At 36.2% G+C, this 72089-nt stretch overlaps 2 protein-coding genes and 1 non-coding gene across 4 annotated transcripts; 2 read left to right on the top strand and 1 right to left on the bottom strand.

Annotated features, from left to right (window-relative positions):
- Positions 1–1006: 1006 nt before the first annotated feature.
- LOC136221159 (small nucleolar RNA R71) lies at positions 1007–1113 on the bottom strand. Its single transcript, XR_010684944.1, has one exon. It is a non-coding gene; the product is annotated as a small nucleolar RNA R71 (small nucleolar RNA).
- A 56725-nt stretch (positions 1114–57838) lies between these two features.
- On the top strand, positions 57839–60958 carry LOC136216828 (peptidyl-prolyl cis-trans isomerase CYP18-1). Its single transcript, XM_066003377.1, has 5 exons — positions 57839–57996; positions 58092–58166; positions 59109–59270; positions 60040–60198; positions 60696–60958. Exons 1-5 carry the CDS (start codon positions 57994–57996, stop codon positions 60777–60779), a joined length of 483 nt encoding a protein of 160 aa, XP_065859449.1. The 5' UTR covers positions 57839–57993; the 3' UTR covers positions 60780–60958.
- Positions 60959–62109: 1151 nt separating this feature from the next.
- Positions 62110–71292, top strand: LOC136216825 (uncharacterized). 2 transcript variants are annotated; one of them, XM_066003374.1, is made up of 13 exons: positions 62110–62529; positions 62879–63063; positions 63145–63248; positions 63758–63838; positions 65019–65122; positions 65229–65315; positions 65962–66164; positions 66631–66832; positions 66929–66979; positions 67051–67149; positions 67272–67331; positions 67903–68024; positions 69890–71292. In XM_066003374.1, the coding sequence occupies exons 1-13, from the start codon at positions 62278–62280 to the stop codon at positions 71034–71036; spliced, it is 2697 nt and encodes an 898-aa protein (XP_065859446.1). In that variant the 5' UTR covers positions 62110–62277; the 3' UTR covers positions 71037–71292. The 2 variants fall into 2 exon arrangements, with proteins under 2 accessions (XP_065859446.1, XP_065859445.1); XM_066003373.1 differs by having other exon boundaries at positions 67900–68024.
- The last annotated feature ends 797 nt before the right edge of the window (positions 71293–72089 follow it).

The following is a 72089-nucleotide window of genomic DNA, read 5'->3' as shown; positions in this document are numbered from 1 at the left end:
AAGTTTAAAGTTGTTTTCTTTGCTTAATGCAAACAAATACATCTGTTTACTTTTCTAAAAAGTACTAAACGTTCCTATCTTGCAAATTCATTCTTAAATCAGAGTATTTTCTAACGTTTTCATACTCTAACCTAATTCTCATTCTAGCAATTTCAAAACCAAAACCGATTAAACGATTTTCCATATTATAAACCTTAAAGTAAATTTAACCGATTGTAAATAAGTTTTGTTCGAAAAACGTTCCCTGTGTGATCGATATCTTTTATTACTACAAGCATATATCCTGCACTTGTGGAAATCGCTCAACAAGTTTTTGGCGCCGTTGCCGGGGAACGCCAAAATTTTTGACAAAATTTTAAATTTTTCGTGTTTTATTACGAATCTAGGTTTATTCATACTTATTCAAACTTTTATATTTTATTTATTTTCAATTACTAACATATTTATTTTTCAAATTCTGTTTTGTAGGTAGTTTCGGTTCGTGCGAAATTTCAAGTTCATGCGCAGTTCTCGAAGTTCAGGCACGTCACCAGATCCTATTGACCCAGAAATTGAAAGAACTCTTAAAAAGAACAAGAAAGAAAAGAAAAAGAAAAACAAAACCCCAATAAAAACTAGAATTACCGAGCCAGAAGTTATGGCCACACTTATGGATTACGCTAGGCCAGGAGTGGCCGGTGTAACAAACAGTATAGTTAGACCCCAAATTAATGCAAACCAATTTGAAATTAAGCCTGCGTTGCTTAATATGTTGCAAAATAACGTAACATTTTACGGGTTACCTAACGAAAATCCTAATACCCATTTGACAAATTTCTTAGAAATTTGTGACACTTTTAAAATTACTGATGTAACTGCAGAAGCAATCAAACTTCGCCTTTTTCCTTTTACTTTGAAGGATCGAGCCAAAGAATGGTTAACTTCTATGCCAGCCGCATCATTTGCCACTTGGGAACAATTAGCCCAAGCGTTTTTATCAAAAAAAATTCCTTTAGCAAAAACCGCAAGAGTCATTAAAGAGTTAACATCTTTTTCTCAAAATGATAATGAAACTCTTTATGAGGCTTGAGAACGTTTTAAAGAACTTCAACGTTTATGCCCACACCACCAATTGCCCGCTGAACTTTTAATGCAAACATTTTATAATGGACTAAATCCTACAACTAGAGGTTTATTGGACGTTATGTCTGGAGAGTTATTTATGAAGAAAACATCTTCCCAAACAAGGGAACTTTTGGAGGAAATGGCAATTAACAGCAGTATGTGGCCCGCGGAACGTGGACACGTACCATTAGCGAAACCATCATCCTCAACAACATCATCAGTTAAAGGTATAGTGAATCTTGATCCAGTAGCGATGTTGCAACCCAATTTTCTGCCTTATCGCACAAAATTGATAGGTTTATGGCACCGTGTGATCCTAATGGTAAGCAAATCCAAACAGATGTGGATTACGAAGGTATGAGTGAAATTGAACAGGTAAATTTTGTCCAAGGGCAAAACCAAAATAATAACCCTTACTCCAATACATATAATCCTGGGTGGAGAAATCATCCTAACTTTAACTGGAGAGATAATAATAATGCTAATGCTAATCAAAATCGTACTGCTAATTATCAAAATCAATCAAGAGATACGATTAGCACTTTATCTTCTAAAATCGACAAATTTATTGATGCTATGAGCGGAAAAATAAGTAATCACGACGATGGTTTTAAACGGATCGAGAATAAATTCGATCAGCTTATTAAAAACCAATCATCTAGCATCCATAATTTGGAGATTCAAATTGGACAACTCGCTAAATTAATTCCATCCCGCAAAGAGGGAAGTCTTCCAAGCCATACGGAAGAAAATCCGAAAGAGCATGTTAAGGCTATCACTCTTCGTTCAGGGAAAAATTACTTAGGCCCGGAAATGCCCGGAAATTCGACCTTACCTGGAACTGATTTACCGAAGCCCAAAGAAGATACATTAAAACAAAAAGATGCACCGATTGACTCTAGTACAAAAAAATTTATACCCAAACCACCTTTTCCACACAAAGTCCGCAATAAGCACTATGATAAACAACTTTTCACATTTTTAGACAAACTTAAAAATTTGCATATTAATCTGACGTTTATGGATGCGATTACGCAAATTCCCAATTATGGTAAATTCCTCAAAAATTTAATTTCAAAGAAAATCAGTTGGGAAGGAATTTCATCCATTTCACTAACTGAAGATTGTAGTTCGATTGTGTCAAGTAATTTGCCCACAAAACTCAAGGATCCCGGATGTTTTACCATTCCGTGTAAATTGAGAGATATTGAATTTCCCAGTTGTCTCTGTGATTTAGGAGCAAGCATTAACTTGATGCCATTATCTATTTTTAATAAGTTAGACTTAGAAGAAGACATCAAACGTACCAATATGGTTTTGCAATTAGCGGATCAAACCACTAAAAGACCATACGGTATAATTGAGGATGTTTTAGTTAAAGTTGACAAATTTATTTTTCCTACCGATTTCGTTATTTTAGATTTTGCTTATGACGTAAATTGTCCGCTAATATTTGGTAGACCGTTCATGAACACGGGACGTGCTCTAGTTGATGTGTCGGAAGGGAAAGTAGTTTTAAGAATAGGCGATGATAAGATTGAGTTTGATATGAATCAAGCGATGAAATATCCTATGGAGGATTTCGCTTGTATGAAACTTGATTTAATTGAAGAATGTGTAAATGACATTGTTCAAAAAGAAGAAATAATAGAACCTATAATGAGTGAGGAACTAGAAGATAAGGACCCAGAACCTTTGATTCGAGAAGATGGACCAGTTCCGCCTTCAATTATAGTTCCACCTAAATTAGAACTTAAAGAATTACCAAGTCATTTGAGGTACGCTTTCTTAGGCGAAGGCGATTCTCTACCTATAATTATCTCTAACAAATTAACACAAGTCCAAGAAGAGAAATTGAAAGAAGTTGTTAGAAATAGGATAGGAAGTATGAGTTGGCAAATTTCAGACTTAAAAGGTATTAATCCGAGCATTGTAATGCACAGAATTCACTTAGAAGAAGATAAGCCACCTAAAGCGGATAGGCAAAGACGCCTAAATCCGAATATGAAGGAAGTAGTAAAAAATGAGATTACTAAACTTCTGGACAATGGAATCATCTACCCTATCTCGGATAGTGAATGGGTTAGTCCAATCCATTGTGTACCTAAAAAGGGAGGCATAACAGTTGTAAGGAATGAAGAAGGTGAATTAATACCTACGCGAACCACCACTGGTTGGAAGGTTTGTATAGATTATAGAAATCTAAATAAAGCAACTAGGAAAGATCATTTTCCTCTTCCTTTCATTGATCAAATGATCGAAAGGATAGCTGGTCACGCTTTCTACTATTTTCTAGATGGTTACTCCAGATTCTTTCAAATATACATTTATCCGGATGACCAAGATAAAACAACCTTCACATGTCCTTACGGAACATTTGCATATAGGAGAATGCCCTTTGGTCTATGTAACGCACTTGCAACATTTCAACGTTGTATGACTGCGATTTTTAATGATTTCATTGAAGATATCATGAAAGTTTTTATGGACGATTTTTCAGTTTATGGAGATTCTTTTGATTCATGCCTAGAAAACTTGGATAAAGTTTTGTCTAGGTGTGAAGAAACAAATTTGGTATTAAACTGGGAAAAATGTCATTTCATGGTTGATGAAGGAATTGTTTTAGGTCACAAAATATCTGAAAAGGGGTTAGAAGTGGACAGAGCAAAAACTTCAGTAATAGAAAAATTACCCCCTCCAACTACTGTTAAGGGAGTAAGATCATTTTTAGGACATGCCAGTTTTTACAGAAGATTTATTAAGAATTTTTCTGTAATTTCCAAACCACTCACTAATCTACTCATGAAAGATTCCACCTTTGATTTTAATGAAGATTGCGTTAAAGCTTTCGAAACATTAAAAACAGCTTTAGTCAGTGCACCTATTATTGCTAAACCCGATTGGGATTTACCATTTGAAATTATGTGTGATGCAAGTGATTTAGCTGTCGGATGTGTTTTAGGTCAAAGGAAGGATAAGAAACTTCATGTCACTTATTATGCAAGTCACACACTTTTTGGTGCACAATTAAACTACACCACGACTGAGAAAGAAATGTTAGCTGTAGTTTTTGCATGTGATAAGTTTAGGTCATACTTGCTAGGTTCGAAAGTTATTATTTACACTGATCATGCAACATTAAGATATTTATTTGCTAAAAAGGATGCAAAACCGCGTCTAATTAGATGGGTTTTATTGTTACAAGAATTTGATATAGAAATAAAAGACAAAAAGGGAGTAGAAAACCTTGTCGCCGATCATCTATCAAGACTTGAAGATGAGAACGGTCCTATAGGTGAAACTAACGGTATACGAGATGATTTCCCTGATGAACATCTCTATCAAATGAAAACCGTCATGTCACCATGATATGCAGATGTTGCTAATTATCTTGCATCCAATATTGTTCCGGAAGGACTAAATTTCCACCAAAAGAAGAAATTTTTCTTCGACATTAAACAGTACTTTTGGGAAGATCCTTTTTTGTTCAAAACTTGTGGTGATGGGATAATTAGGAGATGCGTTGGTGAAAATGAATTTGAATCCATAATGTCGGAATGCCATTCTAGCTCTTATGGAGGACATAATGGAGCTACCAAAACAGCAGCTAGAATATTTGAATGTGGTTTCTTTTGGCCTACGATGTTCAAAGACGTCCGTTCATTTATTACTCGTTGTGATAAGTGCCAAAGAACAGGAAATCTAGGAAGGAAAGATGAGATGCCCCTCACAACCATATTAGAAGTTGAAGTCTTCGATATGTGGGGAATAGATTTCATGGGACCTTTTCCTCCTTCTAATGGTAAAACTTACATATTAGTTGCCGTTGATTATGTTTCAAAGTGGGTTGAAGCAATTGCAACCCCGAAAAACGATTCTAAAGTTGTCGTTAATTTTCTTGACGATATATTTTGTAGATTTGGTTGTCCAAGAGTCATCGTTAGTGATGGCGATACTTATTTTATAAACCGAAGTTTTGAAACGCTTATGAAAAAATATGGAGTACGCCACCGCATGTCTACGCCATACCATCCTCAGTCAAATGGTCAGGCGGAGATATCAAATAGAGAACTCATATGGATTCTAGAGAAAACAGTTTCATCCTCAAGAAAAGATTGGTCTTGTAAACTAAATAATGCATTATGGGCATACCGTACTGCATTTAAAACACCAATAGGAATGACTCCATACCGATTAGTGTATGGGAAGGCATGTCATTTGCCAGTCGAATTAGAACATAAAGCCTTTTGGGCTATTAGGGAACTTAACTTTGATTTACGACAAGCATGTAAGAAACGTTTGCTCGACTTAAATGAGTTAGATGAGTTACGCCATCTATCTTACGAAAATGCAAAGATTTATAAAGAAAAAGTGAAAAAATGGCACGATGCCAAAATTAAAGTCAAACACTTTAATGTTGGGGATAAAGTGCTGTTATTTAATTCACGACTTCGTTTATTTCCAGGAAAACTTAAGTCCAGATGGATATGACCATATTTAGTCGTCAAAACATTCGATTATGGTTCTTTAGAACTGGAAGGTCCAAACGGAATTCGTTTCAAAGTTAATGGTAATCGATGTAAAATCTATTACGAAAATATTTCACAAATAGAAATTCCGTTCGTAACAAGATTATCTGACGTATAAATCACTCAGTTTTCGATCACAGTTTATTTTGTTTTATTTCTTTTTATATTTTTGTTCATTTTATTTTATTTTATTTTTATTTTTATTTTATTTTTCCACATGCCATTTTTGTGATTAGATGACTTTATGTTATGATTTAAGTACATAAAATATATTTATTTCATGATTTTAGAATTAATTTTAGGAAATTAGAATGAAATTGAAGTTTCAGGCAATTCTCTGCCGAGAATTTGGAATTCTCTGCCGAGAATTCTATTTTTCAGATTTGTCCAAATAGGTTAGATTTTCTCTGAACTTACCGAGAATAATAAATTCTCTATCGTGAATCAGGACATGGCTTACGACGCCTGATTTCCGCAAGGAAATCAGCGTGTCGCGACCGCGAATTCGGAATTCTCGGTCGCGACGCGCGTAATTCCTGCACATTTAAGTCTGAATCATCCTAAACCTTTCGACGAACCTTTTGACAAACGAAACCTTAAGTTTCTTCGTTCCCAAAAGGTGTAACTTTATACCTTTTCCTGATTAAAACAACACCTCTTTTCATCTAAAACTCTTATAAATTAGTCCTAGAGGATTCAAGTTCTGTTACAATTCTTTTCATCTTTGTCAGATTTCTGATTTCTTCAAAACATCATTTTTCATTTAGTAACAGAAACTTTGTTTCCTTCAAACCAACACCATGCCTACCAAATACAAACCTTCAAGGCACAATGCTGCCTCAAGCAACAAACGCCCAGACTTATCCAAGCGATATGGGGCGCCCTTTCCTATCTTCAATCACGATGAAGGGAGGCGTTATTGGAATCTCCGTTACAATATCTTCACCGGAATGTTGTATATGGATGAATTTCTTAACAACCAACTTGGCATTAGTGATGACATGAGCTGCTATATGGAATGCCTAGGGTGGACAAAATTCGCCCAAATGCGGTTCTCGATAATTGGCGACTGGATACTCGAATTCTTTTGTACCGTTCGTTTCACTAACAAACGATGAGTACGTCTCAGTTTTCGTCGAGATGGCGAAATCTTCACTTTCGGCTATCCCAAGTTGCATGCTTGGTTTGGTTTTCCCCCGAGGGATACAATCAAACGTCATCCTAGAAGAGACATGACATCCACGGATGTTTGGAGAATGCTCACCGGTTTCTGGCGATTCAATTCAAAACTCGCCTATAATCACTCCTTTCGCTCCAACTCCATGCTGTATTTGCACAAATTCCTGTGTCACAGTTTATTCGGTCGCACATTCAGTAGTGTGGTCCGTGACACAGATCTTTATGTTTTTGGAGATATATTCCAGGGAAATGCAGTAGATTCTTCAAAGATTCTGATGGAGGGTCTTATCGCCGCTTCTCGATCCAAGGATAAGAAGATTGGGTTCGGCAATATAATCTGTGGAATAATTCTTAGTACAAAGGGTACCATTGATGTTCCCTGGAGTGATGCTGACTTCTTCCTAACAATTGACTATGAATTTCTCGAGCACGAAGGACTTGTGAAACGTGTCTTTCGAGCAGGGCCTCACTTTCTGTCTGCACCGGAACGTGAAACTTTCGTGCAGTTTTAAATTGATCGTATTAAGGCTAGAAATATCCCGCTTGATAGGGATGAGTATATAGAATAGTTTAGGTTTATAGGTTTTCTTTTTGTAAATATTTGTGTGTTTTGTATTATTTAGTTTCATTCTTTGTTTTTATAATCTTGTTTTATTCAATAAAGTTCTATTTCATTTTAGTTCATTTATTAATTTTATAAAGGTTGGATATCTGTTTGTTCTGTTTCTTATATAATCATGGTTAAATCTATATAAAATCTATAATATTGAACAATCATGGTTTTCTTAATTAACACATATATTCACACTTAATCCAATTTCACAAACTTCATTCATTGAGTTTAAAACATTACTTCATTCAATTGATTAAATTCATATCATTAATATATATTTATATGCACTTATTATGCACTTAATATGATTCTTTTAACTTATATGCATAAATGAACATTTAAGTTTCATTAATTCTTCATAAACCAATTTATTACACTTTAATTCAATTTATTAAGGTTAAACCTTTGGTTTTCCTTGTAATTAATGTCATTTATTTTAGTTTTTAAGTGCAGGGACACTTTATATTACATTCAGGAACCAATCCATCAACAAAATTGCACAAACCAAGTCAATAGGCATTCAAATAGGCCATTTTGACTAATTCTCTACCGAGAATTAATAATTCTCGGTATGAGCAGCAAAAACGGACGGATTTCAGGGGCAAAATTCCCTGAAAATCGCATGCCGCGGCCGCGGCTTTGCTATTCGCGGTCGCGACACGCGTGATATATGCCCTTTTGATTCCGATTTTGACACTATTTTTGCCTATTCCTATTCCTATTCTACCTATACATTCACCTAATCACCCTATATAACCCTACTTCTTCCACGAACCTCACATCACCTCTCTTTTTACCCAATCCCTTACTCCAAAATCTTCCCCAAAAACCTACTTTTACTCTTCCCAATTTATTCACTCCAATTTCTATCCTCTTTTCCATTCAATCGCTTCGAATTTCAACTCCCAAACTCATCTTCAAGCTTTACTCTTTCTCTCAATTTCTTCTTCTTCTTCTTCTCAAACCCTAAACACATTAAACACCATTACCATGGTAAGGACTAAGCGTGTTGGTAACAAGCTCGCTGTTACGGAAGCTAATCGCCTTCGGGTTCAATGTGGAGCTTATTTCGACATCGCTTCGGAGGAGGAAGCCGCTCGTTTCAAACATTTTTCACAAGCCGACCGCTAATTTGTGGACATGCACTTCCTAGACTTCCATTCAGTAAGAGCATTGAATTTCTCTACTAGGATTGATGTTTTTATTGAGGCGTTGGGTTGGCAAGAATTCGTTAATATGCATTTTCCGCGTATTAATGAGTATGTTGTGGAATTTTTGGTCACTTTGACCATGAACAAGAAGAAAACCTCAATCTCTTTTAGGAATAATGGTACCACATACACCATTGATTATGAAGCATTGGGAAACATGTTTGGTTTCCCTACTTCTGATTTTTATGATAAGCCTAAAGATTTTGATAATGATGCTGTTTGGCAAACTCTTTCGGACCAAGACTATTTTAATTCTAAGAATACTTCAAGCAAGTTGATTAAGGACAATTGTGTGTTCTTCTTTCACAAATTTTTGAGTTTCTCCTTGTTTGGGCGTGTTGAGAGTTCAAAGGTTCAGGTTTGGGATTTGTATGTTTTGGATAGTTTGTTTAAAGGCCTGAGGATTGATAGCATTGGTATTCTGTTCGATAATTTGTTCCGTGCTTCGAGGGCTACTACCATTCATATCCCTCTTTGTAATTTTATCACCGCTATTGTGTTGGGAGCTCGGGGTGAATTGGCTGATTTTGACATGTCCACCTACCGTGGGTATGTTCCCCTTTTGGATATCTCGGCTCTTGAGCGGGCTCATTTATTGCTTCCACAAGGTCCCCCCGTCTTTATTTCGTATGCCTCCCGTATTGCCCACCTTCGTGGCACTATGGGTGGTGGCGCTTCAAGTTCTCAATTTGCAGGTACCGAAGGCGGCGGAGAGGCGGAAGGAGAGGAAGATGAACCCCAAGCTCAACCACAACCCCAAGCACCTCAAGCGGATGATCCGATGGATCTGCGGAGGATTTTAAACCAAATCAATTCCAACAATCGTCAAATGAACTTAAGAATTGATGATTTGGTAGAAAACAACATGGTGATGAATGACAACCTCAACCTTTTGAGGCGTGAGCATAGATCGACTCGGCATCGGATGCTTTCCTTTTTCCGACGCCGCAATGTGGAGACTTCACCTACACCTCCGGATTCCCCGCCTCGAGCATAGGTTGTTTCCTTTCATTTTATTTTTATCTTGTTCTATTTGGTACAATTTTAATTTTCCTATGTTTGGTATATTTTCTATTTTTAATTTTATGTTGAATGTTTAATTTCCTACAATTTCAATCTTTGTTTCGTATGCCTTATTTCGTATTTACTTTTTTTTTATGTTTTCTCACTTTTTGCACCAATGAGGACACGGTCCAATTTAAGTGTGGGAGGAGATATACATATATCATTTCCACATATACGAATACATGCTACGAAAATATTATTTTGCAAAACGAATAATTTTTATGCAAATGCAACATATATTGCAACACATTTTATTTTCACACTATTTTTATAAACTTGACATTTTTTATATGTTCATAAATTAACCATAAGTTAATATGATTATTTGTTTAGGTTATCATTTTCGTTAGAAAGAATATTTCTATACGTATACGGGTAATATTTTTCAAATTTTTCACAAATCTCTCATACGATTTTAAGTAAAATTGTCTCGAGTGAATGTATTTAAGTAATAAATTCTTTATTTTCAATCTCTATTTTATATCATGCAATTCATGATACAATAAATCTTATTTTAAGTTTTCAATTAGGTTTATAGGCATTAAATTGATCTATTAGCTCGGTTTGATTTCGTCTTACATTAACACCAATTGAAGTTTTTAAGGAAACTTTAGCCATAATACATGTTGAATTTTAAGTCAATAGATGATGAATGTGCTATCTTTCTTTTTCCCAAGTTACAATTTCATGTTTCATATTAATTAATTAATTAGTTGAATTCTTAACTTTTGGCCACGATTGAGACCAACCTTATCACAATCGAGGTATGAAAGGGAAGAATAATTAAGTACCGTTTACTTTTGGCCACGGTTGCGACCACCCTTATCACAATCGAGGTATGGAAGGAACGTTTAAAGCAAAAATTATAAGCGTGTATAAGTTTAAAGTAACGATTGCGTCCACCCATGGCATGGTCGGTACCTCTTAAGCAAACACAAAGCAATAAAATACGTATAAAGTTACGATCAAGACCACCCTTATCTCGGGCGTAACTAAGAAATAATTAACCCAAGTACTTAATTAAATATATAATATATCTCACATGTTAGTTTAGGTTTGGGAAAGAAATTTTGTGCTTTGAAATGCCTTGAGACGAAAGACTCAATAACATGTGTGCTTATATCGTCCCGAATGCTTCAATTCAAAATTGGAAATACAAGACGAATGATATATCGTATATTATACTAAGTTAGTTTGATGTTTTGCGTATAAATTTGCCATGCGAAGCTAGTCTTTTCGGCTTAACTAATTTAAAAGGTAATGCCAAGATATATATTTTATTTTCATAAAGAGATTAGTTAGAGAATAAATTCAGTGAAATTTTGCTCGGGACTAGCAAAAGATTAAGTGTGGAGATTTGTTAAGCCCAAAATATACCTAAAATATCATCGTTAATTACATCAATATTGCTACGAATTTATGCTATTTATAACTGTTTGGAAAGCTTTTACTCTCGAATATGTTTCTTTCTTGTAAGGTACATAAATATTTGGTAAAATCCAAATAGGAACGAAAAGAGCTCAAAAACAGAAGAAAAACCCTACAAAATGAGTCGAAGACGACAGAAATTAATAACGCCAAATCGAGGACGCGACACGCGTTCCTCAGTTTCCCCTTCCCTTCGTTTGAAGACCAATTGATGCTCCCCCATTCTCGGTAGAGAATTTAATATTCTCGGTACGAGCAGGAGTTTGTAGAAGCCTAGTTACACACTTTCGTTTTCGACGAAACGCGATCGTTCGGGTGGATAAAGACGTCCTTTCGCAACAGATACGATCCTTCACAATGGACACGACACTTCAATCAAGACTCTTCAACATCTATAAATAAAGAGTTGATGGAGAGTTGAAGATATGTAGAAAAAAGAGATTAGTATAGAATTTATGCAGAAATTCCGAGTCAAGTGATTCAGAAGTTAGATTTCGATTCTGTAAAAAGCAATATGTTGTACACATATTGTTTATTCAATAATAACAAGTTTAGTAGCGTTTAGACATTGTTCCAGTTTAGTTTTCATTTTGGTAGTAGACCGACCCAGTCTCTATTACGAAGATTCAACGAGAAGATTGAGTAGAGGATCCGCCCCGGAGCCTGACAAACTCTAACGAAACCCAAGGAAAGGATTGACAACCCGTTCATTTGCAAGCCGTCGAATGTTTCCATGCTCCATGTTCTCTGTAAACTTGTATCAATTTATATTTCATCTAATAAAGTCCGTTCTATTCAATAGATTTTTATGCAGTACTTATGGTAACCAATCCACTAAAGTGACTGCTGGTGTTTTCATTAAAACGTATTTAATTCAAAATCTTTACAAGGAAACTTTGTTGAACACTTAGGAAAATTATTATCTCGAAAGAGTTTTAATTTGATTAAGGGCAATTATCCCGGATAGGGTTTTGTCATGTTCAAAGCCAATTAATTAGAGGTTCCGTCATTTATTTCATCTTTATAATTCGTACAAAGTTTAAAGTTGTTTTCTTTGCTTAATGCAAACAAATACATCTGTTTACTTTTCTAAAAAGTACTAAACGTTCCTATCTTGCAAATTCATTCTTAAATCAGAGTATTTTCTAACGTTTTCATACTCTAACCTAATTCTCATTCTAGCAATTTCAAAACCAAAACCGATTAAACGATTTTCCATATTATAAACCTTAAAGTAAATTTAACCGATTGTAAATAAGTTTTGTTCGAAAAACGTTCCCTGTGGGATCGATATCTTTTATTACTACAAGCGTATACCGTGCACTTGCGGAAATCGCTCAAAAACATGCAAGGTACATATCACCAAAATCAACATCACCTTTATACAACTCCTTAAGATGTGTAAATCCCAAGAGCTTAGCATTCAAGGAACTTAAAAGAATATACATACGCGATAGTGCATCAGCCACCACATTTTCTTTACCTTGCTTGTATTGAATAGTATATGGAAAAGTGTCAATGAACTCCATCCACCGGGCATGTCGTCTATTCAACTTATCTTGTCCCTTGAGGTGTTTTAGGGACTCATGATCAGAATGAATAACAAACTCCTTAGGCCAAACATAATGTTGCCATGTTTCCAACGCCCTCACTAGAGCGTATAACTCTTTGTCATAGGTGGGGTAATTAAGTGAAGCCCCACTCAACTTCTCACTGAAGAAGGTAATTGGTCGTTTATCCTGCATCAAAACAGCACCAATACCTATGCCAGAGGCATCACATTCAATCTCAAATACTTTCTCAAAGTTAGGTAATGCAAGTACAGGAGCAGAACATAATTTATCCTTCAAGATATTAAAAGCATCCTCTTATTCTATTCCCCATGAAAATCCTATTGTCTTTTTAATCACCTCAGTGAAGGGAGCAGCTAAAGTGCTAAAGTCCCTCACAAATCGTCTATAGAATGATGTTAAGCCATGGAAGCTTTGCACCTCAGACACACTACTAGGTGTAGGCCAATTGCGGATTGCCTTAACCTTTTCTTCATCTACTTTAATTCCTTTAGCAGACACAACATAACCAAGGAAAATAATTTGGTCTATATAAAAGGAACATTTAGACAAGTTAGCATATAATTGTTCTTTTCTAAGCACATCAAAGACACTTCTTAAGTGACCTAAATGCTCTTCTAAAGATTTACTATATACCAATATGTCATCAAAGTAGACCACCACAAACTTACCTATAAATGCACGCAACACATGATTCATTAAGCGCATAAAAGTTGATGGTGCATTGGTCTGACCAAAAGGCATAACGAGCCATTCATATAATTCGTGTTTAGTTTTAAATACGGTTTTCCATTCATCCCCTTCTTTCATCCTAATCTGATGGTATCCACTTTTCAAATCTATTTTACTAAACACAATAGCTCCATGTAATTCATGCAACATATCATCTAACCTAGGAATAGGGTGACGATATTTTACCATAATGTTGTTGACAGCTCGACAATCAACACACATTCTCCAACTTCCGTCTTTTTTTGGAACAAGAAGCATAAGCATAGCACATGGACTCATCGACTCCCTCACGTACCCCTTAGCAAGTAACTCCTCCACTTGACGTTGTAACTCCTTCGTCTCCTTAGGATTACACCGGTATGCTGGATGGTTAGGAATAACTGCCCCAGGTACTAGGTCGATCTGATGTTCGATGCCCCGAATAGGTGGTAATCTTTCAGGCAATTCCTCGGACATGACATCTTGATATTCCTGCAAAAGAGAAATACAAGAACTAGGCAAGACATTATCAGCTTGACTTACATATGCTTCTCTATAAAGAAGTAATAAGACAGGTTTATTTACAGAAAGAGCATACTTAACCTCGATGGACCTTGTAAAGAAATTAGCCTTACCCTGCCCCACACTGTTATTCTCTCTTGACTCTCCTTTTGCATGTGGCCCCTCTCCTTTTGTAATTTCACAATTACTTTTACCTCGGCTCTCTCGCTTTTTGGCCACATCATCATTAATTCTCTTTTTTTTTTGAATTTTGCTTTTCTCTCACCAAATCCTCATTTTCATCACTCTTCTCACTATGCTTTTCTCTCGACTCTCGGTTATCATTAGATGATACATGAGTTTAATTAGAAACAGCCCCACTATGATTTCTAAGCTTGATTTGGTCTTCATAGACATCTGTAGGCGTTAAGGGAGCTAAAACAATTTTTTTACCAACATGTTCAAAACTGTAACAGTTCTTTCTCCCTAAATGCATAGCATCTCTATCAAACTGCCATGGTCTACCCAACAAAATATGACCAGCTTGCATGGGTACTACATCACACAGTATTTCATCCTTGTATTGCCCAATTTTGAGCGACACTAAGTGTCACATCTGATGCTCGTAAAATATATAGCATTTAATAGGACAAGTGTATCCTATCGCAACAAGTAATATTGTGCTAAGCACGAGATCGAACCACAAAGACTATTCGTTATAACTAGCAAATCTACCTAGAATGATCTAATTGTTTAGAGGGTTGGATAAATGTTATGTTTTTGAATAACTAACTAATTGAATTAAAAGCAACAAACATAACAAAATAAAGTGAACAATTGATAGGGTAGAAGGTGAATTCATGGATGACACAACCTAGGCTGAGGAATCCTTTGATTAAATCCTATGTATGGGTTTAGGGAGTTCAGATTTATGTTTTACCAATGATTGAAGGTAATTGCCCTAAGTGAAAGACTAATATGATCAGTATTGTCCTTCCTATTCACATGCATTCGGGTGACGGCTTGATTAGGCATATACCCTAGGTCATGCAAAGCATTAGGTTTATTGACAATTAAGGCTAAAGCCGTAGCCCAGCCACAAAGCCTCATTCCTAGTGGTCTCTAGCGAAGTCAGATTTACACAAGTTCGGTATAGACGATTCCGTGGTCAGGTTCTCATCTATCTATAATCCTATTTAATGTCAGGGTAACAGGCATTAGGCACATTATATACATAAACAGGCTAGTTGATCATTATCAATGTTCATTATAGCATAAATCATGTTCCTAACAATATCTAGGCATTAAGCATGCATAAACTGATCAATCAAAGGTCCTAGATCCCTAATCATACATATTCATACAATCAATTTCATCCCCATCCCAAATTGGATGGAGATCAGTTCATAGACAAACTAATCACAATAGGAGGAAATCAAGAATAACGGAAAACATCCATAATAAATATAAAAGGAAAAGATAAGAGAGAGAGATAGAAATCTGAAACCCGCTTTGTCTGATTCGATTATAAAAATAGAAGATGAAGAGCTTCTCCCATCAATCGTTCTTGAAAGAAAAGACAAAACAGAAAATAAACCTAACCTAGAAAGCAGGAAATCTAATCTAAAACCTAAAAATCTACATAATGGAGGAGAGAAAGCCCTAGCGGCTCTCTGATTTATTCAATGGCTAATCCCCCCTCAAGGATTAGGTTTAGCTCCCTATTTATAGAGTTAGGGAGGAAACCCTAATGCCTCCAGGGTAAAAATGGGCTTTTACAAAGTGTTTAAATGGGTTTCTGGGCCCAAATCCGCGCATTCCAGTAAGGGGAAGGCGCTGGTGCGCCTTTCCCCGCCTAGTCTCGTCGAGACAAGGAGTGTCTCGACGAGACGAGGGTCTGTCTCGACGAGACAGGTATTGTCTCGGCGAGATAGGTCCTAAATGTGGCGATTTTACTCCGGCTTTTATCTGTTTAGATCCCTGGGCTTCCAAAAAGTGCTCTAATGGTCTCTGATGAATCCCAAAAGTGCTCTAACGGTCCCTGAATGATCCGGAAATGCTCCAATAGGCTTGGGTCTGGTTCGGAAATGCACGAAAGGTCCCTGAAAATCCATGAAAACACCAAAAACACCATAAATAAAGGAAATTACTAATTTTAACTAAAAAGTAATAAAACGATACTGAAATTAAATAGAAACAAAGGGAAAACAAACTAAATTAATCCTAAAAACCCTATATAAATGGGAGCTATCAACCTCCCCACACTTGAATCTTGCTTGTCCCCAAGCAAGACAGAATTCAAAACAGAGAAAAATCAATAAATAGCTCCCTTACAAAAACAAGAATCTTCTACACTTTATTATTCACAACAGTTCAGACTACTCATTTTGCAATTAAAAACATAATGAACCTCAGGCAAGTCTCCAAAACTGATTAATTGGTTTTATCAATCAACACTTCATGAAAACGAAAGAAGAGAACTAAAATTGATAGCTCACAAGTGGTCACTCTAACGCTCAAGTGTTTGGGTGTAAATTTTTTTTGGAAACGCTCTACATTTTATTGCACAAAGTGGTCACGTTGGGATTGCATCATCCATCCGGTCAAAATTAATGCATTAAAATTAAACAAAATCATAGGTCTTTAAGGGTTGTAACATTGGCTAAAGGTTGGGGTAGGAAAAAGGGAATTTATAGGCAAAAAGTTAAATGACTCAAATAGTTAAAATTTTTGCAAAAAGGACACATTTTTCGCATTAGGGAGCTATAAACCACCTCCCCACACTTAAAATTTTGCTTGTCCTCAAGCAATTCAGAATCCAAAAGGGACACTGTTTCCGCTATGTATATAAAGGTTGAAGCTCAAGGTTGTGTTTATGAGGCAATGAAGTATTCGGGAAGCAACTAAAAATATAAACACGTCTTTTATCCTTTCCTCTATTTTATTGTTTTTTTTTTTTTTGATTTGGTTTTTAACCATTTTTTTTCCTTTGAATAGAGGGGAAAAAGAGTGAAATTCAATTGGGTAAAGGTTGCTTCTTCTATAAAAATTACAACCTTTTAATGATTGCTAGCGAGAAGTTGAAGGATAAGTGTGTCTAAGGATTTATCAAAACTAAATTGAGTCAATTAACTTGGGTGAGAAATGATATTTAAGAAGGCTAAGGTTTGTAACATGGTTGATCAAAGAAAGGGGTAAAATGCTCAAATGGGCTTATCTAGTGGAATTGTTAAGGGATTTTGGCTAAACAAAGAATAGGCTAAATTCACAAAGGGCTATACCTAGGTTGCCTAATCATTTCAAGTTTAATAAAAACACAAAATTCAACCAGTATTGGATGCAATTCCTATGAGCACAAAGATAATAAATGTAATCCCACACCTAAGAGATCAATTGTTCCTAATCATGAGTCTAAAATATTGATCTTTATGGCTCTAACTCACAATTAAAGGGTTATTTGTATCAATCCTAGCCTCAACTAACGTTCCGTTCCATGTCAATTTTAGGCAAATAATACTCTTTGGAGACTCAAACGTTGTTCAAGATTTTTCGCATGCATAAATTTCATTTAGAATGTGCAAATTTTTAAGCGCATTGTCAACTGTATTGTCGGGTTAGCTAAATGTATCAAATTCAACTGCCTAGGATTCTTTTTATTCCTAGAATTAAAAAGCAAACGAAAACAAAAGGCATTAAATCCTAAAATTAAAACAAAAACATGCAACCTAATATAAAAACAAAAAGAAATTAAAAACATGCAAATGGCAGAATCAAAAATCATCATATCCTAGTATCTCCTCCTCACACTTACAACATGCATTTACTTCCATCATTACATAAAAGTAAAACATAAAGTGCAGAAAAGAAATAGGATAGAAAAACTCCCTCAGGGGTGGCTTGTCAATCCAACCCCGACTTTCTGATGCTAAATTTTCAATTCCAAGCTGCAGTCCTGAAAATTAATCCGGCGTCGGTGAGTATTCCGATTAGAGGGTTCTGCCATTAGAAAAAAAAGAAAACAAACATAAGAATAGAAAAAGCAACAGAAAAGAAAAAGAAAAAACGTTAAAAAAAAAAATTTTAATTTTTAATTTTTTTTAATTTTTTTTTTCATGTCCGTCTCGGCGAGATGAACAGTGTCTCGCCAAGACGAGACGGAATTTTTTTTTTTTTTATGTGTCTCGTCGAGACAGCCAGGTGTCTCGACGAGACGACACGAAAAACCCAAAAAAAAATATATATATATATATATTTTTAATTTTTATATACAAATCTAAACAATTGTTTCAACCTATTCAATTTACACAGATTATAAACGAAATAGTCATTGGGTTAAAAATGAATAGTTCTAGGCAAATTTAATCTAATCATAATCAAAATAGTCCCCGGCAACGGCGCCAAAAACTTGATGGTGTTGTTGTCGGGTATTTCGAAATATAATCTAATTATAAATAAAATAGTTCCAAGCAAATTTAATCTAATTACAATCAAAATAGTCCCCGGCAACGGCACCAAAAACTTGATGTTCGTAAAATATATAGCATTTAATAGGACAAGTGTATCCTATCGCAACAAGTAATATTGTGCTAAGCACGAGATCGAACCACAAAGACTATTCGTTATAACTAGCAAATCTACCTAGAATGATCTAATTGTTTAGAGGGTTGGATAAATGTTGGGTTTTTGAATAACTAACTAATTGAATTAAAAGCAACAAACATAACAAAATAAAGTGAACAATTGATAGGGTAGAAGGTGAATTCATGGATGACACAACCTAGGCTGAGGAATCCTTTGATTAAATCCTATGTATGGGTTTAGGGAGTTCAGATTTGTGTTTTACCAATGATTGAAGGTAATTACCCTAAGTGAAAGACTAATATGATCAGTATTGTCCTTCCTATTCACATGCATTCGGATGACGGCTTGATTAGGCATATACCCTAGGTCATGCAAAGCATTAGGTTTATTGACAATTAAGGCTAAAGCCGTAGCCCAGCCACAAAGCCTCATTCCTAGTGGTCTCTAGCGAAGTCAGATTTACACAAGTTCGGTATAGACGATTCCGTGGTCAGGTTCTCATCTATCTATAATCCTATTTAATGTCAGGGTAACAGGCATTAGGCACATTATATACATAAACAGGCTAGTTGATCATTATCAATGTTCATTCTAGCATAAATCCTGTTCCTAACAATATATAGGCATTAAGCATGCATAAACTGATCAATCAAAGGTCCTAGATCCCTAATCATACATATTCATACAATCAATTTCATCCCCATCCCAAATTGGATGGAGATCAGTTCATAGACAAACTAATCACAATAGGAGGAAATCAAGAATTACGGAAAACATCCACAATAAATATAAAAGGAAAAGATAAGAGAGAGAGATAGAAATCTGAAACCCGCTTTGTCTGATTCAATTATAAAAATAGAAGATGAAGAGCTTCTCCCATTAATCGTTCTTGAAAGAAAAGACAAAACAGAAAATAAACCTAACCTAGAAAGCAGGAAATCTAATCTAAAACCTAAAAATCTACATAATGGAGGAGAGAAAGCCCTAGCGGCTCTCTGATTTATTCAATGGCTAATCCCCCCTCAAGGATTAGGTTTAGCTCCCTATTTATAGAGTTAGGGAGGAAACCCTAATGCCTCCAGGGTAAAAATGGGCTTTTACAAAGTGTTTAAATGGGTTTCTGGGCCCAAATCCGCGCATTCCAGCAAGGGGGAAGGCGCTGGTGCGCCTTTCCCCGCCTCGTCTCGTCGAGACAAGGAGTGTCTCGACGAGACGAGGGCCTGTCTCGACGAGACATGTATTGTCTCGGCGAGATAGGTCCTAAATGGGGCGATTTTACTCCGCTTTTATCTATTTAGGTCCCTGGGCTTCCGAAAAGTGCTCTAATGGTCCCTGATGAATCCCAAAAGTGCTCTAACGGTCCCTGAATGATCCGAAAATGCTCCAATAGGCTTGGGTCTGGTTCGGAAATGCACGAAAGGTCCCTGAAAATCCATGAAAACACCAAAAATACCATAAATAAAGGAAATTACTAATTTTAACTAAAAAGTAATAAAACGATACTGAAATTAAATAGAAACAAAGGGAAAACAAATTAAATTAATCCTAAAAACCCTATATAAATGGGAGCTATCAACATCCGTGTCTAAAAATTATCCGATATAGAGTTTTTGAGTATCAATTATGCTATTGAATTTAATTTAATGTGTTTAAATGAAAAGTTTTGGGTAAATTTTTATAAAAAGTTATAAATTAAAAGGATCAAAATTGATCTTTTACCAATTCCCAAATGATATACATACGAATTTAGAATTTCAAATTTATTTTATTATAAATAATTTAAAAATGTGATAGTAAGTAACACGTGGACAATTAAAATTCACAATTAATATAACTATAATATTAATTATAATATAATTATAAATTAATTAAAAAAAATTATGAGTAGCATATGATAAGACACATGTTCAAAATACATGTCACCATTTTAAACTATGTAAAAGCCATGTGGCCATTTTCAAACAAAAGAAAAACCTTATATATCACTTATGTAACTATTTTATAATAGATATAGGAGAAGTGATATTGAATATATATGAAAGTTATGGTATTAAAAAAGAAAGAGAGAGGAGGATGGAGGCGAATAAAAAAAATGAAGAGAAAGGATATGGAAATATAATGGAGAAAAGAACATCTCAAATGGTAATTAATTCTCCACATTTCTTTTCTTTTAATTAAGATTCAAGCATATTATATTTGCTTAATTAAAGTATATTTGATTTCTTAGAGTATTTAATGAATTGTTTTAATTAAAAATTGATCCTTCCAAAGTTTTGATTATACTCAATTAACCCTGTGGAATTAATTGAGTTCAATTAGGTCCTTAATTAAGATTTAAACTATAAATTGAAAATATATAAAATTTAGACTAGTTGTCCTTTAGATTTATTAAAGTGAAATTCGATATTAATGGACTTTTAGCAGTGTCACGAGTTTACAGTTATAATCAGTTTAAATTAACCATGTCGGTCTAAAATAACTATATTGGTTTGAGTTACACAATACTATTTTGATAATGACCGAAAATAATTCAATAAGAATATTTTGATTATTTAAATTCTATTAATAAAATATTTTAAGCAACTTTAATTGTTAGAGTTAAATTATAGAAGGACTAATATTGATACTTGCCAATTAGAGTCGGTATAAATAGAATGTAAAATTTGTACCAAAATTGAATATAAAATTAATCCAAGTAACTTATCATAATATAACGAGTCTAACTGAACCTTCGATCGGAATTAACGATGTCAGTTCAAATGGTCAAAATTCGAATTCAGAAAATTACAACGAATTTGAAGATAAAAATTAGTAACGAGAGACTCCTAGTAGTGTCACGAGTGTAATGATATATTCGGTCTAAATTAATTATATCGGTCTAGTGTTACACGTAACTATTATGACGATAAACCAAAATAGTTCGATAAAAAATATGGAAATAGTCCGATAAAATTGTTTGGTATAAATTCGAGTGACTTTAATTCTTGAAATTTGATGAAATTGTCAACTTATGATTTTTTGTATGAAATATATTATTTAAAGTATTTACTGTTGATTTTAATTATAAAATGATTAATTTGAAGTATAATTTTATACTTGTGGTATTTATTTGAAAATTGAGTTGAGAAAACGAATTTGACTATTTTATGCGAATTATATTTTTGGATTGAAAAAGTTGGTGCAGTTGTTATTGTTATTATTTCTGTGATTTGGATTGAACTCCAAATATAATTTTTATGTTGTGATATTTTGAAAGAAAGATAAAATCGTTTTGTCCATCTAGGATTGCCCGGGGTAGGAGTTGTAAGTTGTAAGACCATACCTAAGGGCGATATGGCCAGAGTGCACAGCCGGTAGTCCTAACGTTAGGCAAGGCGAGATATGAATGAGATATCTCGATTATTGATATGATTGATGTTATGATAAGCTACACGGGTGGAATTCGAGGATGGACACACACACGCAAATTTAGTATTACGTTTTGAAAATGCTTGATGCTTTGGAATATAATTTTACGTTTATTTGATTACGAATTTAGTTTGATAAAGCGTCGGTTTGATGAAACGTTATTCGATTTGATTCGTTGTGATAAAAAAGTTGTTCGATTTGATTCGTTTTGATAAAACATTATTCGATTTGATTCGTTTTGATAAAAAAGTTGTTCGATTTGATTCGTTTTGATAAAATGATTTATATATATTAAATTATATAGTAATAAAGTGACATATACAATTAAGTTATTAGCATGTCAATCAACGTGTCAATAAGTTAAAATGAGTTCATAAGTTAAGAGAACTACCTAAAATAGGTAGAACTACGTGGCTTTGATTCCCGATTTAAAGATTAAAAGATGTTCGGGATACGTAGGAAGTTTGATAGAATTATCAAGTCCAAGCCAAATAATTAATTAAAACTTTAGGTAGTCCTAATAAATTTTTATCTATTAGAAAATTAAATTAAGAATTGAACGAGTTAAAGATTGAAGAGCCAAATTCGTAGATTGTTAACCTCTTTTCTTTTCATACCCGATGTTGTTTAGGGTCGGGTATGACATTTTGGTATCAGAGCTCTAGGTTATTTTCTTCGGACCTAGTGTGGGTGGTGATTTAGGAATATGAATATTTGGGGATAGAAATTATGAATGTTATATAGTTCGATAGTGAGTTAAAAAAATTAGTAATTAAGAAATTGTAACGATTAATTATACTAAGTAAAAACGGATATGAATTTCAAGGACAAAATTCTTTAAGATGGGTAGAATTGTCACATCCGTGTCTAAAAATTATCCGATATAGAGTTTTTGAGTATCAATTATGCTATTGAATTTAATTTAATGTGTTTAAATTAAAAGTTTTGGGTAAATTTTTATAAAAAGTTATAAATTAAAAGGATCAAAATTGATATTTTACCAATTCCCAAATGATATTTTTTGTTGGGTAGGAAAAGGAAAAGAAAAACAAAAACAACCCAAAAAACTAAATCGGGATTAGCCTCGGAAAGCTAACCCCCACAAGATCATCAGAGAGTAAAGAACGGAGGAACTCCGGAGGAAGCGAGAATGAAGAAACCCCTAACGTCCTCTCATGACCTTCTGCAGCTAGGCGATCAGCAACCTGTTCTGCTCTCTGTAGATATGACCAAAGCTGATAGACTCGAAGAAAGGGCATAATCTCTTGATCCCTTTTACTAAATTTTGGTTACCCAAACACACAGCTCTGTTATTGGTGATGAAGTTAACCGCCTCAAGGTTATCAGATTCCACCAAAAGCCTTTTCACACCCAGACTCTTGGCAAGTCTAATCCCAGAGAAGCTCCCCCAGAGTTCGGTGGTGAAAGTAGAGCCCATACCTAAATTATGGGCAAAGCCAGACACCCAGGCACCACCATCGTCTCTTAAGACACCACCAGTCGCAATTCTGCCATCCACACGACAAGAGCCATCCGTATTCAGCTTAATAAATCTTCCCCAGGTCTACTCCAACCCACTAGATGAATCACATTCTTCTGTATAATACTAGAAGAATTATCCTCCCTGAAGCTATCTAAAATAGTATTTAATTTTTTAGAGAAAAAAGCAAACAGATTATGAGGGATAATAGCTACTTCTCCAAAAATATCAGCATTTCTCCAATGCCATAGCTGGTGACAGACAATCGCAAAGAGGCTAGCGCCGTGCTCAAGCTCAGATAAAACCAAACCCCTAAGTCCATCAATAAACCAATCATGATCAGAATATGCCAAGAAATTAGGGAGAAGATGGACCGGAAGAATTTCCTTCCACACATTCAAACTCTTCGTACAATCTCTAAGCGCATGGCAGATAGATTCTGCATGAATTCTGCATCTACTACAAGTATCCTCCTCCACTAAATGACGTCTTTTCCTTTCCACATTAGTGAACAACCTATCTTTCACTCCAAGCCACAGGAAGCTCCTTATGCGATAGGGAACTTTCAAGGCCCAAATGTTTTCCCAAGTGACTGAAGGAAGATCCGGATTGAGATAGAGCGCCTCGTACGCAGATTTGCAAGAATACACACCGTTGTTCGTGAGGGACCAATAGTGAATATCCCCATCTTCCTCCTTACTGCTAACTTTTACTCCCCGAATTTTCAAGAGAGTTTCCAGATTAAGAAAAGCTTCAAAACTCGACCAAAACCAATCCCCATCCGAGTCAACCACATCAGAAATCCTCCAATTTTGAATATTCAGAGGCGGCGGAGTAATACAAATTTCTAATAAAGGTTTATTCCCCAGCCAGGTGTCCTTCCAAAATCTAATAGATCTGCCATTGCCCACCGACCAACCAATCCCACTGCAGAATTCAGAGAACACGACATTAACCCCTTTCCAAAGGAATGAACAATTAAGAATTCTCTCTTTAGGGTCGCCAAACACCCTATCCTTTCTGTATTTACCACACAAAAGACGAACCCAAAGGGCGGACAGGGACTGCCACATTCTCCAAAGAAGCTTCATTAATAGGACTTTATTGTTGTCCCTGGCTTGTCTAATCCCCAACCCCCCCTTATTCTTAGGTTGGCAAACATCCTTCCAAGGAACCAGATGAACTTTCTTCCCCTCTTTAGAGGTCCCCCACATGAACCGACGATTAATTTTATCAAGGCCATTAAGAACTGGCTCAGGCAGTTTACAAGCTTGCATTAAGTGATTGGGCGTCGCACAGTTCACAGATTGGATCAAGGTAAGACGACCAGCAAGAGAAAGGGTTTTAGCCTTCCAATTAGCACATTTACTATTGGTTTTATCGAAGATCTCTTTAAATGAAGCTTTTGAAACCCTCTCACTATGGAGCGGAACCCCCAGATAGTTGCCAAAAGCCTTGGTGAGGGGAATACCAGAAACCTCACTCAACTTGTTACAGATCCTTTGGTCCATATTTTTAGAGCACGACATCCTAAACTTATGGATGTTAAGATTTTGACCAGAAGCAAAATAGAAGTTATTTAGAATATTCATAATCACACCCATCTGCTCCTCACTCCCCTCAACAAATAACATCACATCATTAGCAAAAAAACAAATGAATGACCGGGGGACAGAATTTATTAATGGCCACAGGATGAAGATTCCCAGAGCTAACAGCATCTTGGATAAGATGAGTAAGTCTCTCCATAGCAATAACAAAAAGGAACGGGCTCATAGCATCCCCTTGACGGATACCCCGGGAGGGAGTAAACTCCTCAGACATATCCCTATTAATCAAAACTTGGAAGACACGGGAAGAGATGCAACCCTCAATTAACTTCCTCCAATTATCCGGAATCCCAGCTTTCTCTAAACTATCAATAAGAAAATTCCAATTAGTTCGATCATAGGCTTTTTCAAGATCCAGCTTCAGGGCCACAATAACACGCTTCCCCTTCTTAACCTTTATTGAATGGACCATCTCCTGAGCGATCACAATATTGTCCATCATCTGTCTCCCTGGAACAAAACTACCTTGATTCTGGCTAATGATCTCAGGAAGAATATGTTGAAACACCTTTCCAACATGATTTTGATTTGAAAAAATTATTTAAGTTAATCCACGATTAAGACAATTAAATTTAAGTGCTTTGATTTAATTGTACTAATGCGTTTGTTCAATGTTAAGTATAAAAATATTTATAAGAACAGGAATCAAATTAAGACAGAACGTAGTCAGCATGATAACATAGCACGGACTGAGTAAAGAATGACTCAGTACGAAAGAAGGAAAGTCTTCTTCAGGACCAAAGCTTACAGAATGAAGCTGACCGCAGAAGCTGAGTGAAAAGCAACTCAGTATAAAAGAAGAAAAGTCTTCTTTGGAACTATATCTTGCAGAACAAAGCTGACCGTGGAAGCTGAGTGAAAGGCAACTCAGTATCGGAATTGGCAACAATCAAAGACAACGGCTATCAAAGTCATGCTGAATGATTTTAAGATAGCACCAATGATCTGTTTGCTAAAAGACAAGATCCGACAACTGTCTGCACCAATAATAGAAACCTTGGAATTACGTAAAGATTTAATTTCGAGGTGCATGGGTCAAATGTCCGCTGGCTAAATGACAAAACCTGCACTACAAGACAAACCTGCGAGAAGAAGACAAGCCTGGCGCCTATAGAATTCAGACGACAGGATTGGCCTGCAAATCTGAAGCTGACCAGAACATGTCGCAAGAAAAAGCCGTTTGAATCCAACGGAAAATTCCGGATTCAAATCATTGTATCTTCAGATTACAACTATAAAAGGACAAGTACACTTCTTGGATCCTTGGCCGAAAAACAAGAGCAAAAGAGCATACATACAAAGCACATCAAAACAAGAAAAAGATCTTACACCAAATTTCTATCTCTGTGTAAAAGCTAGTTTGATTTTGTAATCATCTAAAGTGTTCTTTGTCTGAAAAAGAACAAGTTTATATCAATTGTAAAATTGAGAGAGTTGTGCTGAGTACTCGGTTTTAAGTACTCAGCGGTAGAGAAATCTAGGTGTTCGGTTATAGCACTTAGTAGGAGTTGAGTAGACGAATAGAGGACGGTACTCTTGCATATTCAACTGCCTTGTAAACGGTTTGTGCTCTACCTTTAAAGAGCTCAGTATTGGATTGAAAAAGCCCGGAGGGATTCTAGGGACTGGACGTAGGCAGAGAGGCCGGACCAGGATAAGTCGTGCTGAGTAATTTCTAACTCTCTCTCAATATATATTTGTATGTGTTGCTTGCTATATTTACTCAGTATATAAATTGTTTAAACTGACACTGAGTAAATCAGAGTGCTGAGTTGGAAGCTGACCACAAAAGTGTCATTTCCCAACTCGCAAGTAAAATAGTTCTAGTCAGTATCTGACTAAAGCCGTCTTACGCCTCACTCGGCCGTGCTGACCAAAACTGAGTTGTGAAACTTAAAGAATTATATTAAGTCAGCGTAATTAAAACGAAAAAGTTATATTAGTTCCTAACCCCCCCTTGGAACTAATCACATGGGACCAACAAGTGGTATCAGAGCCTAATAGCTCACTACTCAAAGATATAACTATCTTGAGCTGATCCCGATAAATGGCTGAGAATAGCACTCGTTTCCTTCCAGGGAACCAAACAACACAGATACTCCCTGAAGGATTATCAATTAGTCGGCCTCCCCTATTCTTTGGATCTAATTATACATTCTGGAAGAATAGGATGAAGAACTTTATTTAAGCCACAAACATGAGTGCATGGCTTGCAATAGTTCAAGGCCCATATGTGCCTTATAAAACTGTTGACAATGAGAAAGTTGTTGAGAGTGAAACTGAGTGGTCAGAAGATGACCTTAAGAAATTACAAAATAACGCTTTGGCTATTAATATGCTTCACTGTGCTCTAGATGCTGCAGAGTACAATAAGATTTCAGGTTGCGAGTCAGCACAGGAGATTTGGAAAAAGCTGGAGGTGACCTATGAAGGCACAAGCAAGGTAAAGGAGTCCAAGTTAAACCAACATATGAGACTATACGAGCTGTTCGAGATGAATGAAAATGAAGACATCTCGGAGATGAACTCAAGGTTCACCAATATTATAAATGAGCTCAAGAGGCTCGGAAAGAACTTCACCGAAGAGGAACAGGTGAAGAAAATATTGAGAAGTCTTCCCAAAAGCTGGCAAGCTAAGAAGACAGCTGTAGAAGAAGCTCAGGGCTTGACTATGTACAAATACGGTGAGCTGATCGGATCTCTGTTGACTCATGAGATCTCTATGAAAAACTTCGAAGCAAAAGAGAAGTCAGAGGACAAGAAACAAAAATCATTTGTCATGAAAGTTGACTCAACCGAAGCTGACTCATCAGAGGATGAGGAAATGACCATGTTCACAAGGAAGATGAAGAAGCTGTTCAGAAAGAATGAAAGGAACAGCAAGAGGTCATTCAGAAGAGGCGATAGGTACAAAGCTGAGTCCAGTGACAAATACAAAAAAGGACAGCTCCAAACCTGTCACGTGCTTTGAGTGCCATCAAATTGGGCACATTAAGTCAAGTTGCCCTAATCTGAAGAAAGAAAAGAAGGGAAGCAAAAAGGCAATGGTGGCCACATGGAGTGATAGCGATGACTCAACATCATCAGAAGCTGAAGCCACTGAGTCGGCAAATATCTATTTTATGGCCGATGACGCTGCTGACCAAAGTCAATCTGAGCAAGCTGACCTCTCTGACAACTCTGACCAAGAGGAACATTCCAATGAGGTAACATCTATCCACTTGCTTAGAAATGAAATGGTTAACGCCCTGAGTGATTTATATACACTGACTAAAAAGTGTAACAAGAAAATAAAGGCACTCAGCAGGCGATGTGACGAGATTGAAGAGGTCAAACTAAGTGACCTCCGATATCTTCTCCAAGACAACTCAACTTTGCATGACAACATGGAAATCATGCACAAGTTTGTCTCGGAAGTCCAATCAGATTCAAAGAAACTGAGAAAGGATGTCACAAATCTACAGAACCAAATGAAAGGTTCAAATAAATCCCATGCGGAGTACTCAGGTACTGGTCAGCGTAGACAGTTCACTCAGTGTGACTGTTGTGGGAAAAGAGGACACACAATAGATGTGTGTTGGTATAATAAGCGGATTGTCCAATGTGACTTCTGCGGAAAGAAAGGTCATACCACTAAGGTATGCTGGCATGCTCAGCATAATGGTGCTGACCAAAAACAAAGTCACCCTAAAAGGGTAACATTTTGTGACTTCTGTGGTAAAGCTGGCCACACAATAAATATATGTCGTCACAAACTAAAACATGACGTAGCACTTGTCTATGCTAACCAACGAGGACCCAAAAAGAATTGGGTACCTAAATATGAATGATTTAAAATGCAGGTGAGCCTGAGATGCGTGGAGAAATCAAAATTGTGGTATATTGACAGCGCATGCTCGAGGCACATGACTGGTGATGAAACTCAGCTCATCACACTTGAGCTTAAACGAGGTGGAAACGTAAGCTTTGGAGACAATAAAAAGGGTAAGATAGTAGGTTCAGGTACTATCGGAGGTAACCCCACTATTGAGTCAGTCTCCTTAGTTAAGGGTCTCAAATATAACCTATTAAGCGTAGCTCAGCTGTGTGATAGCGGTAGACAGGTTATATTTGATGCTACTCAGTGTTGGATACTCGAGGGAAAAACAAACGATTTGATTTTAACTACCCCTCGTGTTGAAAATGTATATATGTTGAGTTTAGAAAAACAGTTTTCTAAAAATATATGCTTAGTATCTAAAGAGGATAACTCATGGCTATGGCATAGGAGACTTGGTCATGTAAGCATGGACCTCCTTGCCAAATTAGCTAGAAAGCAACTAGTTGAGGGATTGCCCAAATTGAAATTTGAAAAGGATCAATTATGCAATGCTTGTCAGCAAGGTAAACAAACGAAAAATTCTTTTCAAAGTAAAAACATTGTCTCAACCAAGAGACCATTGGAATTACTACATTTGGACCTTTTCAGACATGTCCAGCCACTCAACTTGGGCGGTAAGAAATTTTCCTTAGTCATTGTAGACGATTTCTCTCGGTATACTTGGATCATCTTGCTGAGTAGCAAGGATGAAACATTTGAGATGTTCACAACATTGATTAAAAAGCTTGAAAATGACAAAGACCTAAGAGTAGCTCATATTAGAAGTGATAATGGCGGAGAATTCAAAAACCAACAGTTTGATGAATTCTGTGAAGTCAGTGGCATTGACCATAACTTTTCTGCTCCTAGGACGCCTCAACAAAATGGGGTTGTTGAAAGGAAGAACAGAACAATAGTCGAAATTGCTAGAACAATGTTGAGCGAAAATAGGCTTCCAAAGTATTTCTGGGGTGAAGTTGTCCACACAGCATGTTATATGCTGAATAGGGCTTTAGGTAGACCTATACTCAAGAAAACTCCTTATGAACTTTGGAAAGGACGAAAGCCCAACATTGGCTACTTTCGTGCCTTTGGGTGTAAATGTTTTATACTCAACACAAAAGATAACCTTGCTAAATTTGACGCTAAAGCTGACGAAGCGATCTTTTTAGGGTACTCAACTAACAGTAAAGCATATAGGGTGTATAATAAACGAACTCAAGTTGTAGAAGAGTCTGTCCATATCGAGTTCGATGAAACTGGCCCTGCAGGAAAGACAACTCAGTCCACTGAAGATGAACCAAGCTCAGCTTCCGCTAATCAAAATGGAGCCTCTGAGTCGTTAGTACAAGGACTGACCAAAGGTAAACACGAAACCGAAATTACCTTTGCTGACCAAACTACTCCTGCAGATATTGTAGAAACACCTATTCCAGACAACTCAACATTACCCAAAGAAATAAAAATTCCAAGAGGACATTCGGAGAAGTCCATTCTTGATGCTGCTGACAACAAGCTGATGACAAGAGATCAGCTTAGAAAGTATCTCAGCAATGTTGCATTCGTCTCAGTACATGAGCCAAAGAATTTCGCTGAAGCTGAGCACGATGAACATTGGATCAATGCTATGCAAAGGAGCTTGATCAATTCAAAAGAAATGAGGTATGGGATTTAGTACCAAAACATAGGAATCAAAAGACCATATGAACTAAGTGGGTCTTTAGAAATAAGCTAGATGAGCAAGGCAATGTAGTCAGAAACAAAGGCCGACTTGTAGCCCAAGGCTATAGTCAGCAAGAGGGCATTGACTATGGTGAGACCTTTGCACCCGTAGCTAGGTTAGAGGCTATACGTATATTGTGTGCATATGCTAGTTTCATGAACTTCAAACTATATCAAATGGATGTCAAAAGTGCTTTTCTTAATGGATTTATAAATGAAGAGGTATATGTTAGTCAGCCTCCTGGTTTTGAAGATCCAAATTTTCCAAACCACGTTTATAAACTCAAGAAGGCCATGTACGACCTGAAACAAGCACCTCGTGCTTGGTATGAGAGGTTGACCAATTTCCTGCTGACCAGGAACTATGTTAGAGGCAAAGCTAACACAACCTTATTCATTAAGAAAAAGGGTAAAAATACACTGCTGGCATAAATTTACGTAGATGATATAATATTTGGTGCTACTGACGAATCTATGTGCAAAGAATTTAGCAAACAGATGCAAACTGAGTTCGAGATGTCTATGATGGGCGAACTCAACTTCTTCCTTGGACTTCAAATCAAGCAAGGGGAGAATGGAATCTTTATTAGTCAGTCTAAGTACGCCAAGGAAATGTTAAAGAAGTTTGATATGGAAGAATGTAAGCCCATATCAACCCCAATGGGTACTGATACTGTCCTTTGTGCTGACGAGAAAGGTAAGTCAGTAGACAGTAAGTTATATCGAGGTATGATTGTCTCTCTACTCTATCTTACTACTAGTAGACCTGATATTCAGTACTCAGTATGCTATTGCGCTAGATATCAAGCTGACCCCAGAGAATCACACCTTACAGTTGTAAAAAGAATTTTTAGATATTTGCAGAACTCAGTTAATGTAGGTTTGTGGTATCCAAACTCAAATGACTTCACACTCATTGGATACACTGATGCTGACTATGGACGGGACAAGCTAGATCGTAAGAGCACTTCTGGAGGATGTCACTTCCTTGGAAGCAGTCTAGTGTCTTGGTTCAGCAAGAAGCAGTCATCAGTTGCCCTGTCTACAACTGAAGCTGAGTACATAGCTGCTGGAAGCTGTGTGGCCCAAGTCCTATGGATTAAGCAACAGTTTGAGGATTACGGAGTTAAAACAGAAACAATTGAAGTCAAATGCGATAACAATAGCGCTATTGACCTATCTAAGAATCCAATCCAACACAGCAGGATGAAGCATGTCAGCATAAGGCATCACTTCATCAGAGATCATGTACTCAAAGGTGAGATCAAGCTGCCAACAGATGAACAGCTTGCGGATATCTTCACTAAGCCTTTAGTTCGTGAGCAATTCAGCATATTAAGGGAAGCTATCGGTATGTGTAATCCTTTTTAATAAATTCTTGATCAATATTGAGTGATTATACGATATGCCGAGTAGTTATTGCATGCTAAGTAACTTACTCAAACTGATTAACATATAATCACCCTATGTTGACTAGACATACATGCTAAGTGATTACTATAGGCTGAGTTACTTTGTATGAAAATTTCTTCTACGTAAAACTGAGCACTTAGTATCTCAAACGTTTGAAATTCTAAATGCCGAGTAACATTAACTTGGACATTAAATAGCACACACGCATTAAAAAGCAACCTAGGATGACGTAAGCGCAATAATTAGAAAACAACTGCGCCGAACGTGTCATAAATGCCAGATTATTATCGGTTGATCATCTCGAGGTAAAACGGCTACTTCAATGTTCCATATCAACTCGACCCTCTATAAATAATGGACGAATTCCCACTCACATCTCTTTACACTTTGAAATCTTTGGCAAATGGATTTCTATCAAAATCCCTAATCTTCAAATACTCTCAAAGAATACCTAAAAATCATGTCGAATCCCCAAAACATCTCCGGAGCTGATTATGATGGCAATCACTCCGATGAAAACCCTCCATCTCCTGCTCAGCAGGGATACGTCGAAACTCCCATTAAGTCTCAAGGAAAAGGTCAGCATGACCAAACTCCAAGCAAGATCCCCCAAGCTGACCTCGCAACCTCTTCGAAAAGGAAGAAGAAGAAGGAAAAGAAAGAACCAGAAAGAACCTATTCTCCAGTTTTCGGCAGCGTTAGGGGATGGAAAATTGATCGCTCCCACTGGTTCTCTAAAGGGTTTGTCGAAGCTGAAAAGCCTTTCTGCGAATGGATCTCTAAGAATGGCTAGATTGGGTTGTTCTCCATCCGTGAAGCCACCTATCCTGAGTTAGTAAGAGAATTCTATGCCAACTTGCGAGGTGCTGACGATGACAGTGACTATATGGTCACTGAGGTCAAGGAAAAGAGGATCTTTGTTAACCCTCCTTATCTCGCTACACTACTAAACCTAAAGAATGAAGGAGCCAAACTCAGAACCACAAACGATTCCACCAAAATTGACTATCCCGTGGAGTTCTGTAAACCGAAGGATCACAAGGGAGAAATAGCCAGTACGTGTATGGGTCAAAATCAAAAGATGGCTCACTACATTCTGACCAACTTCATCTATCCCAAGATCAATGCTCAAACCTCTGCATCTAACTTCGAGCAGTGCTTCATATGGCACATGCTGACCTACCAGCCACTCAACATGCCTGTATTCCTTATCGGGGGATTTCAGCGGAGCATAGGGACACTCAGGTTGGGGTCCCTTATTACAAAGATCCTTCAAGATCACCAAGTGAGCTTAGCAGAAGAAATTCAAGTTTGGGGTATGGAGATTTTTGCAGGTATTCTATTCGGCTTGGCCTATGACCAACCAATTGTGCCTAGGAAAGGAAAAAGAGCGGCGGTTGAAGAAGCACAAGCTGTGCCGACCAAGAAGGGAAAGAAGGTTGTGGAGCAACCTCGTACTAACCGCACCAGGCAAGATGAAAAGCGGAAAGCTGACCAAGCCACTAAAGACATCAATACTGTCCCAAAGAAATTGAGGATTGTATCTAGCGTGCAGAAGGCTGCTGCTGAGCAAGCCAAGTCAGCAGGACAAAGGCCCGCTGAGCCCGAGGAAGAAAAGAAAGAGGAAACTCCTGAGACACCTCTAAGGAGGAAGAGAAGAACATCTGATCTGAGTCCCATTAATGCTGCCCCTCTTGACTTTGTCGTCTTCGACGATTCCCACTTCGTGAGAAGTCAAAAGATTGATCTTGAGAAGACACCCTCTGAACAGGAAGATGATTTGGGAGATTTTGGAGGCCAGTTTAAAGCTGAGCGAACAACTAATGTTGATGATAAGCAAGATCAGGATGCTGCTGAGCAAACTAAGTCAGTTGATGATGAGCCAACTGAACTACAAGCTGACCAAACAATAAGAGCTCAAACTGTGAGAAGCCTTAATGCTGCCCTCAAGCTCAATTCCTCTTCTGAATCTCTAGACTCGATTGCTGCTGACCAATCACCTCCAACCAACAAGGTCAGTTCTGAAAAGCATTTCAAACGCAAAGCTCACAAGTCCAACTCTCTAGACCTACTGGCTGATTCTCCACTTAGAGAACCCATTACTGACCTAATCGGACTTTAGTACGAATTCTTCTCCTCCGTCATCGAGCCAACTCTAGATCAATTCACACAAAAGCAAGCCTCTGTTACTCATACTGAGGAACACGCCAAGACTCTTGAAAATCCAATCTCTGCCGAGCAAGAGCTCAAAGTTCAAGCTGCTCAAGAGGGTGAGCGAGCAAAGGAACATACTGTAAGTTTTGAAGTACCTCCTCCTGCACCAACTCAATTTCAAACCAATATTGAGCAGGTCAACATCTCTGCCGATCCACCTCTTCCTAACCCAGCATCGCAGAATGTTGAACAGTCAGTTCCTGGTGCTGACTTGAATAAAAGTCCAGTTGTTGATCATGCTGGCCCATTTGGTACTGGAAAGCAACCTATTCAAATACCGGCTGCTGAGCGAACTCTTGAGGCAACTTATGCCTACCTAAATGCTACTGAGTCTGGGCGTCGAATCATTGACTCAGCTCAATCCATTCTCCAGGATTTGACTTCCTCCCATGCCGATGCTGCTGGGTTCGTTAATATTGAGTCAACCCAACTTTCTTCTGTCACTCAGCTCCTGAATGAGATCAAGGGTCTCAAAGATCTTGTGAGTGTCATGACAACTGTTCAAACTCAACAACCCAAGCAAGACTCCATAGTGAAGTTGGCTGAACTGTAGTTAATGATGGTGAATCATATGGATTCCCTCTAAGGCCAAATAAATGCTTTGTCTGCAGTAAACACGGGATATGCTACTTCTCCTGAGGTTGACCACCACTTCACTAAGCTACACTCTGAGCTGTCCGATACTCGTGCGCTCATTTCCTCCTCTTCCCAGTGTTCGATCGAACAAATTAGCGAAGTTGTCCGTCTACTCAACTTGAGTAAGGAAGAGATGGATACTGACTTGGTGAAAACAAATGAAATCCTGCAATACTCCCAAGCCACCTTCAAACATGTGCGCCACACGAATGCTCAACGTCAGTTCTACGATTCGGCTTTGCTCAAGATGTATCATCAAGCTTATGCCATGCTGACTGACACTATCACCTGGGTAGGGAAATCCCAAGAATATATTTTGAGTATGATCAGTGCCTCTGTCAGAATTCCTGGTTCCATCTTGGATGATGGTGTTCCCGTTTTCGACGGTCTAAGGGAAAGCACGAAGAAGCTTAAGGCGTACTCAGTGAGATTAACTCGTGCTGCTCTCAACGACACTTTCATTCCTCCTCCGCCCGATGCTGGCAAAACGGGGGAGAAAGAACAAGCTAATGGAACTCAGCACAAATCAGGGGAAGCCGGAGAAGCATCTGGTAGTCAGCAGCAACAAAGAAACGCCAAGGGAAAAGGCAAAGTTAATCCTGCCCAAGTCAACAGAAAGAAATAGACTAGTCATTAAAACTTGACTTGTAGTATTTGTTTTTGGCATTTTTCTATTTTTGTATGCTGTCTAACCATCTATCTATTTTAAGCATCCTTTTTAAACTGACTTATCTACACATGATGCTTGCTTAAAATGTGCTATATGATGAACTGTCTTAAATGAGCAAACAATCGAAATCAAAAGAAAAAAGAGGGAACATGCATGTGAAAAACTCTCAACACACATTTACTCAGATACCTGAAAACACTTTGCTCTGATATAGATATAATCTCTCTGATACCTAAAACTGACCGTGTATCAAGCTGAGTAAACACATGTTCCAACATATAGACCTCTTCTGAAAGTTGACCTAGGCTCATCTGAATTAGATCTTAGAAGGTCTAGAATTGAACTTAGTCAGTACAAGCATGTTTAAATTTATCTCAATTAAATCTTGGAAGGTTTAGAGTTAAATTGAACCAAATAGATGCAACCCTTACGGGGGAATAATTTCAGAAGAATGAAAGACAATTCAATCATGGGGAATTTCAAAATTGAGTTCCATAACTAAATATTTTGCCAACATCAAAATGGGGGAGTTTGTTGAAACACCTTTCCAACATGATTTTGATTTGACAAAATTATTTAAGTTAATCCATGATTAAGACAATTAAATTTAAGTGCTTTGATTTAATTGTATTAATGCGTTTGTTCAATGTTAAGTATAAAAATATTTATAAGAACAGGAATCAAATTAAGATAGAACATAGTCAGCATGATAACATAGCACGGGCTGAGTAAAGAATGACTCAGTACGAAAGAAGGAAAGTTTTCTTCAGGACCAAAGCTTACAGAACGAAGCTGACCGCAGAAGCTAAGTGAAAAGCAACTTAGCATAAAAGAAGAAAAGTCTTGTTTGGAACTAAATCTTGCAGAACAAAGCTGACCGTGGAAGCTGAGTGAAAGGCAACTCAGTATCGGAATTGGCAACAATCAAAGACAACGGCTATCAAAGTCATGTTGAATGATTTTAAGACAGCACCAATGATCCGTTTGCTAAAAGACAAGATCCGACAACTGTCTGCACCAATAATAGAAACCTTGGAATTACGTAAAGATTTAATTTCGAGGTGCATGGGTCAAATGTCAGCTGGCTAAATGACGAAACCTGCACTACAAGACAAACCTACGAGAAGAAGACAAGCCTGACGCCTGTATGATTCAGACGACAGGATGGGCCTGCAAATCTGAAGCTGACCAGAACATGTCACAAGAAAAAGCCGTTGGAATCCAACGGAAAATTCCGGATTCAAATCATTGTATCTTCAGATTACAACTATAGAAGGACAAGTACACTTCTTGGATCCTTGGCCGAAAAACAAGAGCAAAAGAGCATACATACAAAGCACATCAAAACAAGAAAAAGATCTTACACCAAATTTCTATCTCTGTGTAAAAGCTAGTTTGATTTTGTAATCATCTAAAGTGTTCTTTGTCTGAAAAAGAACAAGTTTGTATCAATTGTAAAATTGAGAGAGTTGTGCTGAGTACTCGGTTTTAAGTACTCGGCGGTAGAGAAATCTAGGTGTTCGGTTATAGCACTTAGTAGGAGTTGAGTAGACGAATAGAGGATGGTACTCTTGCATATTCAACTGCCTTGTAAACGGTTTGTGCTCTACCTTTAAAGAGCTCAGTATTGGATTAAAAATGCTTGGAGGGATTCTGGGGACTGGACGTAGGTGGAGAGGCCGAACCAGGATAAGTCGTGCTGAGTAATTTCTAACTCTCTCTCAATATATATTTGTATGTGTTGCTTGCTATATTTACTCAGTATATAAATTGTTTAAACTGACACTGAGTAAATCAGAGTGCTGAGTTGGAAGCTGACCACAAAAGTGTCATTTCCCAACTCGCAAGTAAAACAGTTCTAGTCAGTATCTGACTAAAGCTGTCTTACGCCTCACTCGGCCGTGCTGACCAAAACTGAGTTGTGAAACTTAAAGAATTATATTAAGTCAGCGTAATTAAAACAAAAAAGTTATATTAGTTCCTAACCCCCCTGGAACTAATCACACGGGACCAACAGAATACACCGAAGTCTATTAGCCACAATTTTGGTAACCACTTTATAAATCACATTGCACAGACTAATCGGTCTCATTTGTAAGAAAGAGGAAGGCTTCTCTACTTTAGGGATCAAGACCAGAAGAGTTTTGTTCACAAACCTAATATCCTCAGTCCCATCAAAAACCCCTTTAATAAAACTGAACAGACCTTCCTTTACAGTATCCCAATGTTTATGAAAAAATCCGGCAGGGAGTCCATCAACTCCAGGAGCTTTAGTAGCCCCAATGCTAAACACCGCCTGACCAATCTCTTTCTGATCAATAGGGTGAAAAGCTTCAGTAAATTTATTCTCAGAAACCGTTGGAAACGTAGACCTGGAAAGAGCTCCATCCAAATTCATCGGGTCTTCTTTAAATAAATCTTTGTAAAAATTGAGAGCCAAGAGCCGGATCTCTTCATCCTCATAAACCCAGATCCCATTAGGATCTTTGATAGCCTCAATCCGATTCCTCTGCATTCTAATAACCGTAGATAGATGGAAATACCTAGTATTACGATCGCCATCTTTAATCCAAGTCTTCCTCGATTTCTGAAACCAAAGTAACTCCTCTTGTCTCAGCATAACTTCTAACTCATTCTGGAGGGATCTAAGGAGACAACTCAAATTATGATCAAATCTGATTTCCAAGATCCGTTGGATGCCTTCTATCCTCCTCAGAATTTTTTGTTTTCTCCCGATAATGTGGCCAAAGATGTTTTTATTCCAGTCTACCACATTACTTCTAAACCCTTCAGCAGCCAGTAAGACATTAGAGTGGGGTTTCCAATTATTTTGAACAAAGTTTTTGAACTCAGGATGAGAATCCCAAGCCACAAGATACCTGAATGGCCTTTCCCCTCTAGGACGAGGAGCTCTCACCAACCTGACCAGGATAGTACAGTGACCAGAATGGCGGAAGGGAAGATTCAACATTGCAGCATCAGGAAATCTGCTCTGAGCCCCAATATTAGCATAGACTTTGTCTAAACGAACAAATGTACTATTACGTTTCCAAGTAAACTTGTGCCCAGTAGCCCCAAGATCAGTTAGACAACACAAATCCATATTCTTCTTATGATTAAGACACCTATTAATATAGTGGTTACCACCCCCTCTTTGATCGCTCATAATAGCAATGTCATTAAAATCTCCAGCGACAAACCAATCGTCCACCATGTTTGTACTTAAAGAAAACAAAGCCTCCCAGAGGCGCTTACGATTGGCCAGAATAGGATCAGCATACACAATAGTGATAAAAAAGGATTTGTTATATGGGGAGGTAACTTTACTATGAATAAACTGTTTATCCATCTTTATAATATCAAACTGAACCAAATTAGGTTTCCAAAACAGCCAAATACCACCAGCTCGGCCAGTAGCCTCAGACCTGACACACTTCCAACTTTTAAAAACTTTCACCACCTCATCAACTTTAGCTCCACTGATTTTAGTCTCAAGAAGAGCAAAACAGGACGGGTTAAACTGTTTAATTAAATCTTTCACATGGACACGGGTAGCATTGCTTGCCGCTCCTCTAACATTCCAAACAAACAAATCCATCAACAGAGGAAAGTGAACATAGGCCCGACCAACCTAAACCAGATATTTGTTAGGGGCTCCTAAGAGCCTAGATGAGGAACCTGTAGGCCCCCTTTTGTCCATGAGACTAACAGGATTACTGTTATTCTTATGGCTGCCTTTAAGCTTTTTCATATTCAACTTATTGATCCCTATAGATTTTGCATTTCTATCCTCAATACAGGTTTTAGAAATACTAACCTGTTTTCCTAACTCTGAGACTTGAGGAACCTGAATCTGAGGAACATTATGGGGAATTTCTTTAACTTCAAAAAGAGGATTAACATTCTCCACATTATTCTTAACTGGTTTTGCAGGTTCTAAGTCCGGCATCTCTAATTCTGAACTATTATCCGTAGGTCCAGGGTCTTGATCACCATCCTCTAGAAGGACCCCAAATCTAGATCCCGAACATACCTCCAAGGGAGCGCTTGGAGCATTACTCTTCTTTGGACTAGCTGTCTCCTTTCTTCCATTATTAATCTGGATCAGGCTCTGATTATTACTAATGTCAGGAGGGATATTTTGGGCCACAGGAGCGTGCGTTCTTCGTCTTCCAGAGCGCTTGGCAACCATCCAAGGCCCAAAATTTCTCCCAATCCCTTGGATACCCTTATCCCTGGCCACTTCAACAACATCCTCTTTTGCCTTCCTCACCTTGGGACAACCCTCATAATTATGGCCAAACATTCCACATTCATAGCAGATACTATGGATCTCTTCATACTCAATATGATATATTGTATGTTGTAAACAGAGTTTAGACAGAAGGGGTTTAGCTAGGTCAATGTCAATACAAACCCTAGCAAACTTGCCCCTTTTAGCTCCAATAGTTGTTTTGTCCACATGATGGACTTTCCCAACAAGCCCTGCAATTTTCTTAAGGAATATTTCATTATAGTACTCAATTGGGAGCCCTGGAAATCTTACCCAAGTCAGGATCCTATTAACCGAGCAATCCCTGGGGTTAAAGTTAGGGACCCAAGGCCTAATGGCCAGAACATGATTAGATATAATATAAGGTCCCCCCCATTAATAACAGCTTTATAATCAACGACCTCAGTAAAATTAATAATAAAATAATCATTTTCCAAATCAGTTATACTGATTTTCCCTTTTCTGGCCCACTGAGCACGAATTCTCTGTGTAATAAAGCCAATTTTCTTCCCTAGTACAGTCACTATTAAGGACAGTCTCCATTTAGAGCGAAGGGAACGTTTATCCGCTGAGGATAAACGAATTACAGGACACAAAGGGTCTTCCTGTTCCTCATCTTCCATATCCGAATCAGATAAAAATTCCTCCAAGTCGTCATCACCCATCCCTCCGTTCAGGTTTGAATTCTCCTCCCTAACGCCCAAAACCGTATCCTTCCAGGACAACTTAACATTCCCCTCTTGCAAGGGAAAATTAGACGGCGCTTCCTGACCACCCCCTGAATCCCACTAAACACCTCTCCATCAGCCACACTCAAACCAACTTCCCGTGAGACCCCCGCATCTCCCCCGTTGCCTTCGTCGGAACCAACAAAACCTTGTGCACCCCAAACCGGTATCTCCCCACCAACCGACGGAGCCGCACCATTCCGTCCAAATCCCTGAACTGAAGCACTATGCGCTGCCGGCAAGGAACCGCCGGATCGCCCCTCCCTTGCCCTAGACGGCAGAATGGATGGGACAGAACCAGGCTGATCCACCAAACATAGGCCGACGCTGTTGAGCGATTTCCGCAAGTGCACGGTATACGCTTGTAGTAATAAAAGATATCGAACCCACAGGGAACGCTTTTTAACTAAAACTTTATTTAATTCGGTTTAATCACGTGTTTAGGTTTAATAAAAGAAATATGTTTTAATTGATGGAATTGGTTTTGGTAAATTAGGATTAGATAGAAGTATTATATCGAGTTTAGAGAACAGTTCTGTCTTGAGATTTTGATTACAAGACAGATACTACCGTAATTGGAATAAATAGAAGGTGTAAAACTTATTTTCATAAAGCAAAGAAAACAACTTTAACTTTGTAAAGATTATGGACATGTAACAATATAGCGATTTATTCAATTAAATGGCTTTGAACTGTAGAAATCCCCCTGATGTTGAGGTGATTCCTACCTTAGTCAAACTAGTATTTTATGTCTGATAAGCCGCGATCAGCGATCATGTCATCCATAAAAACTGAATCTGTCAAGTGTTCAACAAAGTTCTTATATGAATAAGATGGAATAGAACGTTTTAATAAAAACACCAGTTTATCATTTTGAAAATCATTTTGTCAGAACAATATCAAAATAACAACAGTAAGAATATACTGAATAAATAGGTATATCATTAATGAAATGTGAATTTTCACAAGTTAACAGAGAAGTAGAAACTTGGATAGCATTGTAACGAAAACTTTGAGATCCGGGTCGTCAATCTTTCTCTCAAACTCCGTAGGTGCGTCAAACCTCATACGCTTCAGCCGTCAATTCTTCTCGCTGGATCTTCGGAATAGAGACTGATCTCGTCTACTACCAGAATGAAAACTAAACTAATACTGTTTTTATAACTAATCTAATAACAATTCGTGTACAGCACGATTGTTTACACAGAAATGAAATCTAACTTTCTGATTCTTTTCTGAATTAGAAACTCAACATAATAACTTTCTTCTCTAATTTCTCTAACTTTTTCCAACCTTGATTTCTGAAATGGATCACTTATTTATAGTTGTTGAAGGGTTGTAAATGATGGGTCGTGTCCGCTGGTGAATGGTTGCTTTTATCCGAACGAACAGACGCGTTTTTCTGATTTAAAACATGTGTTTTGTGTGCAGAATGGTTCGCTGTCGTGGCTGAGATTCTGAAAATCTCAGTCGCGACAGGGGGTATAGGGACGAGTGAAAACTTCGTTTTTCTCCCGAGCTGGCTTCCGTAGGTCGCGACTGAGATTATGAAAATCTCAGTCGCGACAGAGAGAATTTTCCCTATCTCTCGACTGCTTTTCGTCCTTCTTGAGCGTTCTTCTGGCTGTTATGCGTTCTCGGTACGTTTTTTAGGTTTTTCCTCCATTTTAGCTCCATTTTAGATCCGTTTTCGCTTCTATTTGGATTTAACCAAATAATTAAGTACCTTGCATCAAAGAAGTAAATAAAGACGTAAAAGTATTCCAAATGAATATAATTAACATGATTTTAATGTAATTTTAACGTATTTATATATGATATTTTAGGTATATTTTGGGCTTAACAAACTCCCACACTTAAGCTTTTGCTAGTCCCGAGCAAAATTTTACTGAATTTATTCTTTTAATCAATCTCTTTATAAATAGAACATATATCCATTATTCCTCTTTAAATTAGTTAAACCGAAAGATAAACTTTTCATGGTAAATTTATACGCAAAGTATCAAACTAGCTAGTGTAAAAGAGATATATTACTCGTCTTGTATTTCAATTTTTATATTGAAGTATTCGGGACGGTGTAAGCACGCATGTTTCCGAATCTTTCATCTCAAGGCATTTCTAAGCACAAAATTTCCTTTCCCAAACCTAAACTATTACAAATATAGATTTAAGGACTTAGGTTTAATATATTTGCTTAGTCACGCCCGAGATAAGGGTGGTCTTGTCCATGACTTTATATGAATTAATTTGCTTTTGTGTTCGTTTAAGAGGTACCGACCATGCCATGGGTGGACGCAATCGTTACTTAAAACCTTAAACACGTTTAATTTTGCTTTAATTTTTAACGTTCCTTTCATACCTCGACCGTGATAAGGGTGGTCGCAATCGTGGACAAAAGTAAACGGTACTTAATGTTCTTCCCTTTCATACCTCGATTGTGATAAGGTTGGTCTCAATCGTGGCCAAAAGTTAAGAATACGACTACTTGATTTAATTAATACAAAAATAAAATTGGGAAAGAAAAATAGCACATTCATCCTATATTGACTTGAAATTCAACATGTATTATGGCTAAAGTTTCCTTAAAAACTTCAATTGGTTTTTAATGTAAGACGAAAAATAATATCGAGTTAAAAAGCTAAAGTTGTTAGTTTGATTTATGCCTATAAACCTAATTGAAAATTGAAAATAAGATTTATATTTATCATGAATTCATGATATAAAATAGAGATTTGAAACTAAAGAAATTTTACTTATATACATTTACTCGAGACGTTTTGATAAAATCGTATCGGAGATTTGTAAAAATATTTATAAAAATATAGCTCGTATAGAAATATTATTTCTACCAATAATGATAACCTTAAAATATGCTTAACATTATTTTGAAAGTTGACTTGTTTGAAACATATGAAATATATATACTTTAACAAAAATATATGTTTATGAAAAATAGCTATTACTTTTGAAAAATGTTGCACTTTATATAAAAATGTTGCATTTCTGTTTTTGAAAATGTTGCATTATATACTTTACTTAAACTTGAATAACAACATGCATTTATACTTAAATAAATAGCATTCATTCTCATTCGTTCCATTCATTCGTACTTAAAATTAAAACGAATATGAAATATCTCCTCCCACACTTAATTTGGACCATGTCCTCATTGGTGCAAAAATTGATAAAACACGAAAAATAGTACAAAATTAAATCATACGAATGGGAATTAAAAAGATGGTACGATAACATTCAAACAGAATAATAAAAATAATTATACCAAACATAATTAAAAATATTGTACCAAACCGAATAAAACATAATAATAATAACGAAAATGAGTTAAAGTCGGAAAGGATAAAACCTATCAAGGGGAACTCGGTGGTGAAGGCGTAGTCTCAACTCCTTGGCGTCGGAAGAAAGATAGCAACCGGCGACGAGTAGATTTGTGCTCACGACTCAACGTAGTGATATTGGCATCCACCGTGTTTATCCTCGAACTCATTTCGGTATTGGTGGCAACAACTTCATCTAACTGCAAATTCATGTGACGGTTATGCTCGTTCATTTGTGTCAAAACACGTTGCCAACCAACTTGTTCTTCAATATTCAGTTCTTCATTTGCGTGCTCTTGTGCATTGGCATCAACATTCTCCTCCTCCTCCTCCTCTTCATCAAATTCCTCTTCATCTTCCTCATCATCATCTTGGGCACCCAAACCTTGAGAACTCGAAGCTTCACTACCCATGGTAGCAAAAACACGTCTTGTACGAGCTTCATAAGAGATAAAGGCGGGTGGTCCCATTTTCTTCAATAAATTGGCCCGTTGTAGTGCCGTGAGATCCAATGAAGGTAAACCAACATGGGGCATATTTTAATAATCTACTAATTCACCCCAAGCACCCAAAACAATGCCGGGAATTAAATTACCCATTGGCACTTGCTTATTACGTGACTTGGAAGCTCGAACTAAATTAGTAAATATCATCTCAATACTATCAACGGTCAAACCCTTAAAAATACTATCCAACACAAACAAATCACGAACTTGCACTTTTGAACTTTCAACCCGACCAAATAAGGAGAATGATAAAAACTTGTGAAAGAAGAAGATACAATCATCCTTAAGTAGCTTACTAGATGTATTCTTTGGATTAAAAACAACTAAACCGGTTAAAGATTGCCAAACCGTGTGTGAATTAAAAGGCTTTGGTTTGGAATAAAAATTCCGAGTAGGAAGTCCAAACCAACGGTTCATGGCCGCATACCCAACGTCAAAACAAACTCCATTATTCTGAAAAGAGATAACTCCTTTCTTCTTGTCATAGATTAGAGTAACCAAAAATTCAATAATATGCGATTTAATACTCGGAAAACGCATACTAGCAAATCGTTTCCAACCAAGAACGGTAAGAAATTCATCAATACGCTCGGTAAAAGAAAGTGTGTTTACCGTATCGGTGTCAATAAAAAGCATGTCAACGAACTCTATTTGGATATTAGAAAATCGGCGATATTTGCGTCCTTCGGCTTCCGTCGTAATATCGAACGGTGCTCTATATTGAACCCGTAATCTAGTGACTTCGGTGGCCTTAGCTTTGTTTGCAACGGTCTTTTGTCTAGGCATAGTTTTTTGTTTGTGAAATTGGTGAATGGAATGAAGAAAATATGAAAGGATGAAAGTTAGAATAAAAGATAATGGTGGTGAATTGGGGAAGAAGAAGATGAATAGGGTAAATATTTATGGGGAAGATGAGTGTATCTTGGTATTGGGAAGAGAAAAGATGAGTGATTGGTGTAAAAAGAGGTGATTTAAATAGGTGTAAGTAATAGGTATTGATTAAGATAGTTGAATAGGTAAGTAAATAGAGTAGGAATAGGAAAAAGAGTGAAAATTCGCCCCCAATCCCGTCCCTGTAGGTCGCAAGTCGCGACTGAGATTTTGAAAATCTCAGTCGCGATAGCAAGTAGGTAGGGGGACGAATTTTTGCTGAATTATGTCCTCTGCTGTCTCAACTGAGAATTCGCAATCTCAACTGAGAATTTGAAAAATCTGGGTAAAATTGGATATTTTTGACAATTTGAACATGACTAATTCAATTCCTCTTGTAATTAAGTGACATTAATGTGAATATTAAGCCCTGAAACTGAAATAAACAAAACTGAAACATTAAATTAAAGGAAAACCAAGGGTTGTTCTTTAATTAAAAGAAATTAATGAAATAATTAATGCACTTTATTAATCATAAAGAAAATATAAACAATACCTTAATATATATATTTACATAAAATCATCTTACTCATAAAAACTCAAATCATAAACAAACACTCATATATATAATAAAACAACAGAAACACAAATTATATCCCTAAGAATTGGAAAAACGCCGTGCATTGGTCCTGTTAATCTTCGTTTGAATGAAGACTTGCCTCTCTGGTGCAGAAAGGAATGTTGGACCAGAACGAAAAACTCGTTTTACGATTCCCTCACTTTCCGAGAACTCGTAATCAAGTATGGGAAAAGTCTCTTTATTAGTCCAAGGAATAGAAACCGTTCCTTTGGTTCCGAGGATTATTCCACATATAATATTCCCAAACCCTATTGTCCGATTCTTCGAACGGGAAGCGGCAACTAATCCCTCCATCAAAATTTTTGAGGAATTAACTGTGTTACCTTGGAAAATATCACCTAGCACATATAAATCGGTATCCTGGACAACACTGCTTCTGACTCGACCAAATAGACTATGACAGAGAAATTTGTACAAAAACAGCATGGAGTTAGAATTTATTGATTTGTTGTAGGCAAGACGTGGATTAAATCTCCAAAATCCTGTCAACATTCTCCATATATCTGTAGAAGTCATATCTCTGCCAGGATGATGCGGAGTGGTATCCCGTGGCGGAAAACAAAACCAATTATGAAGTTCAGGATATCCAAAAGTGAATATCTTACCCTCACAATGAAAACTAAGACGAACACGCCTCTTATTGACGAAACGAACAGTAGACAGAAACTCTAATACCTAGTTTCCAATAATAGGAAACTTTACTGATGCAAACTTGGTCCATCCCAAATTTGTCAGATAGCGATTCATGTCATCGCTTATCCCGAGTTCTTCGTTCAGGAACTCATCCAGATACATCATGCCACAAAATTGTGCATATCTAAACCTTAAATAACGTTTCCCCTCATCATGATTGTAGATTGGAAACCATGCTCCATAGCGTGAAGAGATATCAACTCTCTTGCTTCGAGCAAAAGTGTTCTTCCTAGCATTTTTTAAAGATTTGGTCATGTTTGTGAAATAAGATTGTGTCTGTAGGATTTTAAAATTGAAGAAAGAAATTCAGAAATCTGAAAGAGATGAAATGAAATGAAAGAATTCTGAACCTACAGGAATATAAAAGATACATAAGTGAAAGGTTGTGTCTGTTAAAAATAAAAGATGTCAAAATGATACCTCTATGATTTAACTGACAGAATTTTTGAAATCAGATGTCTGTAATCCCTTAAAGTTATTTCAAATTGAAAAAGACAGAAAATCTCAACTGAGATTTCCAGAATCTCAACTGAGAATTCCCAAATCCTGAAACATGGAGAATCTTAACTGAGATGTCTAGATATATATTTTTCTCAAAAACACTTAACACTTTATGAAAATAGATTTCAAAACATTATTTGATTTTTATTTTACAAAACTTATTTGTACACAAAAACCAGAAATAAAAATTAAAAAATGAAAAATAAAAATAAAAATAAATTAAACTAAAAATAAATAAAAATAAAAATAAAATTATGAACGAAAGATAAGAAAAACTAAAAATTAAAAATATGAAAACGAAATAAATTAATGTTCATAGAATAGAAGATATCTTATTGAAAATTATGCGTGTCATGGTCGAGAAATTAGAATATCGATCGCGACACATCTTGCCCGTTGGCAAGGAATGCTTTGCATTGGTCCTCCCTAGTTCTATAGAGAATTGTAAAATCTTAGTTGGGAATTAAAAATTCTCAGTAAGTTCAGAAATTTATAAAACGTCAAATAAATAAAAATCACTGTAGAGATTTGTTTAAAAATCTTTATACAATCAAAAACTTAAATTACATGTGATTTTAATTCAATTGAGATTTCTTTAAATCTAAAGACATTTTCCTCCTTAAGTACAAATATTTAAGATACATAGCATGTTTTCAATATCTTTCAATGATCACAAATTTTTTTTATTTCTAATCTAAACATTATTGCTAAACTAAAGATGAATATAAAAATTAAACTAAAATAAAATGTAAAAATTAGAATATGAAATATTAAAAACTAAAAATGAGATAATCCTTAAGAATTCTCAAGGAGAATCAGAATTATGGACAGAGTCAATTATCTAGACCGGTTCTAAATAATGGTTCTGTTTACTTACCTGGGAATAATTTCAAGTGGGAATAAGAGAAAGTAGAAATGTACCCCCAACTTGAAATTATTATTATATATATTTTTTCTCTTTTTTTTTTTGCATTTTTTTTAAGCGCTTTCTTTTTTAGCGTTTTCTCAATTTAAGGATCTAATGATGTCGGTTGAATGTCCGAACTTATGGTTCTGGCCTCGAACAAAAACTACGCACATTAACTGAAACTGTTGAAACTATGGTAAAAATCAACAATTCCTTCCTGGGGGATAAGATAATTTCAAGGACTGTATTCCCCATTCCTACTTCCTAATATATCTGTCTGAGAAAAGTTGATCGGCTATTTCTTGGAGAGATAAATGTAGGTGTTTAAGGAAATGATATGATAAAAGAAGAAATTATGTGGGTGTAATGTAGGAATTGAATAATTTTTGTACAAAGAGAAATGATGTTTTGGTGAAGGGTTAGTGTATAGAAAAGAGGTAAATGTGTTTGGGAAGAGGTAAATTTTCTGGAAGAATCATCTGTCACGTCTGACATCCTGTTTCATAAAATTTTCTTTTCCTTCTGATGTATCTGTACTGGATTTCTTTTCTGTAGACCCCTTCTGGGAATTTATATTGATGATCAAATCTCCAGTCTATCTTTGAAAAAAAACTTGAATTTTTTTTATCTGCAAACATCTAATTGCAAACGTTAAATAACAACGAGGATTTAGTCCTAGTGACCATCCTCAATAAATAAAAAAACTATAAAATAAATAAATAGATTGTTAACAAAGGTTCGGAATAAAACACGAAAAATATAAATTTTTGTTAAAAATTTGGCGTTCCCCGGCAACGGCGCCAAAAACTTGTTGAGCGATTTCCGCAAGTGCACGGTATACGCTTGTAGTAATAAAAGATATCGAACCCACAGGGAACGCTTTTTAACTAAAACTTTATTTAATTCGGTTTAATCACGTGTTTAGGTTTAATAAAAGAAATATGTTTTAATTGATGGAATTGGTTTTGGTAAATTAGGATTAGATAGAAGTATTATATCGAGTTTAGAGAACAGTTCTATCTTGAGATTTTGATTACAAGACAGATACTACCGTAATTGGAATAAATAGAAGGTGTAAAACTTATTTTCATAAAGCAAAGAAAACAACTTTAACTTTGTAAAGATTATGGACATGTAACAATATAGCGATTTATTCAATTAAATGGCTTTGAACTGTAGAAATCCCTCTGATGTTGAGGTGATTCCTACCTTAGTCAAACTAGTATTTTATGTCTGATAAGCCGCGATCAGCAATCATGTCATCCATAAAAACTGAATCTGTCAAGTGTTCAACAAAGTTCTTATATGAATAAGATGGAATAGAACGTTTTAATAAAAACACCAGTTTATCATTTTGAAAATCATTTTGTCAGAACAATATCAAAATAACAACAGTAAGAATATACTGAATAAATAGGTATATCATTAATGAAATGTGAATTTTCACAAGTTAACAGAGAAGTAGAAACTTGGATAGCATTGTAACGAAAACTTTAAGATCCGGGTCGTCAATCTTTCTCTCAAACTCCGTAGGTGCGTCAAACCTCATACGCTTCAGCCGTCAATTCTTCTCGCTGGATCTTCGGAATAGAGACTGATCTCGTCTACTACCAGAATAAAAACTAAACTAATACTGTTTTTATAACTAATCTAATAACAATTCGTGTACAGCACGATTGTTTACACAGAAATGAAATCTAACTTTCTGATTCTTTTCTGAATCAGAAACTCAACATAATAACTTTCTTCTCTAATTTCTCTAACTTTTTCCAACCTTGATTTCTGAAATGGATCACTTATTTATAGTTGTTGAAGGGTTGTAAATGATAGGTCGTGTCCGCTGGTGAAGGGTTGCTTTTATCCGAACGAACAGACGCGTTTTTCTGATTTAAAACATGTGTTTTGTGTGCAGAATGGTTCGCTGTCGCGACTGAGATTTTGAAAATCTCAGTCGCGACAGGGGGTATAGGGACGAGTGAAAACTTCGTTTTTCTCCCGAGCTGGCTTCCGTAGGTCGCGACTGAGATTATGAAAATCTCAGTCGCGACAGAGAGAATTTTCCCTGTCTCTCGACTGCTTTTCGTCCTTCTTGAGCGTTCTTCTGGCTGTTATGCGTTCTCGGTACGTTTTTTAGGTTTTCCTCCATTTTAGCTCCATTTTAGATCCGTTTTCGCTTCTATTTGGATTTAACCAAATAATTAAGTACCTTGCATCAAAGAAGTAAATAAAGACGTAAAAGTATTCCAAATGAATATAATTAACATGATTTTAATGTAATTTTAACGTATTTATGTATGATATTTTAGGTATATTTTGGGCTTAACAGACGCCTCCCCTAACAGATCTCCTATCTTCCCAACACTTCCGCCCAACCCCTCTGCCATCAAGGACCCAACGGAACGCCCCTCCATCGCCCTAGACAGTAGATCGGACGGGATAGAACCCGACCCTACCGCATAAACCGAGGCCGGCGCCTCCCCTGTCTGATCTCCTAAAATCCCAACCCAGCCTTCCAACCCCCCATCCGGCGATACAGATCGAGCCGCCTCCTCCCCGGCGCCGCGCGCTCCCGACGATATCCCCGCACGCCCCAATGCCGCTGTCGCCGCCGCTCCCTCACGTGACCTAGACCGATCCCGAACTCTCGCCCTATCTCTCTCGTTCTCTTTCATGCGTCGTATACCAATTCCCAAATGATATACATACGAATTTAGAATTTCAAATTTATTTTATTATAAATAATTTAAAAATGTGATAGTAAGTAACATTTGGACAATTAAAATTCACAATTAATATAACCATAATAAAAATTACTCCCTCAATTCCATTATATAAGTCATTCTAGCAAATCAGTTTTTACCCTAAATATAAGTCATTCTAGGATTCCAAAAACTTTTACTTTAGTTTTTTGGTCCAAATATTAAATTTTTTGTATTGGTACATGTGTTTTTTAACATTCCAATGTTTATTCCCCATTAGTGATATGAGAGGGATTTTTTTTTAGTTAACCAATATATTTCTTAATTTGTGTGAAATACCCTATAATGACTTATATAATGGAATGGAGAGAGTATAATATAATTATAAATTAATTAAAAAAAATTATGAGTAGCATGTGATAAGACACATGTCCAAGATACATGTCACAATTTTAAAATACGATAAAAGCCATGTGTCCATATGTCAACAATTCATAATCCATGTGTCCATTTCAAACAAAAGAAAAACCTTATATATCACTTTTTTTTTTTTGAATTAACCTTATATATCACTTATGTAACTATTTTATAATAGATATAGGAGAAATGATGAATATATATATGAAAGTTAGGTAAAGGCTATACTTACTTTGTTTTTAACAAAGTAAGTCTTACTTTGTGTGTTTTCACCATTGGATTAATTTTATACTACATCATCCAATAGTGAAAACACACAAGTAATGATACTTTGTCCAAAACAAAGTAACCATAGAAGGCATGAAAGTTATGGTATTAAAAAAGAAAGAGAGAGGAGGAGGGAGGCGAATAAAAAAAATGAAGAGAAAGGATATGAAAATATAATGGAGAAAAGAACATCTCAAATGGTAATTAATTCTCCACATTTCTTTTCTTTTAATTAAGATTCAAGCATACTATATTTGCTTAATTAAGGTATATTTGATTTCTTAGAGTATTTAATGAATTGTTTTAATTAAAAATTGATCCTTCCAAAGTTTTGATTATACTCAATTGACCCTGTGGAATTAATTGAGTTCAATTAGGTCCTTAATTAAGATTTAAACTATAAATTGAAAATATATAAAATTTAGACTAGTTGTCCTTTAGATTTATTAAAGTGAAATTCGGTATTAATGGATTTTTAGCAGTGTCACGAGTTTAAAGTTATAATTAGTTTAAATTAACCATGTCGGTTTAAAATAACTATATTGGTTTGAGTTACACAATACTATTCTGATAATGACCGAAAATAATCCAATAAGAATATTTCGATTATTTAAATTCTATTAATAAAATATTTTAAACAACTTTAATTGTTAGAGTTAAATTATAGAAGGACTAATATTGATACTTGCCAATTAGAGTCGGTATAAATAGAATGTAAAATTTGTACCAAAATTTGAATATAAAATTAATCCAAGTAACTTATCATAATATAACGAGTCTAACTGAACCTTCGATCGGAATTAACGATGTCAGTTCAAATGGTCAAAATTCGAATTCAGAAAATTACAACGAATTTGAAGATAAAAATTAGTAACGAGTGACTCCTAGTAGTGTCACGAGTGTAATGATATATTCGGTCTAAATTAATTATACCGGTCTAGTGTTACACGTAACTATTCTGGCGATAAACCAAAATAGTTCGATAAAAAAATATGGAAATAGTCCGATAAAATTATTTGGTATAAATTCAAGTGATTTTAATTCTTGAAATTTGATGAAATTGTCAACTTATGATTTTTTTATGAAATATATTATTTAAAGTATTTACTTTTGATTTTAATTATAAAATGATTAATTTGAAGTATAATTTTATGCTTGTGGTATTTATTTGAAAATTGAGTTGAGAAAACGAATTTGACTACTTTATGCGAATTATATTTTTGGATTGAAAAAGCTGCTGCAGTTGTTATTGTTATTATTTCTGTGATTTGGATTGAAGTCCAAATATGATTTTTATGTTGTGATATTTTGAAAGAAAGATAAAATCGTTTTGTCCATCTAGGATTGCCCGGGGTAGGAGTTATAAGTTGTAAGACCATACCTAAGGGCGGTATGGCCAGAGTGCACGGATGGTAGTCCTAACATTAGGCAAGGCGAGATATGAATGAGATATCTCGATTATTGATATGATTGATGTTATGATAAGCTACACGGATGGAATTCGAGGATGGATACACACACGCAAATTTAGTATTACGTTTTGAAAATGCTTGATGCTTTGGAATATAATTTTACGTTTATTTGATTACGAATTTGGTTTGATAAAGCGTCGGTTTGATGAAACGTTGTTCGATTTGATTCGTTTTGATAAAACGTTATTCGATTTGATTCGTTTTGATAAAAAGTTGTTCGATTTGATTCGTTTTGATAAAATGATTTATATATATTAAATTATATAGTAATAAAGTGACATATACAATTAAGTTATTAGCGTGTCAATCAACGTGTCAATAAGTGAAAATGAGTTCATAAGTTAAGAGAACTACCTAAAATAGGTAGAACTACGTGGCTTTGATTCCCGGTTTAAAGATTAAAAGATGTTCGGGATACGTAGGAAGCTTGATAGAATTATCAAGTCCAAGCCAAATAATTAATTAAAACTTTAGGTAGTCCTAATAAATTTTTATCTATTAGAAAATTAAATTAAGAATTGAACGAGTTAAAGATTGGAGAGCCGAATTTAGGGATGGCAATGGGTAGTGTACTCACGGGTACCCGACACTACCCGACCCTAGTGGGACTACCCGTACCCTGTTTAAAAGGGTATGGGACGGGTATGAGATCAAAATCATTATCCATTAGGGTAATGGGACGGGTATGGGAATACCCCCTAGGGTACCCGGTACCTGTTACCCGTCATAAAAAAATTTATATTAATAAATATCATTGTTTTTTAGATGTAAGACATGAAATTTAAACCCCAACCATTTATTTTTCAACAATTGAGTGATACCATTAAACTACTTTATTCTTATTAATTAAGGTTCAATTTATTCAATTTTTAGATTGAAGATTTATTAAATTTAGAGTTTGTTAAATTTGTAATATTTTTATTTATTTATTGATTCTTAACGGGTAAGGGCACCTGCAGGTACCCGCGAATTAAATGGGAAGGGTATGGGATGCAAAAGTATACCCGTTAGGGTAATGGGACGGGTACGGGTAATTAAAAAATAAAAGGGTAAGGGTTTGGGAATGGCATTACCTGCGGGTACCCTACCGGTTGCCATCCCTAGCCGAATTCATAGATTGTTAACCTCTTTTCTTTTCATACCCGATGCCGTTTAGGGTCGGGTGTGACACTAAGACTTGTCTATTTACTTTAATCTCCCCAGAATCATTTAACCATTGCAATTTATAAGGGCGCGGGTGCTTTGTGACTGGTAACCCTAACTTCTCTACTAAGGTGGTACTAGCTACATTAGCACAACTACCACTATCAATAATCACACTACATACCTTGCCTTGCACGAGACATCGAGTGTGGAAAATGTTTTCCTATTGTATCTTATCTTCGGCAATCTTCATTTGAGAATCCAATAGTCGGAGGACGACTAAGGACTCCCCTCATTCGGCTCTAGTGAAGCCTTCTTCCTCCTCAGAGTCTTCGTCTTCTTCTTCGGCTTCGTCACAGTCACTTTCAGTGTCAGTGACTACTTCTCCGCCCCTCATGATCATGGCTCGTCTATTTGTGCATTCGGATGCTATGTGACCGAATCCCAAACATTTGAAACACAGAAGTTTGCTTGGTCTCGGTTTCTTTTCTCCTTTCTGCTTACTTTTGTCAACCGAGTCTAACTTGTGTTTGGCATTGTCAAACTTTGAAGGAAATCTGCTTCCTTTCTCCTGGTTACCCCACCGGTTCTTCCAATTAGAGTTAGAAGATGATGAATCTCCTATGCAGGATTTGTCATACTTTCTCTCCTTGAGTTGTCGTTCTACTATCTTTGTTGCATGTACCATGTCTTCTACGTCTACACAGTGTTGCAACTCGATAATATTAGCTCTGTCCCGATTAAGACCAGCTAAAAACTGAGACTTAGTAGCTCTTCGATCTTCAACGACATCGGATCTCAACATTGCTATCTCCATCTCCTTGAAATATGCCTCTACACTCTTTGAACCTTGTTGAAGGACTTACAATTTTCTATATAAACCTTCATAGTAGTCATTAGGGACAAACTGCTTTCTCATAACAGTTTTCATTTCATCCCATGTGTCAACTTGCGGCTCTCTACATCTGACTCTTGTGGTGACAAGTTGATCCCACCAGACTAATGCATAATCCGTGAACTCAATTATTGTTGCTCTCACCTTATTCTCCTCTAAATAATTGTGACAGTCGAATATGAGTTCAATCTTTTTCTCCCATTCTAGGTAAGCTTTAGGATCGCTTTTACTATTGAACGAGGGAGTTATCAGTTTTACATTTCCAAGACCTCTGTCGTCTCTAGCATTATCATCCCGCTGTCTATTCCGTCTTTCTTCATTATCACACCAGTTTTCTCTACCAACTCGATTTGCTTCTAGAGCAACTTGATGATTTTCCTCCATAATGTCCCTACGTTCCATCAAGCGGTTTAACATTGCGAACACTTGATCGGCTGCCATATTATTATGAAAAAGAAATTCAAATAGATCAAATAAAATAATAATAATAATAAAAACTCATGATTCACTCGGTGTTTCGCAATTTTTTTTTGGCTATTCTCTCTGATATGCTCACCACTCTGTGCCTTTTACCACTCGATTTCTCTTATAGTGTTCTTTAAAGAACGCATTAGAATAAATTCAGTTTTAAAAACTCAACAGTCAAAAACCAAAATTTAATCGTACAACTTAAGAAGCAAAAACGTTAAATAATAAACGGAACGCAGTTAAGCAACTCGATGATCAAAATATAATGTTAACGATTTGGAAATTTTAATCAATGGGAAAGGAACAAAAACAAAAAAAAACAAAAAAAAAATTTAACACAAATGAACACAAATATTCAACAAAAATTGAATAAAATAAAAGGAAAAAAATGGTAAGTTTCTGGAACTGATTTTTTTTGAAATTGTCGGAACTTTTTTTTTCTTTTTTCTTTTCTAAGATCACACAAAGAGAAAAATTAATTATAATAATATAAATAAGACTTACCTTTGAAAAAAACAAAACTGATGACAAAATTAATTGTCACGTGAATGTTAGTGGAGATATATTTTTTTTCCAGAACTCAAGATTAAAATTAGTCCAAATACTTAAAAAAAATATTAAAGTAAACAACAATTCTAATTTTCAAAATTTGACAGGAGAAAATAATAATCATAAATTTATGGATAGTTAAAACTTGAAAAGTTAGAGCTCGGCTCTGATACCAAACTGATGCGAACTCACGAGGAACAATGCCTCGAAAACCCGACAACTAGATTTGATCCCTAGGAAAGCTAACGAATGAGGATCTGACAGAAAAGAACCCTTACAAAACTAGGTTGTAAAAACCCAATCCCAGTCTCCAACAATTAAGGATTTAATCCCGAATTATTCAAAGTAGTGCTCCAAAGAACATAAAAGAAACCACTCACAAACTCTTAAGAGTAATATTTTTATTAATATCAAACTTGTGTCTTACATATGAAAAAGGTCACCCTTAAATAGGTAAAGTAAATACAAATAATTAGGGCTGTAAATGAACCGCTCGACTCGATTTGTAAACGAGCCGCTCGTGAATACGATTTACTGGCTCGGTTCGTAAATGAGCCAAGCTTGAGCAGGCCAAAGCTCAGCTCGAAAAGCTCGCGAGCAGGCTCGATTAGAACATTTATGAACAAATTTTAATTTTGTAGAAAACTATATAGTTTTGTGTTAGTTCACAAATATCTAAACTTAATATTATTTCATTTGCTATTAGATGAGTTCGTTCACAAACATAATAAATGAGTAATATAATAAATGAGTAATAGAAGAACTATTTGTAAGCATATTGTTTATTTATTCACGAACTTTGCTTGTGAGCTTGTTTATGTACACAATTAAAGAGTTATTTGCGAGCAAACTTCACAAATATAATTAACAATTTACTCACAAACAATTCATGGTTAGATAATTTTCTTAATGAACCAAGTCCAAAAGAGGATTTTGGGCTCGAAACAAGCTCGAAGCTGGGCTCAAGCTCGTTGAGCAAGCCAAAGCTCGGCTCGGGCTCGGCTCGTTAATTTTATAGCAAGCTCGGCTCGGGCTCGAGCTCGTTAATTTTATAGCGAGCCGAGCTTGAACAGGCCAAAGCTCGCATCGGCTCGATTACAGCCCTACAAATAATGACTTGAATTGTCCTTACATATCTTTGATAACAACAATAATACAAGAGCATTTAAGTACTTTATTTAGTCAACCATTAAGACAAAGAAAATCAATACACATAATTTGACAATAATGCAAATGAGAAAACAAAACTCAATTCTCATGGAATTGATTAGGTTCACATGGTTTTCTGGAATTTGTAATTTTGACCATTAAAAAAAAATTAAATCAATTCATATTGAATTGATTTTATTTTCCCTATAAATCCAAATGGTTAAAATTCATATGGTGATTTTTGACTCAATTTCACCGCTTGTTTTGTTAAGTCCATGTTCGGTTTCTTTGATGTGTCCGCTTTCCGAATAACCCGAGAGGTATGAAAAAGTTATAACTTATTGAATTCCACATGTGTCAATTTGGTCTGCCATATCTAACATTTGCACCACATATGTTTGGAGCTCCTCTTCAAACTGCTTAGCACGTGCTCGAGTAACATGTCCATCTAGTAGACGTATTCGCTCCATATGAAAATCCGGATTTTTAACCCGGGTTATATCACTATGGGTAGTTCAGGGAACCTAATCCAAGTAAGGATTCTATGAACATTGTCATCAAAAGGATCGAAATTAAGTTTCCATGGCTGCACGGAGAGAACATGATCAGCAATTAGATACGGACCCCTGATTGCGTTCCAATAGTCATTCTCATTAGAGAATTTAACAACGTAGAACTCATTAGCCACATCAATCAGGTTCACCGTACCTTCCTTAACCCAAAAGGATTAAATTACCAAGTCCTACACTTTTTGCTTCAACTGTGGGCTCTATAATTTAAATATAATTAATTAAAAAAGAGAAATAAAATAAAATAATCACAAAAAATAATAGTGCTGCACTTACAAAATTATGTGGCATTGTTGACCCTCCAACCACTTAGGGACTCTAGTAATGTCTTGAATTCCTACTAGTAATAACAAATCTTCTTCGGACTCCATACTCCTGAGGAGCTACCTAATACACGGTACTATCAAATGGTTAGTTTTCTTTTCTCTGCGTAATTTTAGCAAACACCTTTGCTACGCTACTCTATTATTAACAAATGATCATTGTTTTGCAAAATTGTGAACAGTCTGTTACATTGCACACAAACCTCGGCGACATCAAGTGCGAAATTGCTTGCGATGAGGTCCCCAAAACGGCTGAGGTTAGTTTCCTTCCCTCTCTTTTCTTCTATGATTTACTAGAACGTTGGTAATTAGGGTTCTTAAGTTGGAATTTCATTGCAATTAGTTCTCTGTGTGCTGAAACTACCTGTTGAAACCCTAGCGAAGCTCATTAGTTGGCTGGTCTTTTAGGCTTTGATTGGATGAAGTGTTTTGGGATTAGTAAAGGAAAGGTTAAGAAGTGGTAATACAAACTTAGTTCTAATTTCATTTTTAAATTCTAATTTTCATTTTCTTTACCCGGAGCATTTCGTGGCCTGAGGAGGAAGTAGCACCTTTGAAATGAATTGCCCCCTGGTTTAATTCCCTCCTATTCTTACAATCAATGGAGGTATTAGAATTGAATTGGGTTAGGTATTCATTAAATAAATTTAATATGTGGAAGAGTGAAAAAATGAAAATAAAACCATTAATCATAATGCAGAAGAGGTGCGCCTGATGAGAGTGTGCGAAGCCCAGGCGAGAGCCTCACGTAGGACTTATTAGGCGCATGACCTTGAGCCTTGCCTGAGGCACGCTTTTAACAGCAATGCCTAAAAACAAATTCTTAGCTTCAAATACTTCTAATTTAATTAGAATTTGGGTCATTCTCAACAGAAGAATCTTGGTATAAAACACTCAAGCTTGAATTCATAGGTCACACACATTTTTGCAACTTGTAGCTGTTATTATGGTTGGATATTGGAGATTCTCTCCTGTACTTGCTAGATGAAATAGTTTTTTAGTTTTACTACTGTCATACTGCGAATTCCTTCGGCTAATTGCTCGTATGGTAAATTTAAATTAGTTAATGCTGAGGGATGGTTTTGCCTCTTATAATAAGAATCCAATAGTCTAGCTCAATCATCGGTTAATTAATCTACTATTTACTATACACAGATGGATTTACTAATCCCATCCTACCTGTGCTGTGTTTGTTACAGAACTTTCTGGCATTATGTGCTAGTGGTTACTACGACGGAACCATTTTTCACCGAAATATTAAAGGTTTTATGATTCAAGGTGGAGACCCAACAGGAACAGGCAAAGGGGGAACCAGTATATGGGGCAAGAAATTCAATGATGAGATCAGGGAGTCTCTTAAGGTACAAAATGGCTCAGCTTTACCCCTCTATGTTCCTGTCCGGGACAATCTGTCTTGTGCAGACTGATTTTGTCTCATATTTTCTAAAAGGATATGGTAAAAAATGCTCTTATCGTTGCCAGCCAAGAGCAATTTTACCCGTAATGTTATAAAGGATACAATTGAGGGCCCAATGTAAGCTCTCTCTCCAATCATGAATTTCGTTATTTCTTCCACTCTACCTGTGCGTCATGTTAACGCTCATTAGTAATGGATTAAAGACACGAACATATACACACTTGAACAAAAAAAAATTGAGAAAATGTTTTGTGTTCTGCATGATTTTTTTTTTTCCTCTCAAGCTTAAATACATTTCATTCCCAATCTATTATGAAATAGAAAAAACACCCAAAACCTTTGCTTTCTGAACCAACATATATCCAACTAGTGCAAAACATGTGTGAACAAACCTTTTTTTTTTTTTTAATGATGTATGAAACTGGTCCAGCTTGCTAACATTAGATCCTCAATTGTATCGTTTATAATGTTAGGGATAAAATTGCTTTTGGCTGAAAACAATACGGTATTTTTCTACCTTATCCCTTCCCAAATATATTTGACTTCCGGGCTTGAGATGTGGCAAATGGGAGGCTGAGTTTATTGCAAACATTGATATGTTTTTATATACATCCTTATAGTATGAAGTGCTAGACTCATTAACGTAGAAATGAGCGTCTCTAATGGCAGAGATGCAACACTAATGATGCTAATTTCCCCCTCTCTTTTTCCAGCATAATGCAAGGGGCATACTATCTATGGCGAATAGTGGGCCTAATACTAATGGGAGCCAATTTTTTATTTCTTATGCAAAGCAACCTCATCTGAATGGATTTTACACTATATTTGGCAAAGTGATTCATGGTTTCGAAGTCCTTGACCTTATGGAGAAGGTAACTTGAGCTGGTTATTCTGTTCACCTTTGATATCATTCAGTATTTATGGTTACTTATGTGTTCTTACTCTCTCCCTCTTTTCATGTGGTTCTGTGATGCATTTCTAGACATTAAAAATGCTTAGCATAGCTTTTATTTTTGTTCTTTTCTTCTTTGCACGTTAAGTGTCACAGGGACTGACTCGAGCTAGGTCAACATCTCCATGTGATGTGGAGACTTAACCAACTAATATCTAGAAAAGTCTCTCCCATAAGCATTCCGCCAACTCCTACTTCTTAGAGTATAGCTGAATCCAAGCCAATAGTCGTTATCCAATCCTGAATACTGTCTTGCTAGATTTACATTCGTATCAAACCTCGATCCTTGTAGGAGCACAGACTATAGGCCGATGGCAAAATTTGCCCAGTTTTTCCTTCTGCACAGCAAAGATTCCAATCCAGCCTTGCATATTGTTTCCTGAATAAATGTTTATGGTCTGCTATTTGATTTTGTAGACTCAAATAGGACCTGGTGATCGACCACTTGCGGAGATAAGGATCAATAGAGTGACAATACATGCCAATCCTCTTGCTGGCTAGCTGCACCTCCCAATGCCTGCTTGGAGGGTTTGCAAGTTTGTAAAATTGCTCTGGGGTTGAACTTCCGGAGAGTGAGGCTGTTTGACACTACTTCAACTTTATGTATATCAGTATTTGATAAAATCCAAAGATATGAAATGTGAATTGGTTTTCTTATTTTAGGACTTGTCATATTTACATATTCATATCTCATCTTGGTACTATGATTTTGATTCCATATATACATATGTGGAGGCGATTTAGGTTGTAAATGGGTCGAGGCATGGACAGGGAATGGTTCCTCCGTCCTTGAATATTTTGGGATTTCCGCTCCTATTATTGTATATGAATTGTGGAGAAGTTTCTTCCCATCCTGCTCTCTGTGGAGATTTTATTTATTTATTATTTTAAATATGATTGAATTTTTTATGGAAAATTAAATATATTTATAATAATTTTAATTTTTTTTAAAAAATAAATTCAACCATTTTAATTGAATACGGATCATTTTTTTAATTAGTGTTATAATTAGATTTTTGAAGTATAAAAGTTTATATTAATATTTATAATATGTATAATTTTAGATATCTTGACGGATGGAAATGAGAATTTTTGTTTCTGTTCTCATTTTAACTTTGAGGAATTTTTTTTATCCTGTGGATAATCTTTTAATATTAATTTTTGGAGATTGTTCTTGAGGGGGCAGACCCAATGGAAATTGAGAAAAGTTTGATATATTCTATTTTATTGACTTTAAGATGTTTCAAGTTTATTTAAGTTCATTTTCTTTTCTATTTTTATACTATCCATTATCCATTAATTTTTAATATGTTATTATTTTTTATATATTATAAATAAAATATACTTTTATATTCTAATTATAAAATTTTAGGCCGTGAAAAGATTTCCTTTGACATCCCTCTCTGCCTATCGGAACAATCCCAAGAAAGAGATTTGGATTTCCGTACGCGAACCCTTTCTTTTCTCATTTTAACCTTTCCTTTCTAGCTGTCAAATAGACAGGAGTTGGTATTGGCTTTGAACCAATTGGAGACTCTGCTGCTCATTCCTTGAGGACGTATTATCGACGTCTATTCATATAAAAACTGTTTATTTGACATTGTTGTAATTTCTTTTACAAGCATAAAATACTTGTAAAATTTATGCCTTTTCTGATTTTCCCGTAAGCGACCCTAAAATATATTCTAGATTTTAAATTTATAAACTCTTCGACACATAAAAAGATTCAATTTCTATAATTCAGAGTTAGGACCAAGTTATTTAATTTGACATAGTTCAGAGTTAGGACCAAGTTATTCACGGCCCATAAAGACATAATCGGAGGCAATAGCAACCCAATGCAAAATTGCAAATCGTGCTCTGGAAGCCAAACACCAGATTATGTCACACTCCTACCCCAACTATGAATAACAGTTACAGTGACTAGACTACTGGCGCCTCCTAGAGTGTCAAAATCCCCGCCATTTTTTTCAGGTTCTACTCTTCTGTACACTTTCAGATGGTCAAAGAAGGGGCAGCAGAGTCTCCGATTGGTTCAAAGCCGATTCCAACTCCTGTCTCTCAGGCGAGCTCTTCGCGTCCTGCAGATCGCCCAGACGTCGATGATACGTCCTCAAAGAAGACATTGAACCCTAAGCAATTCATCATCTCAGTGGCCTCTAAGATCGCTTCCGAGCCTTTCATTAACCTTGACACTAACGTCTGGGGCGTCCTCACTGCTATTTCTAATAATGCGCGCCAGCGCCACCAGGTACGTTTTTTTTTTAATTATCTCCTCTCTCCTTTCTTCTTTTAGTTTTTGTGTGTATTTCACTTGCTTGCATTTATCGCTGTTTACTCGTATCTTTTTGTACATTTTGCTTGCTAATTAATGTGAAACTCAGAATAACCAATTATGTATGTACCGTAGATTTGATTTCAGCTCCGACTCTGATGATAGAACATTTAAAGCTACAAGAAGATTTCTAATAAAAAAAAAATTGTTTAATAAGGTTTTCTATGTTTTGTGTAATACCTCTGCTCAGCGTTTTATTTGTTTGCCTGCGTTACTTAATTGTATTGAGGTATTTGAGTTCAAATTGATCTGATCGTATTAACAGGGTATCAATATGCTTTTAACTGGGGCTGAACATTCCATTGGACGATTGGCAGAGGATACGCACTTTCAAATTGAATCATCTGCAGTCAGTGGAAAACACTGCAAAATATATAGGAGAAATCTTACTATTGTAGATGCGGGTCATCCATCTACTTCTGATTATTCTGTCTTCTTGAAAGATACTAGGTTTTGTATCACTTTACACATTGGTCATGCTTCTACTATACTTTTATTTCTTTGTCTGGACTAGTTTTGGGATTTTTGCAGCACAAATGGGACATTCCTCAATTGGATGAAATTGAATAAGACTAGTCCTGAATCAGAGGTGCATCATGGAGATATTATATCTCTTGCAGCTGTTCCACAGAATGGTAATGCCTAAATTAGTCAAGAAATTGTTAGATATTTCTTCCTTCTTTTAATTCATGCCTCACTCAATGGTTTCATTTTATGTTATAAATTCATAATTTCAATCATTTGTACATTAGAATGTTTGTACTTGTGTTTTTACGTTCTTTAACCTTCTAGAGTATATGATGAATCTGAGGAAGTCTAAAAAATATGTGAAGAGAACATATAATCTTCTCTTTTCCTTTTTCCATATTTTCCTCTTTCTGCTTTAGCTTGTTTATGTATGCTCATCCTGCCTAGCATTTATTGAAAATTTAAGTTGAATGGAAATTTTCTCTTTCACTTATTGCTTTGATAAAGCATGTAGTCAGAACCAACAGGCTTTGACACCCAATGAAATTCTTTTGACAAAGTTATTAATTTGATAGCTTTTAGATGTCACAATACCTAAAATTCATGGAAACTTAAATTGATAAAAAAAATTCTCCTACATTATTTTATCTAACATTTGTTTTGTATATTCTTGCAGAACTTGCATTTACATATGTATATCGAGACGTCCGTAGGTCTACCTCCTTGTTTCCGGGTGGGGCTCCAAAAAGAAAACCAGGTAGATCCATATTCACTATGCAGTATATTGCATATTTTAACTAATGATCTCTCAGATATTCTATCTTATTCATGCTTAGCTTTTCTCAACTTTCTCCCCGCACAGACTAGCTTTGTTTTTCAACCGTGAGATTAGTTGCTCCTTGTCCGGGGGCTATGGAATGAACTTCTAATAGATAGAGCAAGTGAATGATTTCGTAGAGGTTTGACTGGATAATTATTAATTTTGTATAAAGTTCCGGATGACTCCAGGCAACTGAATATTTTGATTTGAACCCTGGATGGCTCTTGAGGAAGCTGCTCACACTTGCTAATCACCAGGCTCCCTCAATAATTAGGCTACTCGTTTCCAATTGACCCCCTATTGTCCCAAGTATGAAATTGAAATAGGGAATACTTGTTTCTGAATTCAGGGACTAAACCCTATTTTGAGACTGGGATTAAGGATATGCCCTAGATTGTATGGCAATAACAACATATTTATCCATCTAGATCCAGATGTGTTCACAAAAGCTGTAGGTCCTTACTTCCAATTGTGTGACAATCTTGAAGAACTCCAGTTGGAGGGAGGAAACTGAGATGGTACGGAATCCAGGAATTAATTACCCTCTACTACACTGTATTCCTGGGCAGGCATAGAATCCCTGTGTTTGAACGTGAGCTACGGACCCAGCTCCTTCAGCACCTTTAAATTAAGGAAGTTTTATTGTTGAGGTCTACAGTTTAGCAAAATAGAAATTGGTAATGAAAAGATGTGGTTTTTTTTTTTGAAAGAAATTGGTTTGAAAAATAGCTCATGTTAGGATTCTTAAAAAATAGCCGCATATTCAGCTGAGAGCTGAGAGCTGCTCGAGGCCTGGTCACTCACTCATCAAATCTGCTTCTCCTAGTGTGGGCCTTTACCAGTAAGAGCTCATGGTGCCGGGGAGGCGGATGAGACTCTATGTCGAGGCTTCAGGTCGAAAGTTGAATATAAACTTGGCTGCTGAAAACTTGCTGTCATGGTCTTTCTGAATTTTGAATGCATAGGAAGTAACAATTAATAGGGCATGTTCTTGCTTCTTGGGTACCAAAATATAATCCAAGCATTGGATCACACATTTTGACACCATCTTATGTTGTTAGTCTCAAAAAACAGTATAGCGGATCATATTCATAATACATATATTTTTCGTGTGCAGAGGCGATTATCTCAGAAAGCAAGAGACTAAAGGGCATAGGAATTGGTGCTCCTGAGGGTCCTATATCTCTTGATGATTTTCGAAGTCTTCAACGATCAAACACAGTATGTTTAATTTGAAATTAATATTTTATTGATTAAGGGCATTTCCCTTTAATGTATTTTACCTCAAAATGATGTGATCTTTTCCAAAAATTCTTGCTATATGTAGGAATTGAGGGAGCAATTGGAAAGTCGAGTCACTACAATTGATACATTGCGCAATGAGATTAGAGCAGCTGATGAGCGGCATAAAAGTGTAAATTCCTTTTAAAGCTAAGCCTTTTGACATTTGTTTCAGCTTATTCAAAAGATAATGGTGATTAGATTTGATGGAATTGGATTTCTTTTCTTTTTTATGTTGGAAGGGAAAACTTCCCAATTGAATTTGATTTTGGAAATAATAGTGGGAAGAAACTATGATACAAGTAAAGTTTTACCTCGGTAGTTATATAGAGAAATAAGTATGAGTTTGAACTATATATATATAGGTTTTGACAATAACATCACTCACCAGTGCAAGTGCAACTAAGAGGTGGTATGGCCATGGTCCAGAGCAGCCACTTTTTGCTAATTGCTTGAGGAGTCTGCATCTTTTTCTTGTGACCCTAGTTCATTGGAAGCCTTACTGGATACTGATTTTACCATTGAAATACTTGTATGAGAGGTTCTATTTGGATATGTACATTACGTTTTGAGCATTAATTAGATTGTTTACGAGAGACTGAGACATCTCTTGATTGTTTATGAGGACATTGAAAGGAATAAAAGGAACAACTTAGAGTTTAATGCCAACAAGATCAAAACAAATTGATTGTGCATGTTATTGCTCAAATATTATATGATCCTGTTTTTGTGTACTATAACCCAGTGCTATCAAAGACTGATTGTTTTTTCTTCTACAGGAGATTAGGGATATGAAACAATCTGTTGAAAGATTATATGATGACCAACTCAAGGAGTTGCGACAAATGCTGGATATTAAAGTGAAAGAGCTGATGAAAGTTGTTAGAACCTCATCCGAACAAAAGCATACCATGGAAGAATTAAATGAAAGACTTAATGCTTCCAGGCAGTCATGTGCAGAAGCAAATGAAGCTCTGAAGAGGTGAGGAATATCTATTCTAGAACGTGAGGTTTTTTGAAAATATTCTAGTTCTGCCAAAAACTGAATTGAGATTGAAAACTACAAAAGGGCATTATGGAAGTAATAATTTTCAGATAAATCAGTCTGTCTTTCTAACACAAGGTTGGGCCTAAATTAGGAAATAGACTACATTAACAAAAAGCTATATGTACTACAATTTAATCCTCCTTATTAATGACTTCGCCCCAGACTAATGAAAGCACACTTATGGTAGACTCTTTATCATAGTGATTTAGAGCACTTTTTGGATTTGTATGGTATCAAAGATTGACCTAAAGAAAAAGAAAGGAAAAAAAAAAAAAAAGACAAAAATCTGGATTTCTGAAATGCTTTTCTTTTTGTTTAAAGCCTTTCAGGGTGAAACAATACTTTGGCAAATCGTTAAAGAAGAGTTAAAATTTGTAATATTTTAGATTTCATTTTTTAGTCAGAAGGCATCTATATCTGAACTCGAGGAAAAATTAGACGAAGAGCGAGACCACAGAAAAGAAGAGCGAAACGTGGCTGCTGCCAAATTAGAAGCAGCAGTACAAAAACTTCAGTCTGAATCTCAAGAAGAAATTAAACGACTGTCTGATGCTGCCTGTCTACGTGAGACAGAACTACAAGCGGAAATCAACAAGCTTCAGGTTAGAATCTTTTTTCATGATTTTAGATGAATGGGATCTATTTGTGTGTTCTATTGAAAAGCTTGACAATGTGAAATTCTTTGCATTTGCATGCAGGAAAGGGAGAAAATGTGGTGTTCACAAGTGGAAAATTTGAGGCCTAAACTGGTACAGCGAATTTAGTTTGCTGGTTTCAGTGTATAACCTGCGTGGTTTAAGCCTTCCTTTGTTTTATATAGGAAGAAGCAAGGCAAAAGTTGGTTATCTCTGATAATAAAGTTCGCCAGCTAGAAGCTCGAGTTGCTGAAGAGCAACTGGCCTGTACAAATGGAAGAAAAGTAACGATACTTTTTCATGCTTGTTTGGACATTTTATTTTTTAAGTCTCTTCTTGCCCTGGTTTTGTTTATCTTGTGAATAGATACCTGGGCCTGATATTTGTATGCCAACTATGCATTCAGAAAATTGAAGAACTTGAGCTAGAAATGGAACAACTGAGGAAGGAGCTTGAGAGTGAAAAGGTATATATGAAAATTATTTTCAGTTGTGAAGATGATTCCTTGTGGATGGTTGATGTGACGATGCCAATATATTACATAATCCCTGCCATTTGGCATTTACAAGTTAATTCTGGGTGCTCACATCGTTCACTGTTTTAAATGTATTATTTACTGGTATCGAAAATGGTTTATAAGTCTAGCCTCTATATGATCTATGTTCACTGTCATAAAATAATTGTTGTAAGGGCCCTTTACAAGGTTGACATTTTTGTGTCCTATTCTATGTGTTTTGTTTAATATAATTAATATTAGCATTGACGTTGATGGCTTGTTTACTCTGGAATGTAAGTGTTCTGTTGGGTAGGGTACTGGAAAAATGGAGTATGGATTTCAAAGTGGTGATCTTTTTGAATGAGGCAATGCATTTGAGTTCCCTTCCTTTTGCCCTTCTGTAGGGGGCTATGTTATTGATCCTTGTTTGAATGAAGTTCTACCAAAGATACAAGCAAATTTCACTGTAAAAGAATTTTTTGGAACCTTATTAAAGTTCAATTTTATTTTAAGCTGAAATTTTCTTTGCTGTTGGTAGCAGGTAGCGCGCGAAGAAGCATGGGCTAAAGTCTCTGCTCTTGAACTTGAGATAAATGCCGCAGTGCGGGATCTTGAATTTGAGAGACGGAAGTTAAAAGGTGCTAGGGAAAGAATTATGCTCAGGTAATTTGTGGAAGCTGTGCATGCATAGTTCAGTTGTTATTCCGTATGATAAAGCTGTTGAAAGTATTTATGATGCTGATCATGAACATACCTATTTCATGCATGATCTGCATTTGAATCACTAAGAATATAGCTATTTTTTTTTAGGAAAAAAAAGCACTCTTGAGGCGCTTGATCTTTTCGATTTTATTGATTAAGCTCCTAATCTTATAATGATACATCGAGCCCTCGATCAATTATAATTGTACACATTAAACTCTTGTTGTCCAAGAAAGTTAGCTTCGAATGTAGAGATCGGTTAATAGAATGGTATGATTTCGTCTGAATTTGAAATTTGCATTTTAACATTTCGAAAGCAGTTTTTTTTATATCTTTAGTGTGGCTATAGAGAAATTACGAAGACTTCCTTTCGAACTGTAAAAAATGCAATTCCAGATTAAGATGAAATAAGTAATGCTCTTTTAACTAATTTGATGTTCAGGACTAATTAATTTGGTAAGCTGGGGTTTAATGTGTGCAATTATAATTGATGGAGGGCTCAATATTTTAAATTGAACGATTGGGAGCTCAATCAACAAAATCGAAAAGATCAAGGGCTTGAAGGTGCTTTTTCCCTAAACACTTCTATTCACAGGCTTTTGCTTGGGCAGTTGCTTACTTGCTTTCTACTTCTGTGTGCTACCATTTTAGACCTTTTATCAGTCATTATTCACCTCACTCCTTGTATTTGAGTTTTAACTCATAACTTGGTCTCATTAGAGACCAAACATAAGGGCTAGTGATCAATTTAGAGTTTGTAGATTGACCGGAAAGAAGTACTGTATTCACATATATAGGTCATCTTCCGCCATAATTTTATACACTTGACCTGTAAAAAGTTCATGGTTTAGCATGTCGAATTAGAAAGTTTTAACAGAACTGCTAAAAAGATTAAGAAAAAAAAGTCTTGGATTTTGTCATTCAACTGTTTTTTAACTGGTTATGTTCTGTTCAGGAAGGTCCTGTTAGCAGTCATCTACAGTATTAAAACTGGGTCGCTAATTTCTTTTGTATGTTAAATGATGTACAAATCTAGACAACTATGACATGCTTAATCTAGAAGTAGTTTTATCCAGTAAGTAGGGGTGTGAGCATCAGTTCGGTTACTAGCCGAACTGAACTTTTGGTTAACCAGACTGAATTCTTCCACATAAACCAAACTGAACAAGTATAATAACCAAAGCAAAATTTATCGATTTGGTTACTAACCGATGACCAACCAAAATTTATTGCAATAGGTTAAAATATTATAGAAGTTAAAAGTTATATTATGTATGATAAAATATGAAACAAGAAAAAGTAGTAGCATATGGGTATTAAATATATTAAGCAAGTAAAATTATAAAAATGTAGTATAATATAAATATTTTATATATGTACACAGAAATATATTGGTATTATATATAAATTTTAGGTTCGGGGCTTTTTTGGGTCTATGGTGGGTGTGCCAGCATAGCTGGGATGTTCGCCGCTTACCCTTCCTTGCTAACCAATCTTTAATCAAAAAAATATATAAATTTTGGTTTGGTTTGGTTTAACCAAATTCTTTTACTAAAACCGAACCAATAACCCAAACCGAAAATATTTTAAGCACTAACCAAAACTGAACCAAAAATATAAAATAACTGACAAGATTTTATTTCAGTTCGTTTTTTGGTTACCACTTAAATTTGCTCACTCCTAATCCGTGTGTAGTATCAGTTTTGTGATGTTTGCATTTTCTTTCATCTGAAATATGCTCTATAGTTGGGAAGCGATGTATGCATTTGGTGACGTATGAGAGAATCTAATTGGTATTATGTAATTGTCTCTACTCTACAATGCAGGGAGACACAGTTAAGGGCATTTTATTCCACTACTGAGGAAATATCAGCACTTTTTTCAAAGCAGCAAGAACAATTGAAGGCAATGCAAAGGACATTGGAAGATGAGGAAAATTATGAGAACACATCTCTAGATACCGGCCTGAATGAACCTGTTGAGAATGTGGCTAGTCATGCTCTGTTACATCTCAGAAATTCAAATGTCCTTAGCAGTGCAAAGACTTGTTCTGCTGCAGCTCAGAGGTGTAACGGAAGCCAGGAAGTTGCTTCAGGCGACGTCGATGCAAGTGTCACTGAGAAGCATGATTGCGATATAAGAAGTCAAGGTGGAGAAGAAAATACCCAAGAGGAAGAATTCACAAGTTCTATCCGTCATGCTAATGGTGGATTTGGTTCCGACATTGATGGCATTGGCACAGCTCCTGTCCTGGAACCAGAGACCATAGGAACAGAGCAAGTTCCTGAAACTGAAAGCCCTGGACTTTATGCTGATACGAATATTGATCTGAACAAGTGTGGCTCGTTAGCTGGAGATACGATGCAATTCGATGATGAACCACTTGTTCAGGAAAGGGACGAGGGCGTCCAGACACCGTCTCTTGATGCGTTGAATCACTCCCAATCGAATAAACCCGTTGAGAATCAGAAAAACATGGATGATACAGAACCAGGAGGCACTATTCGAACAGCCGATCTTATAACTTCTGAAGTTGCTGGGAGCTGGGCTTACAGCACTGCTCCTTCAGTCCATGGTGAGAATGAATCTCCTAAAAGTAGAGACAATGACGAGAAGGTCGACACAGTTGTTCATGATTCCAATGGACAAGTGGCAGAGAGTCAAAGTACACCATCTACTGAGGCTGCAGCTGCCAGACGGAACAACGAACGTCGAGCATTGAGTGAGATGATTGGAATAGTTGAACCCGACTTAAAGGAGCAATTCAGTGCAATGGATGAGGATTGCAATGAGGGAAAGGAAAAACGTGATCCTGTTTCCAGTTCTGATACAGAGGCCTGTTCTGATACTGATAATGAAAGTGACGAAAATGATGAAGATCCCAAAGGCAAATCGGTCTCAGATTCAGAGACCGAGGGCAGTGATCAACCAGATGAAGATGAAAAACATGATTCCATGGATGAAGATACGTAAAAAGATTCTGAAAGGTAATGGATTTGCCTTGTGAAGATTCTGTAGAAAAATAGCAGCCTTAGTGTTTTGTCTATTTCATTTTTTTTAGAGTAAGTAAGAGCTCAGTTAATTCGTTGTAAAAAGTAGATTGTAGTATATTATTTGGCATCCCCCTGCCTCCTTCCGTTTTTTCTTTGTATGTGCACTTCTTTTGGAGGTACAAACGTATTCTGTCGATGTTAGCGAAGGGCAATTAATTCGTTATCGAGTAATTTTATTCTAATGTCATAAATAGAATAATTTAGGATTTGCTGTTGGCAAAATTGACTAATTTCAGATATTATTAAAAAAATTAAAATTTTTGTTTGTATTTTGCTGTTGTTGCATATAAGTTGCTTCAAAAAGTAATTTTTCTTTTGGTGATTTTAGTGTAGGTCTGGAATTAAATATTTGGAATTTTAATAAAATTCCTATAAAATTAGGGTTGTTAATGGGGTCATGGCGATTTGTCCTGGCCTGGACAAAGAATCTTCAACTAGGAATGCTTTCTAAAAATTATACATATTATTTAAAGGGTTGATTACAAATCTAGCCCAATTAATAGGGGTCTTTTACATATCTAACTCATTTTGCTTCCATCTTACCATATTAGACACTTTCAACCATTTTGGACAAAATTACCTTTAGTTCTATTTAATCATCGATCTACTTCTTCTGCTTCTTCTTCTTCTTCTTCTTCTTCTTATTCGGTTCATCTTTTTCAATTTCCGATACCAATCATTAGCGATTTTTGAGATTATTGACGTATTATGTTCAATTTCCCATAGAAATAGTATGTTTTTAGCTTATACGCTTGCTTTTCTCGTTGGTCTTGCCTCTTTCTTCATCTGTAATGGTATCGTTTCAATTTCTTCTATTTTCCACAATTTTTCTCAATTTTCCTCCATTGTTGTCGCATTTGTGACGAAATTTGTCGCATTTGTTGCAAATGCGACAACTCTTGTCGCTGCGACAACTCTTGTCGCTTTTGTGATGAAATGCGACAACTCTTGTCGCATTTCGTCACAAATGCAA

The sequence above is a fragment of the Euphorbia lathyris genome, chromosome 2, assembly GCF_963576675.1.
Source record: "Euphorbia lathyris chromosome 2, ddEupLath1.1, whole genome shotgun sequence".
NCBI lineage: Eukaryota > Viridiplantae > Streptophyta > Magnoliopsida > Malpighiales > Euphorbiaceae > Euphorbia > Euphorbia lathyris.
Note: the sequence above shows the minus strand (reverse complement) of the source record. Positions and strands in the feature narration are given on the sequence as shown.

What these genes read in the sequence shown, in the direction of transcription:
- LOC136216828 (XM_066003377.1), top strand. An exon ending in AGATCAGGGAGTCTCTTAAG is followed by an intron (nt 59,271 to 60,039) that starts GTACAAAATGGC and finishes CTCTTTTTCCAG; the next exon opens with CATAATGCAAGGGGCATACT. An exon ending in TCCTTGACCTTATGGAGAAG is followed by an intron (nt 60,199 to 60,695) that starts GTAACTTGAGCT and finishes TTGATTTTGTAG; the next exon opens with ACTCAAATAGGACCTGGTGA.
- LOC136216825 (XM_066003373.1), top strand. Translation starts at nt 62,278, where the DNA reads ATGGTCAAAGAAGGGGCAGCAGAGTCTCCGATTGGTTCAAAGCCGATT. An exon ending in GGCTCCAAAAAGAAAACCAG is followed by an intron (nt 63,839 to 65,018) that starts GTAGATCCATAT and finishes TTTCGTGTGCAG; the next exon opens with AGGCGATTATCTCAGAAAGC. An exon ending in GCAAATGAAGCTCTGAAGAG is followed by an intron (nt 66,165 to 66,630) that starts GTGAGGAATATC and finishes TTCATTTTTTAG; the next exon opens with TCAGAAGGCATCTATATCTG.